The sequence below is a fragment of the Macrosteles quadrilineatus genome, unplaced genomic scaffold, assembly GCF_028750875.1.
Source record: "Macrosteles quadrilineatus isolate MER2022 unplaced genomic scaffold, UCM_ALF_1.0 Scaffold_1__1_contigs__length_201487025, whole genome shotgun sequence".
Lineage (NCBI taxonomy): Eukaryota > Metazoa > Arthropoda > Insecta > Hemiptera > Cicadellidae > Macrosteles > Macrosteles quadrilineatus.
In genome coordinates this window covers 12622243-12694331 of record NW_026542594.1, presented here as the reverse complement: position 1 = coordinate 12694331, position 72089 = coordinate 12622243, and the positions used below count along the sequence as shown (strand labels likewise).

The following is a 72089-nucleotide window of genomic DNA, read 5'->3' as shown; positions in this document are numbered from 1 at the left end:
AGATTTTAGTAGGATGATATTTATCGGACTTTGCCTGAAGGATTCATTGGAAACAGTTATATGAGTGTAAGCTAAACACTATCTAGGCATATTGTAATTAAACTACACGGATAACATTTCTTTCTCCCGGCCCTTGTTTTTCACACAGTCTGCAGAAATCAACCTTTGACGAACGATGTTTTGTAACACATGGGCTGGGTGGGAGTCAAGATGTATGGAGTAAAGTACTTTTACTCCATGCATCTTGGGTGGGAGTGACTAGTTTGATGATATTGCAAGTTTGGATTTCTTTAAATATACCACAATAGGGAATAAACATAAATATTTTAAAAAAGCTGCTACTAACATCTTTATTATTAGGTACCAAATATTTTTGAATTTAACTTATTTTTATACATTAGTGGCATCACCCAAGAATGGTGAAACCTACTACTATTTAGTTTTACAAATTATTGTATTTCATCTCTTTAATGCAGTTGTATAGTTAAGTGCTACGTATAAAGCATCTATATCTATAAAAGAGGAACTATGTATGTATGTATATACGTTATGGACTCCGAAACCGCTCGACAGATTGTAATGAAACTTTCAGGCATTATTAAGCATCTTTCAAGGATGGTTCGAGTGAAGTTTGGTGCAGATCCGTCAAAAGGGCTCTGCCCCATAGGGTTTTAAGTGGGCCAATGTCAGACTTTTTGATCTACAATGTTTACAAATAAATATAGATTTAAAAGCAGATGTTTACTTTCACTGTTTTGTAGGTTTGAATAATCACAACATTCTGTATAAGCATTAGTCATGATTTGAAATAGTGCCACGGTGTTTCTACAGAGTGCAGCACAGAAAACTATTATACTTTTTAATAAGTCCAAATGTATTAAACCCCAATCGCATCTCACCTGTGCACTCAACAACGTTTAAATTCACCAATGTTAAATATTAAAACGTAAAAACCTTTATCAAAGTTTTATAAACAATAAAAGGGGTGACTTTTTAAAATTTATGACAACAGCTAATTTGCAACCAAAAGGTGAGTGAGCGTAGCGAACGAACATCAACCTGTAGGCGAGTAAGCGTAGCGAACGAGCTAACCTGAAAACAAGTGAGCGCAGCGAACGATTTTCAACCTGAAGGTGAGTGAGCGTAGCGAACGAACTTCAACCAGGACGTGATTGAGCCATGCGAATACTTATGAAGTTAAGCGGGGCAAAGCCCGCGGGTACAGCTAGTTTAAACATAAAAGCTAAGTGTACACTAGCATTGCAGTGAATGATTTGTTGCCTTGGAGACTAAATAATACTAACTTCACAAAAATGGCCTTAGTACTTTGTAAGCTTGAGGCCAGGGGCCTGTTAGAACGATTATGAATCGGCAATGGAAATATAGATACGCAAAACATTAAGTATTTTTGGTCCAATATTTCTTTTGTGATGGGTATACGGCAATCTTTGACTAATGATAACATATTACATATAATATAATCTCCATATTACAGTTGTTGCCAGTTTTGTCATCAAAATGGACGCAGTTAAATTGATTCACCTCTTTTATTTAAGGTAAACTGACTTAACAACAATAATAGGTAGAAGTTTAAATGTTTTACTAGCGTACTCTGTGACTGGCCCCTTCAACCGCATTGTTTTAATAGAACAATTTTGACAGCTGGTCCATATAGATGGAATGTCTTCTTTTTAGTAGCCCTATCGATAGTCATTGGTATCCATAATTCCGTAAGCGAATCGGTCCCCACGAAAAATCTCGAGTTAGGAAAAAGGTAGCATTTCTGTTGAGGATTTATTTAAAAGCTTAAGGTCTAAGGACGGTGGGAAAATACCAGAAGTGTCAAAAATTACCCCAGCTCCGCCACACAGGCCGTCAAAGATTCAGTCATTTTCCAATGGAAGTACTGCTACAGTGATTCTAAAAGCTGTTTTGAATATACCAGCTGATGTAGGCCTGAACGTTGCGTATCTGTGTGTTAATTGATTTTGGTGTTCTGTTTTTAGGTTAGAATGGTAATGCAGTGTTGACATGTATCTTGTTAGTGGAAGACCATGACTAAATGTGTAAAAATAGTGTATTTAATTTCACTTTGAAATAACTAAAAAGCATCAATTAATTGTTGCTATGGTCCCCTAGTACCATACAAGTTTATATGTTAGCGCATTTATATTCTATGTATATTTTAAAAGTTTAACAAAAAAAATTTCACAAAGATAATTCAAAACAATTACGTCTAACACTACAAAGTGGGTTTGAACACAATACTGTGCCGGCCATTGATTTAGTCATTGTTTTCAATCAGTGACAAGCAGATTGTAAAAAGCGATTGCCTCATAAAATCCTTCGTTTTTGGATGGTGTAATCTTTGAACCAAGGTAAAATGTCTCGTCAAATCGTAACTCCCCTGTCATCAACACCGTGATGTCCTTCCTGCAGAGTTTGACAATGGCCAGTGCCTAAATGGCGTCGACGGCAGCCTCGATCCATTCACTGCCAGGACCCGCGGGCTCGGAGTAGGGGAAGGTCCACCTTCCACGTGGGAGGATTGCAACACAAGAATGCTCTAATTGTACCACAATATTGTTTCTCTAGGAAACTGTCGTGTGCCGTTGTGGCGGGGCCGTTACCTCTTTCTCCAGGTTAGGGGGGATGAACGCCGCACCGTCCTTGGCGTTCTGTATTTATACTCCAAACCTAGGAAGACTCTGCACAGTCTCCCACGACACCCAGGATGTACACAGTGGTGAGTACTGAGCTAAGTGACCTACCCTGTGTGATCTACTGTCCTACCTTGTGTGACCTACCTTTTATGTCCTATACCTCAACCCCTGTGTGCCCATTGCCCTTCTTACCCTAGGCACCTTATCTCCTCAGTAGGTTAGGTTGTGCCGTGGCGTGCTCTTCTTGGATACGTTAGCCCTTAGGTCAGATCATTATTCCCTGTTCGGGCCTGTCAGTGTGTTTTCATGGAATCGGATTTTCATAGAACATTTTCTTCCAAACCAATAACTTGTTTGCGTCCGTTTCATGTGACAGTACAACAATCCGCGAGTAACTTAATCCTTATGCACAGCTTTACCGACGACTATAAGCCTTTTCGTATGTGTGATTGATGGTGAATGCATTCAACCACTCAACAACTTTGGATCCACTTTACCAACCTTCATGGCTTAATTTCGAGTTATTTTAATCCTCGTTTGATCAAACTATTTAATGAAAGACTATGCGGGAATTAAAAATGCCTAGCACTGATTTGTTTGAAACTTTTGCACTTTTTGATAGTTTTTTAATTGTGTTGTTACTATATGGATACAATATAATGATAAAGTAACGATTTCAGAACAGTAGTATTGAACAGAGGTTTTAAGTGAACAACTTCCCACAATTATATACTGTAATAATATATTTATAGTATTTGGTAAAACCAAAACTAATATCCGACATAAATGTACGTTGCCTAAAAACTGTCGAAGCCTTGATAGTGCAGGATGGTGTAACGAATGCGGCGTTTTTTATAAAGCTTTAGTTAACAACAACAAACGGGAAATAGTGAAACTAAAAAGTACCTAATTCTTTTTACAAAAATAGAGTTCAACCCTGCAAATCTATGTTTGCAGAATCACATTTTATTTCATACTTTTTAAGTCTAGGATAACTTTTGACAACCTTAGTACTCTAGTTTTCCGAATAAGAATATTCTCTTAAGCCGGGTTTTCCTAGGCGCGTAGTCGGCTAGCGGAGAGAGGAACGCGGAGAGCGGACTCAGCTGGTCTTAGGTAATTTAATGTTACTGTTTTCCTAGCAGCGGAGCGGAATGCCATGTTAATTTCAATTCCGCTCTCCGTTGTCCGCTCTCCGCTGGCCGACTCCGCGTCTAGGAAAACCCAGCTTTAGTAAATAATTCTCGTAGAGAACTTATTTACGATTAATTGCGTGCACCGGTTTATAATCGGAAAATCTATTAATTTTTAACTGTATCATTTTATTTTCACATTGTGTTTTCCCTTCGTGAGTTATCTAAATACGACCTTTTACATTAATGCTAGCTGCCCGATCAATCAAGCTAAGTTGACATAAACAAACATAGTTGGGCATCATTAAAGTTAGCAAGTAGATGACATACGAAAAACATTTTAACTCCGCAATTGTCTTTCGTAGTTTTTTACAACGCCCTGAAATCCTACGATATAATAAAAAACACATTGGATTGGACAAACCTTTTTATCCAAACTTACCACACTTGTTATTGTTTGCAATCATTGTAAGTAAAACTAACAATTTATACTACAAACAAGAAACGTAATTGCAATATGTTGAACAACAAATTTATCCCGGAAATTTAGAGTTTACTTCAATACATTACATTAACTACATTAACATTCAGTACATTAGCCGATATTAGTACTAGTGTACTAAATGCTTAAAAGGGAAGCATTGAGATTTTTTAAAGCCCAACTTCAGAAAGCTTTTTGAGTTTTAACACACTTTCCAAATCAACGAAGTTTATTATTAAATCTTTAATAAACTGTAACTAATGCAATAATGAATCTGACGTAATAGCTCAAAGATAAGTAAATAGGACATTGCTCAAATGCTAGCAAATAACATTATTGTTGATCTTATTACTTTATATAATACATATCCATAGTTGGGATTGGATTTTATGGAATTGCTACTGAGTCAAAGCTAACATTTATCAACTCAATCTGTGTAAATATTTTTTTTTATTGTGAGGGTGCAAAACAACTAGTTAGTACAGTAAGGAAAAGTGTACGAACAAATTCTTTGAGTTGAATTCATGTTTTATAGTACTTATAGTAGCTATTTGCGTAACGGCCACTCGAGTCCAAGGTGCCAATAGGTGTAAACCAGCTGATGGACTGGAAGTCGTAAACAGGGATACTAACAGTAAATCAAACCTTTCAGAGGGGCGAGGGGATGGAGCTGTAAGATGTGACCTTGGAATTGTTTTTAGATCGTCAATTTCATTTTTAAAGCTAGAATTCTCATGGGTTTTACATGCATTTGTATAATCAAACAGTATATATGTTACTAGAATTATCTTTCCAATCTTGACAACCTTGAATCAATATCGTCATATCTAGCTTAGTACAATAGGAGTTGAAACGCAAAATCGTAAAAAATACTTGCTAAGTTGAGACTTTTCTCAAAAGAATTTATCAACTGAACATCCGTTACCAAATCTTACATGCATAAAATATAATAAAAGTCCTACAATACTTTGACTGTAATCCCTTGTACACAGATTAAGTGTAAATTGGCAACGTTTGTCAATTACTTGTGTAGGGAGAAGTAATAAGCAGTGAGTGCGACTGTGTGTTTAGCTGAACCACGTTTCGGGCCATTTACTTAGCTGTAATTACTTAATCTCAGTAATGATTGTGGGCGGAGGAGATGCAGTATCCCAGACCCCCCAGGCGGTCTCACTGGAGATGGGGAAACCACACTTACAATGTAGGATTGCTAACTTCAAGCTACTAGACAGTTATGTATTTATTCATACGCATTTACTTTTCATACTTTTTTATTTGCGATACACCTTCCGGTTTCCTTTTATTTTGTATTACATCAAAATATATTAGGTTGATGTAACACACTTGGGTTACAATGGGAATACAAATATGTCTACTATTTTTTATTTTGTTTCACGTCACACCTTTACATCATAGGACGAGAGGCTCTTTCCCAGAACGGATTTATACGTTACTTAAAGCTAGGGACAGAGGGCCACGAAATTATCATTTAGGTTAAATACATGTTGTGATTGGTGTGATGTCAATCCGGGACCTCGAGGACCAAATTCCTACACTGTACAGATAGACCAATCTTGCTCAAAAATTGTGTCAATCTATAACATTATAATCCTATGATTCCATTGCTAAAAAAACATTATAAAAAAAATATTTTACATATTTAAAGCATATTTTATGTGGCTAATTAATAACTGCGTTGTATGGCTAGAGCAGCTTTTCCCATAACAGATAGGGTCGAAGATATAAATTGTACAATTTATTCAGTTATTGTGAGTTCAGTAGTAAATCAGTGTAAGTTAATCCACATATTTCAATAAACTATGCAGTTCCCATTAATGAATATAAAACCTAATTGTTATTAAGATTTATTTGTATTTATGTTATTGTAATTTACAATGATAAATACACATCTCTTTGTGCATTATTAGACTATGAATATCTATGAAATTTAAATGTTTGACAAAAATACCTACATAAAGTCGGTATTTTTCAGCTTTAAATAATTACCCATATAAGAAATAAGCTAGTGCTGTAGGTCTCATAGTAAGGCCTAGACCCGGGACCGATTTACTTTTTCGTATTGATGTCTTTAGGAGACCAAAACACTATCCGTTCAAATGTATATAAATATTATGATGGGATTCGGTACAAACGTGTTAACATGAATTTATTTGGACGGATTCTCTAACCAGGATGATCTGACTATTGTAACAGGGCTGTATGGGGGGGGGGGGAGTTATGAGGCACAAATTGAGGGTTTAAAGTTATTGACTTAAAAACATAACATTTTTTTAATTTTCTTTCCATATTATTTGGTAGACCGTAAAAAATAATAATTTAGTATGTTAAAGCGATGTTGTATGCCTAACGGCTACGGGGGGAAAAAAAACTGAAAGTTAAAATTCTTATGCTATTTTCATGGATGGTTTAACAATAAATTTTAGTAGTTAGATAGTTTAGTAACATATTTTATTCAAATATTTATATCATACTGATCCATCTACATGTCAATAAAAAGACTTACCTTATTATCTTATCTGTAACAACAAACTTAAGTACTAATTAAAATTAACTTTATATATTGAAATAGGAACAAATTGATCAATTTATATGGGAATATTTAATGGAATTCCAGTTAAACAAATGGAAATTCGGTTAGCCTGCAGGTTTGCTGCGGCAGGGGTATTAGTTTTTTTCGTGGGGTTCATCCCAAAACTAGATTTACGTTTAAATAGAGTTAGGGACGTAGTAGACAAAAATGTAGTTTACATAGTTATTTTTGTGGGACACAACGATGTCCAATGGACTGACTCCATTTCATATTGGTTTGTACTCGTGCCACCGTGCCTGAAATTATCTTGGCGATATTTGGAAACCTAGGTTGAAAGAAATAGATTGTAGTTGAACTGGATGTCTGAAAGTAACTAAATTATTATCGTAACTAGTTCAGAAGCAAATATCCACATCTCATGATTTAAAAGAAATATTATGCATATTGGCTGCATCTATTCGGTACACTTTTTAAATTCCAAAATATGTTGCAGGTAGTTTGTGTGGCCACAGTCGCCTTGTTCGCCCAAGGAGGGCTGACGAAGCCTAGTGGAGCTCACTACGGTAGTGCCGGTCACGGCGGAGCTGGCTGGTCCGGAGCTGTCTATGGAGCTGGATACGGTGCTGGCTATGGTGCTGGATACGGAGCTGGATACGACGGTCCCAAGTACCATGGACCACTTGCAGTGCCAGTGGTGCTTCCCGATGGTCACATAGCCGACACACACGAAGTTGCAGCTGCAAAACACGCACATCTGTCAGCTGTAGCTAAGGCGGCCGCTACCACAGGATACGCCGGGGGATACGACGACGGAAGCTACCATGGCGACGCAGGAGCTGGATACGCAGGCGCTGGATACGCAGGCGCTGGACATGGTGCTGGATACGGTGGTGCAGGATACGCAGGCGCTGGCTACGCTGGAGCAGGCTACGCTGGAGCGGCTGGACATGGCGCCTACGACGGACCTAAGTACCACGGACCTCTCGCCACCCCTGTTGTTCTCCCTGATGGACACATCGCCGACACCCATGAGGTAGCAGCTGCCAAGGGAGCTCACTTTGTGGCCCTAGCCAAGGCAAAGGCAGCCAGCCACGCCGCTGGGTACGGTGGTGACTACGACGGATCGTACGCTGGAGGTTATGGAGCTGGAGCCCTCGGTGCTGGTGCAGGATACGCTGGTGCAGGATATGGTGGTGCAGGATACGCTGGTGCAGGATACGCTGGTGCAGGATATGGTGCTGGCTATGGTGGCGCTCCCTACCACGGACCCATCGCCAAGCCCGTGGTCCTACCCTCAGGCTACCTCGCCGACACCCATGACGTCGCCGCCACCAAGGGAGCACACCTCGCCGCCGTGGCGCACGCCGCGCACTCCCACGCTGGATGGGCGCCTCATGGACACGGATACCATTGAGACAAACTGTGATACCAGGACCTCTTCCCTCCCTTTTTGTAAATATGTCACCTCTTAGTTTTAATAAATAAGTGTAACAAATGTGATTCTCATTCTATATTTATGTGCAATTAAAGGTCAGTATGAACTAACCTATAATACTGCGTTTTTTTCTCATTCCACCTCATTAAAACTATTCGGGATGAATTAATTATTGAAGGACATTTTACGAACCAAGCAAGCTTATTTCTTTGAAGTAGTGCATTTTTGTAAAAATTTCCATAAAACACCTACCATATTTCGAAACTGTTATGTTTAAAGAAATTGTACGACAATTAAAGTAGTTTAAATATAAAAGAGGGAAGCCTTCTAGGAAGTAGAACAACAAAATGTATTTATGCCATTCAACATGTTATTTGATTATACCTTAAAATATATAGTTGATTTTGTATCCCAAGTAGCCTAAATAAGTGTTTATAGTCTGAGTTCACAAAAACATACTATTATCACGTTAACATGATATTAATTAATTCAGTTCAATATCGTATCTAAATATGAAATGGTAGGAGTGCATCCATTTTTAAAGCATTTTCAAAGAAACAACATTGTCTTTTTTGCATACTGTCCCTGTTGCAAGGCACGGGTATAGTTGCTAGTTGTTAATAATCCAAAAAAACTATTTTAATACCGTAATTTGTATGAATTATAATATGATAGACTAAATATACTTCATCATAGATTTATCATCCTTCTGGATCAACTGTAGAAAATGTTAAGATTTTTTGTCTTGTGGACTTAGGATTAACCTATAACTTTAAACCAAAATAAATAACAAATATTATTATTATATATACTGTACACAAACTACAAGAAACGTCATTGATTCTCACATAAGAACGTCCAAAAATCAAACCCATTATCAAAAAAAAAATCCTGTAAGAACATTCAATACCCCCTACGAAGAAAATCTGCAGAGTAAGCCTGGAGGATTTTCACTAATATCTTTCCTTAAGTTTTACAGATTTATTTCCGATTTAAAAAAACATTAAATTTAGTGAGTACTTTGTTTATCTGCAACAGGCAAGGTAATAATTTAGTTTTTTTTTTGTGAAATGTTAATAGAATAGTATGAAATAAATAGATCTACCAATTTCAAATAAATGTATACAATATAGCCGGCACTGACTATAGCATGCAAAGTAGCTGATTTCTGCGTTTACTTACTTTATCGCATTTATTTAACTTTGCATGCAATCATATAAGTTTGCCGCACTCCAGAATTTCAACCAAACAACACAAAATAGTAGCCAATTTTCCAAAACCTGTTATAGGTCACATTTTTCGAAATTGAGTTGTTGGTTGCTATGGCTACTTCAGAATGCCTGCTATCATTTCTAGTTGTTATTTACTTCCAAAACCTGCTAAATATATATTTAAAAAGCATTTGAAAAGTGTGTCAATTTCCAAAAGCTGTTATTTCTACTTCAGCTACAGAATCAAAACCTGTTATAAAATTATACATGATTACACATCCAAAACCAGTTATATAACTTTAGTACAGCATGGCTGCCATTGTTAAACATTTCCAAAACCAGCTAACTATTTCTCTTTCCCTAAAATACTTTTTCCCTATAACTTAGTATATTACTATAATTAGGAATATTATTATCTAAATATATAAAAGGCAAAGCCCACACTGACTCACTGACTCACTCACTCACTCATCACTAATTCTCCCACTTCCCATTTACCTAGGAGGCTGAAATTCGGTACACCGATTCTTTGGGCATTAAATAGGAAAACTAAGAAGTTTTTTATTCTGGACGGGCTTTCGGGCTCCGCCCCGGTGGCTCTGGAGTTTCCCATGTTAAACTTATGATTTTTCATATTTAAAAGGAATTAATGAATCTTAAGAGCTGTTTCAATTAAACAAGTTGGTTCTGTTCCATGATGTTCAATAGCGTTAAAGTTACAAGGATTACCAACAGGGTGCAGGACTATTATTTTTTTTGTACATCTACAGCTAATTTGCAACTAAAAGGTGAGTGAGCGTAGCAAACTAACTTCAACCTGGAGGCGAGTTAGCGTAGCGAACGAGCTAACCTGAGGGCAAATGAGCGCAGCGAACGAGCTCCAATCTAAAGGTGAGTGAGCGTAGCGAATGAACTTCAACCAGGACTCGATTGAGCCACGCGAATACTTATGAAGTTAAACGGGGCAAAACCCGCGGGTACAGCTAGTTTCATTCTAAACAAGGGAAATAAGTGTTGGCTAGGTGAAAAAAGGATTTGCTGTAAAGTCAGCGTGGCTTGAAGGTGTAAAAATACTTTTGGAACTGCACTTCAGTGAAAATTGGGACGCTAATAAACTATTGAAGTTTTATACAGAAGTATTCAGAAGACAAAACCCAGCTGAAGAGCAAGAGGCACTTGGTGATGGGCAGAAAGAGCTGATAGACTTTGATTTGTAGACGTAGAAGATTTCGCCTTTTAGATATAGTAAAGTTCTTGAAATTTTGACGCTGATAGGTTTCTAATAATATTTTACTGTAATTACAGGGTTTTTTTGCAAAATGGGTTATTTTATTGAATCATCTCTTTAACAAGTTATGGAAATGGAAATGGTTTTAACAGGGTTTGGAAATTGACTAGAAACAACATGGCTTCCTATACAGGGTGTTTTTTTAAAAACTTGCATCTTTATTTATGTAAAAACCGCAATAGATAGAAATATGCAGTTTGCGGGAATCATCTATTGACGTAGGGGGCCCAATTTCTTTGAATTCTACGTTACATTCACATCCCCCCCCTTTTCCCCCCTGCCCCCAACTTAATTTTTTTAAATAGCAAGATACCCCTTGTGACATATCAAATGAAAGAGCATGAAAAAAGAAAATGTTTGATGAAAAAAAAATTGAAAATCGGTTCATAAATTTGCGAGATATTTCCCCCTCCCCCTCCCCGGAACTTAATTTTTTTTAATAGCAAGGTACCCCTTGTGACATATCAAATGAAAGAGCATGAAAAAAGAAAATGTTTGGTGAAATTTATTTTTCATTTGATTTGTCACAAGGGCGGGTACCTTGCTATTAAAAAACAAGTTATGGGTAGGGGAAAAGGGGGGGAATTATCTCACAAATTCATGAGCCGATTTTAAAATTTGTTTCACCAAAAATTTTCTTTTTTCATGCTCTTTCATTTGATATGTCACAAGGGGTACCTTGCTATTAAAAAAAAATTAAGTTCCGGGGGGGAGGGGGGGAATATCTCACAAACTTATGGACCGATTTTCAATTTTTTTCATCAAACATTTTCTTTTTTCATGCTCTTTTATTTGATATGTCACAAGGGGTACCTTGCTATTTAAAAAAAATTAAGTTGGTGGCAGGGGGGGGGGGAAAGGGGGGAATGTGAATGTAACGTTGAATTCAAAAAAATTGTGCCCCCTACGTCAATAGATGATTCCCGCCAACTGCATATTTCTATCTATTGCGGTTTTTACATAAATAAAGATGCAAGTTTTTAAAAAAACACCCTGTATAATTCCAAAACCTGTTAATTCTTTTCCATTTCAAAAGCCAGCTACATCCAGAAGTTAAATATTTGTTATAAAAAAACTAATTACCTGTGATTATAAAGCACTATATAAATCTAAAAACAGGGTTTTCTTATGATTTTACAAAAATAAATTATAAGACTATCTTCATTTGTATATAATTTATCAGTTTTTGATGAATACTGGAAAGTTGTGAAAAATATAAATATCAGGTTTTGGAAATTGGTTACTCTAGTATTAGGCACGTAATACGGGTATGCTTGAAAACAAGTTGGCAACACTGATAAATCCACCTGCTAGTGCGGTGTTTATTTGTCATTCCTTTGTCCATTGATACAAGGTATTAACATTGTTGTTGTAACAAGGTGTTGTTAACAACGTTGTTGTTGTTGTTCATTATGGCTTTGAAATTTCATTCACCTTTTTATTTTCTAATTTGTTAAACAATTTCATTTAGGTTTTGATTTGCTTGTGAGACAGTTTCATTTAGATTTGAATTTGTTATTTGTGAAACTGCATAGTAATAGCTAACCTGTATTTACATACAATTACCCATTATTATTATGCCTTATAGTATTTGTAGGACAAACGTAATGTATAATACGAGTGCAAAGTGCCACTCTGCATGCTGTTACACAAATACTAATCAACACTCCGTACCGAAAGTAGCTATTTTCGATATCAATAGCTGATATCAAAGAAAGTAGTTTTTTCCAAAGCTCTAATTAAAAGCAAGGGGAAAACGATCAGCTGCAATAAAATTGTTTTGCTTGCACGAAATTTATTTTCTATCGCTCTAGGTTCGTTTTTTATTTACCCACTACGCACGGTAGTGTTTTGTTTATGTTAATTTTAATCATTTAAACTAGCTGATTTAATTGTTTTCCAATATAAATGTATACAGAAACACGCATTAGCTTGTGTTTCTCTCTTTTTCTGCATAGTATGTGTTTGAAATTTGCTCTATCCCCTGAAAATTTCATGAAAAGAATCTCAGAGATAACTAAAATCCTTCCACCAGAGAAATCACGGTAAAAGTATAGGAATACAGAACAACAAAATTTCCCATAACAAACTGGTAAAATAAAAAGTACAACATTTTGAAACAATTAGTAGGTATATTTATCTGAGATATGTTATTTAGTGAATTCATTTTAATAACGAAACTATCTATGTTTTGTAGTAGATTTTTAATGATAAGTAGTCTAAAACTAAAAGAAGTAGTTGGTGTTTCAAATAAAAAAAAAACACTTATAAACGAAGTTGCGAAGAAATTCGTCACCAAAAATGAAAGTAGAACAAAAATAAACGGTATCAGCATTCTGACACATACTTTCTTCCATAAGTTTGTCAACAACCTTTATCATGTGTAAGCAGGGAAAGTAAATATACGGAAATGTAATTTGTACGATTTTGTTCAGAATTTAAAGGACTACATACTAATTTTTTTCAAAATCGTTCGGGCCATTTTTGTGAAAATCAGATTTTTCCGTTATTTTATGGGGTTTTTATGGGGAAATAACATAATTTACAATAACTTTTGAACCATAATTATTACAGAAATGGGATTTGTACCATTTTGTTCAGAATATAAAAGACTATAACATACACATTTTTTATCAAAATCGTTTTGGGCCGTTTTTGGGAAAATCCTATTTTTCTGTTATTTTATGGCATTTTATGAGAAAATTCCCATTAAAAATTAAAAATTTTTTAAAATGAAAAAACTATCAAAACTTTAAGGACCATAACATACTATGTTAAAATAAAACAGGATTTTTTTCTAAAATCCTATTTTTCGTTATTTTATTGGGTTTTTATGGGAAAATAACATAATTTACCATAACTTTTGAACCGTAATTTTTACAGAAATGGGATTTGTACCATTTTGTTCAGAATTTAAAGAGCTACAACATACTAAATTTTTATCAAAATCGTTTGGGCCATTTTCGAGAAAATCCTATTTTTCAGGTTTTTTATAGGTTTTTATGGAAAAATCCCCATTAAAAATCAAAATTTCAAAAAAATGAAAAAAACCCCTGGAGATACCATGGATTAGAACCTACATACCAAATTTCATCGAAATCGGACCACAGGTGTAGTCTCTAGCTCTGTACACATCCAGACACACAGACACACACACAGACACACACACACACACACACACACACAGACATCACTTCAAAAACCACTTTTTTGGGTCCAGGGGGACCCAAAACGAATATATCCACTCAAAACTCAAACTCGAATTTTTGACGAAAACAATACTTTCTCCATATACTATGGTATAGGGGGAGAAAGTAAAATAGCCTTGAACTTGTAATTTTACTTTCTCCCCCTATACCATAGTATATGGAGAAAGTATTGTTTTCGTCAAAATTTTCGAGTTTGAGTTTTGAGTGGATATATCCGTTTTGGGTCCCCCTGGACCCAAAAAAGTGGTTTTCAAAGTGATGTCTGTGTGTGTGTGTGTGTGTACAGAGCTAGGGACTACACCTGTGGTCCGATTTCGATTAAATTTGGTATGTAGGTTCTAATCCATGGTATCTCCAGGCGTTTTTTTCATTTTTTTGAAATTTTGATTTTTAATGGGGATTTTCCCATAAAAACCCATAAAAAACCTGAAAAATCGGATTTTCTCAAAAATGGCCCGAACGATTTTGATAAAAATGTAGTATACTGTGGCCCTTTAAATTCTGAACAAAATGGTACAAATCCCATTTCTGTAAAAATTACGGTTCAAAAGTTATGGTAAATTATGTTATTTTCCCATAAAAACTCCATAAAATAACGAAACTAGGATTTTAGAAAAAAATCCGGTTTTATTTTAACATAGTATGTTATAGTCCTTAAAATTTTGATAGTTTTTTCATTTTTAAAATTTTTTTTATTTTTAATGGGAATTTTCCCATGAAACCCCATAAAGAAGCGGAAAAATAGGATTTTCCCAAAAACGGCCTGAACGATTTTGATAAACATTTTGTATGTTATAGTCCTTTTTATTCTGAACAAAATGGTACAAATCCCATTTCTGTAAAAATTATGGTTCAAAAGTTATTGTAAATTATGTTATTTTCCCATAAAACCCCATAAAATCACGGAAAAATCCGATTTTCACAAAAATGGCCCGAAAGATTTTGATAAAAATTTAGTATGTAGTCCTTTAAATTGTGAACAAAATTGTATAAATCCCATTTCCGTATATTTACTCTCACCGCTTTACACATGATAAAGGTTGTTGACAAACTAATGGGAGAAAGTATGTGTCAGAATGCTGATACCGTTTATTTAAGTTGTAATGTAGTTTTTCTTTGGAGTTTTCTTTTATTTTGATGATAAAAAATATCATTGAGTACTCTATGTCAACTATCTACTGCCTGCCATCTGAAGATAAATTAACATGTTTTATTAATATTTATGATCTGTTTATATTACTTGTTTACATTTTATCAGTTCTTTCTATTTTATTGAGTAAAAGTTTATCAATATTACAAACTATTACGAAAATTGAGAGATATAATAATTTAATATTACTGAGGTATGTTAGTCTTATTTGTTTATTTTTGCCCCGTGATGGAAAATTATCGTTTATAACTTATATCAAAAGTGATTTTCCGGCACTTGCTCCATTATTTCCTTCCTCGGCTACGACTTGTACGTGAAAATAAATCTCACATACACGGCTTTGCCTCGCACGTGAACTGAGTTACGGCATTCCTGTGTTCGGCTTTGCCTCACACATTTGCGGGGTTGGTATCTTGAGCACGAGCCGGAAAATGCCACTTACGATACTAGGAATAAAATATAGTAATGAACTATCATACTATTTCTTAGTTTCCGGTAGGGGGTTCAGTTTCCTAAGTTAACCACCACGGTGTAGGCCTATAAGTGTGGCCCTGATGCGTGTTTAAGAAAATTGTAACTATATGATTTAATGTGAAAAGATAAACTTGTTTAAGTGTATAGGCCCTACCTACTTTCCTTTGAAATCCTACTCAAGTTTAAAGACAACAGATCCTAAAAAATCAAACAGCATGCAAAAGTGAAGCAATAAATTCAATAAGGCCCTTTCGCATTGATGTTTCATGTGCTTTTAGCGAATTTCCCTATAGGGAAGTAGCTATCGTAGGTGGCACGGTAAGACTTAGATAAGACCTAGACCAGGGACCGATTTACTTTTTCATTTTGATGTTACCAGAGGCCAAAAACACTATTCATTCAAATTTTTATATATGTATATATATATATATATATATATATATATATATATATATATATAGACTTATATATATACGTCCGTGAACGCGATAACTTGAGTAATTTTCGTCCGATTTTGATGAAATTTGGTTTAAAGGTGTAAAGCGAGATAAACTTTAATGAGTTCGCGAACCAGCATGATCGGACCATGGGAACAGGGCTTTACGGGGGGTTTTATGGGGTAAAAATTGGTTTTTCTCACTTTTGACCCTCAAAACACAAAATTTCCCAATTTTTTCTTAGATCTTTTTAAAGAGCTTAAAAAAACAAATAATTTAGTATATAAAAGTATTTTTGTTTGATTATTAGTAACGGAGAAAATTAAAAAAATTGTAAAATTAAAATTCCCATGTTATTCTTATGGAGAATATTGTCAAATGTTGTAGTTTGCTTGTTTATGAATATATTTTGATCAAACTTGGCAAATTTATTTATTTTGTACTAAGCTATCAATATTTTACTCAAAAACACTCTTTATTAGTTTCCTTGTAGCAGCAAACCTAGGTACTCGTTAAACCTAATGTTATTAAAATATATTTAACTGAAAATCAATTCAGATAAATGGAAATTCGCTTAGTCGGCAGGTTTGCTGCGGCGGGGGTATTATACTTTACCCTAATTCTTCAATTTTATTCTATCCTATTTACCTGTAGTCCGTTATATACATTTCACAGAAAATTATAAGCGAAATTCTATTAATCAATAAACATAACTCTCTTACTAAATAACTCACAAATGTCTACAATGTAAATTAACTCCAATAAAAAATCATCTCTCTACAGCTGGTTTATATAACAATGCATCGGCTAGCTGTTATAAGTTACTAAATTAATTAATTTTAACTTCTTAAGCTTGTAAGGCTTTTAAAAATATCGGCCTGTGGGGCAGAGCCCTTATTAGAATTCGTTCATACCGATATTTTTTTCAAATCAGTACACTCTGAGGTTTATTTTTTATGTTCCATTTGTCTATATATTTATTTGGTTAATAACCTTTAATAATGATAAAAAATTAGACTATACTGATATGATATAACATCGTTTTATAAACTAGTTATCTAAGACTGAAAAGGTAATTGTGTAAAGACAGTACAAAAACAATACAAGTTACTGCTTCATTCTTTATCCTTCAATGTTCAAGCGTTTCTTTTATACATATTAGGGTGTAAAATGAATCTTATTTTGAATGCTGTATTAATTGTATTTTGTATTCATCCATTTAAATATTCGATTTGTCTCGATGTGTACAAACTACTAACAATTGAAGATACATCTTTGTCCAGGGTTTGCTCATGTTAAGAGGGGGTTGACGACGCCCATACAAGTGCGCCCATACATGCGTAAAATACAAGTGCGTCCATAAACACAAAGTAGTCTGTTAATAGCATTGCTACAATGGACATCAATAATTTACGTTATTAGATATTCAAATGAAGGCAATGTCTGGCATATAGAAAATGAGGAATAAGAGATATAAAAAAAATACGCCGAGTCAATTATATTGCCCTTGCTCCAGAGACGCCTTTAGAGATTGGCCAAAGGAAGTGTTTGGTCTCCCATACTGAGCATCTCGCATGTGTTGGTGTGTGTGTGTGTGTTTTGTTTGTACATATAGGCTAGTGTGTGTACTTGTGCGTACGTAACTTACCTCAGAACCGGTCGCCTTTGCAGGGAGACAGGCCTTGAGGCTTTGTATTTAAAGGATTGTCACATATTGGGTGGGACAGTCGCAGAACATCATGCAGTCCCTGGTAAGTTTACACTAACCCTTTGCCATTGAATCACATTTTAATTTTTACAATTATTTTTCCCTTCAGAAAACAAGTTACATTATAAAATTATTAAAACACATTGTATAAACAATAAACATCTTGCTCTTTGTTCGTAAACAGTTTTAGTCCAAGTTAATTACCTGTTAATAAGGTAAAATGAGAAACAATATTATTGAAATTGATATTTTAGTCAGTATTTTAGTTTCTACGTGTTTTATATTTACAGGAATACATTTTAATTCCTACCTTTGTAAACAGTTTGTTTTTATTTTACTTCATCAAGCTATATTACTTTATTGAAACCTAAATATCACTTACTCTAATGCATATAGATAGCATAGCCTTGTTTGTGATAACTATTTTATTACTATTTTTATCGCTATCAACTGCAAAGGTAAAATAGCCTACTTAAGGCTTCTTTAAGAGCTGAACTTGGTAAAACTGCTGTTCCAATACTAAACAAAGTTCAACATGTGCATGGGCACTTTTATCAATGAAAGATTAAATACGCAGTACAGGTATATTTTCTTATTTGCTACGATAGGCCCATAACCAAACAAAAATCATTATTTTCGTGTTTAAATGTATAGTTAAAGTATATTTTGTTACCAATGGCAAAACTGTGCACAACATTTACATAAAACCATAGCATATGTTATGAATGTATGTACATTTTGTTTTACGCTAACTGACTTCGTGACTTCAGTACAACCTACTGTCTAATCTACTGTCAATGAATACTTGATAATATCCATTGAAAATCCTTATTTACAAAATATTTTTACAAAACAATAACATAAAATTAGATATCAGTAATATAAAAAAGATAATTGTCTTGATAATTAAACTCAATTAATAATTTTACATGCTCTAGCATAACTACCATGTTCAGATAGCAAACAAGAAATTTGATAGTCAGCTTGAATAGAGCCGATACACATTGATCAAAGTTTACGTTAGCTGAAGACCTAGGCCTATGTAGTTTTAGTATCAATTTAATTGTCTTAATAATACCCTTAGTTTACTGACAATTATTCAGTTAGCGTAAAACAAAATGTACATACATTCATAACATATGCTATGGTTTTATGTAAATGTTGTGCACAGTGTGTCCCCGAATTCACTACCGACATTTTAAGGAATCATTTCTGAACGAAAGACAAACTTGTCTTTAAAAATTTACGGTTGCAATTTAGTTTTTATGTACTAAATCTTCAAAACCCCCAAGTTAACCGTAGCCCCCATTTTGTCTATTTACGAAAATGTAGTTTACTAGTGGTTTTGCCCGTGCGTCGCAACGGGATTAGAATACTTTAGCGAATAACGTGGGTCTCTAATATACAATAAAAACTGTGACACACAATTACCATACAAATTATACAGGTAACTCTCAATCGTAATTACTGCTTACATATATAATGAGAATAAATATATTAACTCAGGTAAAAAGTAAACAAACAAACTAACTCTTAATGTGATTTTTAAATAGTTATATCTAGATGTGGCACTAAATAATTATGTCCATTAAATGAACCTTATGTTATACATATCAATAATAATGTTTTGAATAAATAACCTAGGTAATTTCTTTCTACAAGTGTGTGTAGTAGTACAATATTTCTATGAGCATGTCTAAAAACTTCTTTATTATTTGGATGAGTTTATTGTTATGATTATAGCTGCATGAGACACGTCTCCTCAAATCATAATGATCTTTAGAAAATTATTGTTGTAAAATGAAATTTATGTTCAAATATAAGTCAACGGTGATTAGGGAACCTGTTGCTCGAAACCGGACATATTGATTAATGTTGGAGTAAAGGCTTTAATAAATGGTCATTATAAAGAAAAGCACAATATGCTCGATAAATAATATTTACGATTTATAATAAGAAATTTATAATATTTTATAAATATATTACTATTATTAATTATTGTTTATAATAATACATTTAATATTTATTAAAATCATACCTAATCTATACTGGTGGATGGGTATGGATGAGGTATTATTTTTAATCTTTGATTTAACATGTTTTCAGTAGTAAATAAAATAAAACAAAAGATGTGCTCCTATGTTTCAGAAAACTATATAAACTCCGAAAACTTGAGATCACATGAAGCACTAACCATTTTACCATCAACGTACCATGAAAGTGTGTATAGTGTATGAGTTTGCTACTGTTGCAGGTTGCATTACTGTTGGCGATAGTGAGTGTGAGCGTAGTGTCCGCTAGCGGGTGGTGGCCTGGCGCTGGCTATCCCTACGGCTACTCTCACTACCCCGGAGCTCTAGCTGCCCCTGTGGTTCTTCCCTCGGGCTACCTAGCAGACACTCCTGAGGTTGCCCACGCCAAGGCTATTCACGCTGCTCGCCTCGCCTCCGCTGGGGCCGCCGCCGGTGCCGTCCCCGTCGTCACCCCTGCAGGCTACATCGCTGACACCCCAGAGGTCGCCGCCGCTAAGGCCAAGCACTTCGCTGAGCTCGCCAAGGCTGGAGGTCATGTCCCGTACGTCCCCTACGCACCCTACGCGTACGCCCACGGGTACGAGGGCCAGTATGTACCTGATCACAACGGATGGTAGAGATTAATTTGTAATTTTGTATATAAAGGTTTATACCTATGTGAATAAATCCTTTCCTTAATTTTATTGGAATTTATTTCCCTTTTTCTTATATTATGGATTTACAGTGGAACGTGTTCAATTGCTTAAAAAAAGTTATTCTATCACCATTAATTAACCAGTAAAAGTGTCTATATCCAACATGTAATACATATAAAATTTCATCAATGACTTTTTACTATTGAACTCACTATGTATTTATTATAGAAAGAAATTCGTTTGTCAGAAAACACATGGTTACTTTTGCATGAATACATTAATTATTAGGTATTATGAATGTAGTGCCTAAAATATATGTGACCAAGAGGCCCGCGTCTAAGAAATCTACCTGTTACACACATCATATTTATGTTATAACATAAACATATGACATATGTCATATGTCATATGGATAACATATGTTAAAGTATTAGTAAAAAAGATTTATGGGAACTTAAATTCTAGCATCACTAACAACACAGTTGTGTAATCTAAATGAGGGTTTCATTGGTGTTGTGGAAACGAGCAAACAGTTTTGACCTTTTTATGTTCACCAACCGTCTGAGATTTAACCCTAGTATTATACGCGATAACTTGAGTAATTTTTGTCCGATTTTGATGAAATTTGGTTTAAAGGTGTAAGGCAGGATAAACTTGAATGAGTTCGCGAACCAGTATGATCGGACCATGGGAACGGGGTTTTACGGGGGGTTTTATGGGGTAAAAATTGGTTTTTCTAATTTTTAACCATCAAAACACAAAATTTCCCAATTTATCTCTAGACCCTTTTAAAGAGCTTAAAAAAACAAATAATTTAGTATATCAAAGTGTTTTTGCATAGTGATTGGTAACGGATAAAATTCAAAAAAACTATAAATTTAAAATTTCCATGTTATTCTTATGGAGACTATTGTAAAATGTTGTAGTTTGCTTGTTTATGGATATATTTTGATCAAACTTGGCTAATTTATTTATTTTATACTAAACTATTAATATTTTACAAAAAATACACTTTATTAGTTTCCTTGTAGCAGCAAACCTAGGTACACATTAAACCTAATGTTATTTAATTAGGTTTAATTAAAAATCAATTCACACAAATGGAAATTCGCTTAGTCGGCAGGTTTGCTGCGGCGGGGGTATTATTAATCTATTTCGTACACAGTGGCAGAGTTTTTTTGTGGTTTCATACTCCATGAAACATAACTAAACTGGTGAAATGATCTGTTTCGCCAGCATCTGGTGATGCATATCCCAATACTATATATACCACCTCAGACCTCACAGCTAGTCAATAATTGTCGGTTGATTTTGTGCCACGCTATTTGGAGTGTCAGGAGTGGAAATGAAGGTAATTTAATGTTTAATGAGTATTGCCATCTTCATAATACATATAAGTAAAGTTTAAATGTACGTGTAGGTATATTTATATTGGTGTATTATTATATAATAATATATTTGTATTACATGTAGTAAGAATGTTTACAATATTTAATCGGATTAATGTATACTTTAAAATAAATATATCCCTTTTCATGAAATATATCCTAGTATCGCTTATAGTTATCTTATACGGGTAAACATTTTGTTTGGCACAAGGTTAGTTTGCCTTAGAAAAATTCTGTGAAAGGTTTTGAAATACTCTTTGAGACCTTATTTATGTCTTTGGTCCTATTTCAAACATTATTTCAGGTCTTCAGGAAAAAAAGTTTAGTGCAATTTCAGAGAGAACGTTTAACCGTTAAACAGACCTCATAAATGGTTGGTTATTTTCTTATTTGTAATCGCCAACACAAATCTAACTAATGGGCAGTTAACACAAGTACGGATTAAGTCATCCTTTACGACATCCAAGAGTAGCGAATGTTATCTGATAATCTAAGATATCATAATAAAATTATCTTCATACATAATGTCAGTATAAGTTAAGCATACGGTTCTTGTTATTTTTAAATGATGGGCAAAACAAAAGTTTCCTTCGTGGACAACTATGTAGATTGTTTTCATTTTGAAATTATCCTTTTACTGATTTAATTGTTCTTACTACTATAGTGTCTAACTTTAAAGAAAGCAACACATTTATAAATACACAATTAACTTACTTTTAACTAAAATTAATTAAATAGCATATGTTAGTAAATGAAAGAGCATTACCAAAAACGATACAGTTTGGTACCTTCGCTTTTAAGTCTGATAAATTGTTGATATAGCCTATCTAATGACATTAAATGCAAAATCATTTAAGACATACAATTGTGGTTGGACAACTAGTTGTATTGTTCGAATGAGAATCCAGTTGTGCGTGATATCGAAACGAATCGCTGTTTTGAGATGAATTAAAGTTTAGTATAATGGCAATTGCCAGCAATATACCGATAGTAAATTATTATATGTAGTATTACAAGTTGCCAATGGTCGGACACTACACAACAAGGTACTGTGTTGTCCAAGGTCTCTGATACTTTTCTTGTTCTCGACTAGATGGCAGCATTGACTAGTGCGTGCTGTCATTTTCTTAAGATAATCATTTGTGCCATGTTTTATCACGAAACAAACCTATGATCATTTTATGTTGTGATTAATTATTATTTAAATTATATTTAATAACATAATTCAGTGGGTTGCTTATCATTCACATAAAAAAGAGTTTAATACTTTGGAAAGCTATTTTAATTCTGGTTTCGCTTACTAGATGAATGTGTATATTTATCTTGCATCATGGTAACCATTTTTTGTTTACTGTAATAATTAATTACGATGTTAAGAGTTGTTTATGCTGAAAGTTTTTTTTTCAAACGGTAGGTAGACCAGGTTTTATGGGGTAAAAATAGGGTTTATCCATTTTCAACCCACACGACATGAAATTTAAGAATTTTTTATAGACAATTTGTAGAGCATAGAAAAGAAAAACATTTACTATATTGTAGTGTTGTTATATGGTATAAAAAATTCAATATTTGATTTTAAAATCCCCATGCCATTCATATGAAATTTCATTACTAGTTGTAGTTTGCTTGTTTACAGATGTATTTTGATCAAAGTTGCATTAATTTGATTTAGACATTTCACTAAAAAAACACAAATAATAACTTTTTCTGTAACACAAAACCTAAGTAGCAATTAAACCTACTGTCTAAATAGAGAAAATTTCATAAAAAATCAAATGGAATGATAATTGTTAAAGATTTTATTTGTCTGCAGATTTGCTGTATTGGGGGATTTTCGTTAGTATACAAACATAAATATTCTTTGATAAAAAAGTTTTCTCGTGCCCGGCATTTTAACGTTAACATACGTAAATAAGTCTTAACATAGATCAGTTTTGCCATGTATGTTATTATTTAAGTAAACTATAACATTAAAAAAGCATTATTTCTAATTAACATTATTAAAACTTATTTTTCAGGTAAATCGGGTTTATATTGTTCAGTATTGTTCTATTTGTCTATGGCATTACAGTACAAAAAAGTGATTGTATGATATTATACAATAGTTGTATTAAACCATTATTAGTTATAATTAAAAAAAAAAAATTGTGGTGTGTACAGTATACACACTGATTCTTGATCTTTTTGTAGGAGCTCTTTGTAAAACATTGGCTTAAGAGAAATAACAATTGTGTGGCTATTACGGGAGGAAGCTATACAGCCAGAGCCAGTTCTCATTGACCTAGGGACAAATCATTTCTATGTTCTTTAGTAGATCTGCTGCATATGGTGGGTCCCAGCACTCGGTCCAACCACGGGGCCCCAGCATCAACACAACGCTGAACGTCTTTCGAGATTGACCGAGTTTTAACACAGGACTAAAAAGGAGCTCTAACAATGCATTAGACATCAAGCCTAATAATTAGGTGTTTCTGTCAATATTGTTTGGTTGGGTTTAAATTGGACTCCAACAGTAGAATAGATAAAAAATTAAAAATAATTACTTATTTACTGTGACTAATACTGTACAGCTATTAGTCAATACCGGTAAATCAGTTGCGTTATTAAAAATCACACAGTAAATCGCTTAAAACTGGATGCGATCCAACACTTAGCGGCCGATCTCCTACTTTAAAATACTTTGCATTCATTACCCTTGACATATCGATAGAGTCCAGCTGTTAGTGACAAACGCCCGCTGGAACGGATCATAACGCGCTGTTTGGCGGCAGTTATAACTCGAGAGACTCAACTAATTGCTGAGTATTGGCATTGTGAGTCTAATGCCAAGGCAGGTCGGAAAGTTAACCCGCCATATACTGCACTTCTCCTTAACAAGGGGCGACACGAACACTGAACAGACCCAATAATCGTAAATAGCACGGCATTGGTTTGAATAGAAACATCTATTACACGCCATGTTAAAATTCTATTATAGTAGATGTAAGTTAAGTTTATAGTTGTTCATAATAATAGTGAATACAGTATACAGTGTGGTTTTTTAACTTGCTTCTTTATTTATGTAAAAATTACAATAGATAGAGACATGCAGTTTGCGGGAATCGTCTATTGACGTAGGGGCCACAATTGTTGTGGATTTAATACGAATTTCCCATTCATTATTTTTCTTTTTTCAAAAGGGGTACCTTGAAAATTAGAAATGTTTAGTTAAGGGTAGGGGGAGAAAGGGGGTGAATGGGAACTTCACATTAAATTCACAACAATTGGGGCCCCTACGTCAATATACGATTCCCGCAAACTGCATATTTCTTTCTATTGCATTTTTATATAAGTAAAGAAGCAAGTTTAAAAAAACACCCTGTATAAGTAATGTATTACTGGGCAAGACACATGTTCCATGTTGTATAATTGACTAATGGGTTGTATCAATAGCCTCTTTTTGTACACTATTTAATCTAAAAAAAGAATGATTTATTACTACAATCTTGCTTGTCATGAAGGCTATACCACTGACTATACCAGGCCTATGTATTTTTTAATTTTTAAATATGATGGTAAAGATTATTATTTAAATGTTTTGAGGAATGCATATTACTCGTTTGTTCTAGCCAATAAATAAATCTTGGTTTAGATAATTCATTACTAAAATATAACGTGGTTAAATCCTACAGTTAAAGTGGTTGTATATTAACTAAGTTACTTTACACAGTTTCCTAGTCCATAGTACAGCAGGTACTGTTGAGAGTATAGTGGTGAGTAGGCGTGTGTTATTCTACTCAGCTTCCTGCATTCCAATATCGACCCTTGCCCTTACTAGCTGACCACCTCCTCTCGTGGTGATTTGCCAAGCAGACCCTTCACTGTCTCGGTTTGCAGTAAATAAACGTGTTTTTGTTGCGAGTTTTTTGTTTGAAATACAACGATTAGTTGTATGGAATTTAGGCAGTGATACGTAAAGCATAGATTAATTAATAGACCTCTACCTAGGTTCATGAACTCTGACACTTATAAAGTTGTATCGTATGTGCAGAATCTTATGCGGACACGCCCATGTATGGAATGACTTAAGTTTTAAAATTGTGATATTGAAAAATATGAAACCACCTTTTCTTATAGAATGCAAACATAGCTAGATGGAATCATTCAAAATCGAATCTATCAGAATTGAATCAATAATGTGGGTAACAGTTTTTCGAATAAAAACAATGGAAATAAAGACTTCAGACAAGCATTCATCTACAAGGGTAACTATCACAGGTGTTAACACTAATGCACTTATCACCATTATTGAGGAAAGGGTGTGATACATTTGTTGAAGTTGAGTTAGTAGGTTTAGTACATAAAAAAAATATATGATATATGTTTATCTATTTTAATATAAAAGAATTGTAATGCCGGCAAAAAACAATTACATTGGAATGCTATGAAATAATATGTTTCATAGTTCTCTACAGATCTTGGGTCTGGAGCAATTTTAAATCAAACATAAAAGTACATAAACGACAACGAGAAAACAGAGTGACGAGAAAACGACCATAGTTTCAATTATTCAATCATCAACAACAGTTGGCTGTTTAAAAATTTCATAAACAATAAGATTATTATCCCACCTACACTCTAATTCATAACCTTAAAACTGAATTCCACAGTCTAGCACTATTATAATCAAATCTCCACACATAAATCAAGTGATCGACAACTTAGCGGAAAACAATAGCAATTATCGAGCTATCTACAAGTAGGGGCACGAAGTGTAAAGCCATTGTTGAAAGGTCAAAGGTCAGTCTAATGTTGCCTCAAACTGTGATCCGACGGTCAGTCGTGTCGTAGTGTTGAAGTGTAATATTACCTACAATACACGCAACGCAAGTCTGGACGTCGGAACTCCAATGTCAGTTGGACTGTTACTTTCTAATAACAACTTAGCAAGGTTGAAGTTTGATTTGATCAGGCCCGGGGACGCCAAAATATAGCAGGTTTATAAACCGCTTCCATCAAAGAAAACAAATCACTAATACCTGCAAAGATCTGAAAAATGTTTGGGTTATTTTATGTTTTGCAATTTTGTACGTAACCCTGATCATAACAGTCTTGTTGAATTATGACCATTCTTCATCTTATATAGGTGGAAAAAAGTCTCGGGACTGTTATATGTTTATGAAAGTAAACAAGATGAAACTATTTTTTAATTTTTTATACAAAATTAATAAGTAATAAAATTATCTTAACCAATTATTCAGTAACACGCTACCTCCTCAGGGGAGTCAGTATGAACTCAAACAAACAACCTAGTCAAAAAGGCACCATATCGAATCAGCCATCTTCACTCAGATGTTCTTTTGAGCTTAAATATGCAGCATCGTAGTCTACTAATAAATATATTTACTTTGATGTGCATAGGTTTATGATTTTCTTCAGAATTCTAGCGGACGCCCTGGGAGGGGGGTAGCTTATAATAGCATTGCGAATTCAATGAATCGTTGAAAAGATGTCATTTTAGAAAAAAAATTTTAGTGCCATACTATTTTAGTTACTACTGTGTACCGAGTTTTGATGCTCTTTAGTATTTTTTGAAATAGTTAAGTGACCCGGGACTTTTTTCCACCCTGTATATTCTACAGAAACATCTTACTATGGACTCTGCTGTATTTCAAAGATTGACTGTAAGATCCCAAAGATAAGGTAATATCATATTAACAGTTTGATAGCAAATTTTAACTTCAATATAAACATTTTGCAGACAGGGAATCCTTATATAATGGGTAGCCAAAAAAATCTGATTAGGTTGTTAAAGAAAGAAAACTAGTTCAGTATCTATAGTAATATGTTAAAATTTAAAGTAGGCTAACCAATATGTTTAGTTATAAATATTTTGTATAACATTTTCCCTCCAATAACCCTATATATGTATTTTTTACTCTTGGTAAGAGATAATGATGGTAAATTTAAAGTTTACATATAGTTTATTATTGGATATACGTTCATGACAAAATCAGCATTATATAATCCAACTTACTACTTTCAAATGCACCCAGATATTAAACTGCACTACGTTGGTTCGTTAAAATTTTTATTTCTCATGGATCCAAGTATACGGATCATGTAAATTTGTTTATCAACATCAAACAATTGCTTTATACATAATATGGAATATGTTCTTCCTTTAAATGCAACAAACTAATATTGAACCAAGAAATTGATTAACTTTTTACGGTCGCCTTGTGTAGGTGGTTTTGATTGGGCATTGCTAGAAAATGCTTACATAACGTATAAAAAAATATTAATTAACCGATGCAGTTCCAATATTTGCAAACGAAGTGATGCTCATTTTGTCTACTTCATTCGAGCAAAACTCGACAGAATTATTTTAAGCTGGACAACGCCTAGCCTGATCTAAGAATGTCGATTAGGGTTTTCCAGAAATTTAAATTTTCTTCGAGTAACTGAAGACCTCGAGATGTGATCTGTATAAGTACTTTTATGGACTTAATGAAGGATACCTTATAGTGATGGAGATAATAATTTATTTTCTGTACCTGTTCAGATGTTATCCGTCGGTCCGAAGGCAAAGGTCACTTGTTCAGCTGACACTACATAGGTTATATCACATTATCAAAGCCTTAACTCATTCTGTATTGCTATTGTCTATTGTTATGTTATGCTGCAGAGTCTGATAACTAATATATTTATGGTTGTTGGTTGTTGTGTTTAACTGATTTACGCACTTTTAGTAAGGTGGTAGTATTTTATAGAAGCCCTAAACAATCTGAAAAAGCATAAGCATTGATATATAAATATCAATACAAGTATTTTTATGTGGAGGAAAATTATACCTGTCATAGAAAATTAATTTACCTATTTACCTTACAGCTTCAAGTATTGCGACTGCCTTTTACAAATACAGTAGCTTTTTACAAAGCTTGTGTGAAGGAATAGTTTTCCCCTCAAGACTATTTCGTTGAAAACTACATTTACAATTTTGACTTATTTGCAAATAGATAGGTAATTTGTATTCTCAGTGGTTAATTTCGTTTAACTTATTGTCTTCTGACATACGATAATTTTCTAATGTTCATGGCCCACCATCTGAATCTACTGGTGATTCATACTTGTTGGTAACTTTAAGTTATAGAAAGGATAAGTTTAATGATAAAGTTTATTGATAAGGGAAAGATATTGCATTTGTCTAAAGTAATTGTTTCCCTATACACAAAATAATATGGTCATGCAAAAGTATGGCTAATCCCTCTAAAAATGTTCAATGTGTAAACCAGTATTATCAAACTCTGCACACTTTTATATAGCATAAAGGTGCACTTTTTCGTAGGTATGAAAATTTGCCCGTGATCCCTAAACAAGGTATTTTGGGAGCAACTAAAAATATTTAATATTAAAGCCCCGTTGAGTGATACTTTTTTAAGGTAATATGAAAGAAGAAAAGTAGCAAAAACAAAAGATACCTATCACAACCCAGTACAAAATAGTGGTTATTTTTAAATTTTCATTGGTCTGAGAAACCTACGTAAATGTAATTTGATGTATTTTAAAATGACTGCTACGATGTACTGGGTGTAAGACTTCTAGTTTATTGCTGGTATTCTTATTTAATAAGTTTCTTTAAAGGTGTAATTTGGAGGGGCTTTATAAAAAAATTATAAGCTGCCCCTAAAATACCTCATTTTGGGTCCCGGACAAACTTATACAGGGTGTCCCGGAACTCTCTACCAATATTTTAGGGCATTGCTCCTGGGTAAGAAACATAACTAAATATCATATTTAAACTGTCCGGAAGTCCTTAGTTACTCACACAGCCGCCACTTTGTTTTTTTCAGTTATACATTTTTTTCTAAAGAATGATTAAACATACGAAATGGAAACTTTGCACAAACATTTATGACAACTAAACAAAGCTACCAAAAAATTATCACGATTATTCAAATTCATAAAACAAAATGGCGGCCATTTAAAATTTTTGTAAAATCAATGGTTTTTGAGTTATTTAAGAAAGAAAATTTTAAATGGCCGCCATTTTGTTTTATGAATTTGAAAAATCGTCATAATTTTTTTGTAGCTTTTTCTAGTTGTCATAAATGTTTGTGCAAAGTTTCCATTTCGTATGTTTAACCATTCTTTAGAAAAAAATGTATAACTGAAAAAAACAAAATGGCGGCTGTGTGAGTAACTAAGGACTTCTGGACAATTTAAATATGATATTTAGGTACGTTTCTTACCCAGGATCAATGCCCAAAAATATTAGTAGAGAGTTCTGGGACACCCTGTATAAACCAAAACGTGCACGTTTATGTCATATAAAGGTTTGCAGAGTAAGTTTTTTTACTGTAATTTACAGAAACTTTGGGAGGGATTAGCATAATGCACTTGTTTATTTTATTTATTTTCGTCTTGTCTTTTTTCCCGCGAGATTCTTAAATATAATAACACCATGGACGCGAATACCTCTTAACTATAGTTTTCCTTTGTTTGAACACATTATACTTTTATGTTACCCATTAGTTTGATGTCTCTTATGTTCTTGAGATTTTTTGTAGATGACTCCAGATACCATATCTGCATCGCACTCGCAGTTACTTTGTTATCTGATCGGCTGACGTTCGGGTGTTCAGTCCCTCACGTAGTAGCTAGCCTTGGCCTCGGCTTGAAATTTGCTTGCTATTCGATACGGGTTCTCTAAATTTAACAAGCCCTCTGTTACTGATGGCAATTATAACTTCGTAGAATATAAGTGTATAGCCCCTATAATAGTTAATCATAGTATGAAAGATTTACGTACAATGGTAGTTCAAAACTGTTGCGTTTTATAAATTTGTTAATAAGAATAAGTTACTAACTAAGACATATTTAACAGTCAATACTGTATATCTTCAGATCTCTATTTTTTAGGTGGCAAGTACTAAGAATGTACAGATTATTAAATTCAAACATGCTTCTATTTGCCTTTTATTCTAAAGTATAGGTTGAAAGATTGTCATAATAGTTGAGCAACATAAGTATTTTGTGTGCCGATAGTTTTCTGTCCCACTGCCTCACAGATTATATGATTGTTCCCGCCTCCCTATGCCCCCTTAGATTTATCATTCGTATGCCATTATTATTCATATTTTCCGTGTTATTTATGAGGAGGGCTTGTTATTGTTTGCTATTTGCTTCTTATCAAATCATCCTTTATTAATTTTATAAAAAATATACTTGCATAGTGTTAATAGTACTAAGAATATTAACATAGATAATATAAACCGTACAAGAGTCAGCGGAAAAATTCGTTGGCCTAATAGCAACAGTTGTTTGATAAAAACTTAAATACATGTTTTTAAATAACCTGAGGGAAGGTGCATAATTAATGGAATCAGGCAGGTTATTATAAAATTTAATACCAGAGCAGTGGGGCGAAAATTCAAAAGTAGAAGATTTGTGTTTGGGATACGTAAGGCAGTCTTTGTGTCTGGTGTCATAATGTGGTTGTCTGAACTAACAGAAAATTTAGAATTATTTTTTTTTATAAACATTAGTAAATGATAGATGTAAGTAGATATAATAGGACAATATGACCCCACTTTCGGCGTTTTAGAGGCACTTTTAGGGCACTTTTTATAGGGGAAAAATGAGAAAAAAATGGAAGAGCTTTTTTTGGCCACTTTTTTTAAAGACCCAGCTCTCGACCTATACACCCCTATATAAATTTTCTACTTTTGTTAATACTAAAAATCACGTCTGGAATATGGCTCATTTTTTGGCCACTTTTTTAAAAGACTTGGATCTCGTCCAATACAAGCCTATATAAATGTTCAAACTCTATTAAAATTTCAAATCCACATCCATTCCCATGTATATTTTCAAAATCATGTGAGGTTTGTGCGTGAACTCGGGCATGCTTATGGCTATGCGTAAACTATGCCTGACTCAAATGAATGACTGTGAGTGTAACCTAATGACCCCAATCAAAACCAATTGTCAACATTCTCTGCCTGTCTGGCGCCAGTCTGTCTGGGGCAGGTTTAGACAATTGCCAAATATGTTTGATTGATTGACCTCAATTATTCAATTGTTCAATTTCAGTTTGTTCAATTTCCATTGTTAAGTTCTAAATTAATTTAGACAATTTTGTGGTATATAAGGGGGGCATTCTACGGAATCATCACTAACTCTTCCACCTGGATCTTCTTGTTATGGTAAGTCTTTGACATCTAAGCTAGACTAATGTAATATGTTGTCGCGTGTCGGGTCATGGGATCAATTGGTGATGTAATTGATGCTTGTAGGCTACTCATACTCTGTATTTCTTTTAACTTAGGAGTGTAGCTAATTTCCCGAGTCCATTTTTAAAAACTTAGCCGAATTGAGTCACTAAGGAACTTATAAAAATGTATATAAATCTATTTTTAAACACTTAGAGTATTTTGAACAGTCACTAAGGAACTTAAAATGTATATAAGTCTATTGTAAAAAACTTAGCCAAATTCACTCATGAGGGGGACTTTGAGTCAAAAGTTTGCACAAGTTATTATTTAAAAACTTAGCCAAACTTCACGCACTGGGGAACTTTGAGTCAAAATGTGTACAAGTTATTATTAAAAAACTTAGCCGAATTATACTCACTATATAATTTTGTCAAGTCCCTTTTAACATAGGTAACATAGTCTTCTCTATAACTAACACTCACTCTGTATATATGTAGACTCAGTATTCTGAATTGCTAAAAAGTATTTTTATTTAAGATTTTGGATTTAGTTTTGATTTAGAAAATTACAATTGCCAAATCTTATTGTATTAAATTGTTTTGAATATTAAAATTTAAAATTTTGATTTAAATTATTATTTCCCATTAATTGAAATTGTCTAAAATGTAATTTCCACCATATAGAACATGCTAACTTAGTTTTTTTAGTTACATGTCAACTGTGTGCTGCTTCTCTATACAAAAAAGTAACTTATTTTGTTATTACTATTTTTAAGTGAGTCAAAAATATATACAAGTTATTTTTTAAAACTTAGCCAAATTCACTCACGGGGGGAACTTTGAGTCAAAAGTGTGCACAAGTTATTATTTAAAAACTTAGCCAAACTCACTCACGGGGGGACTTTGAGTCAAAAGTGTGCACAAGTTATTATTTAAAAACATAGCCAAATTTTATGCACCGGGGGACTTTGAGTCTAAAGTGTGTACAAGTTATTATTTAAAAACTTAGCTGAATTATACTATATAATTTTGTCAAGTCCCCTTTAAAATAGGTAACACTCACTCTGTATATATGTAGACTCAGCAATCTGAATTGCTAAAAAGTATTTTTTATTTAAGATTTTGGATTTAGTTTTGATTTAGAAAATTACAATTGCCAAATCTTATTGTATGAAATTGTTTTGAATATTAAAATATAAAATTCTAATTCAAATTATTATTTCTCATGAATTGAAATTGTCAAAATGTAATTTCTACTATATAGAAGATGCCAACCTATTTTTTAATTACATATATAAAAATGAAGACTACATGTCAACATTGTTTTGCATCGCTCTCCAAAAAAAGCAACCTGATTCGCCACTACAAGGTAATACATAAAATGAAGGTGAAACTGTGCAAAGTTTGTGATATAATCTGTGATAATAACATGGCTCTAAAATCTCATATATTACAAACTCATAAGACTTGTAATTTCTGTAAAAGAAATGTTGTTGGTCATTTTAAAAGACACATCAATTCTTGTAACAAATGTCCATATACAATGATTAAATTTGTTGGTGAATCGATTAAAACTGAACTTAAAAGTACTCTTCAGTCTTGTCCTCTACCGATAAAATGGACTTTAGTAAGGAGAATCAAATTTATAAAATATACAATAGATCAAAATGGAAAGTTAGTTAATGAGAAAGAATGTATTGCAGATTTTAGAAGCCTTACTACCTTAACCATTGAGAAGAGAGATTTAAAGCCTCAAATTGAAAATGCTCTTTTAAAGATTGATGCTTCCATACACAAATATCAAGCCGAAGGCAGTGGATGGATTTATGACCATACTAAATATTGGCAGTTGCACGTTTACAAGTATAAGCCCCTAACTCCAAAGTCATATATCCCCACACCAAAAAGTATTAAATTGACAAAAGCAGTTTTAAATATAAAGAATGCTGATAATAAATGCTTCCTTTGGTCAATTTTAGCAGCTTTACATCCAAGGAATGCTAAACATGCTGAAAGGGTATCGAAATATGCACCCTATGAAAATCAGTTAAATATGACAAACATAAAGTATCCTGTTAAAATATCTGATATAGATAAATTTGAAAGACAAAATAATATAAGTGTTAATGTATTTGGAGTTGAAGACCAAAAATTTATATATCCATTAAGAAGAACCAAACTGAATAGTAATGCTCACATAGATCTATTATTATTACTACAAGGTCGTAAATCACATTACTGTTTAATTCGTGATTTTGATAGGTTAATGCTACGGTCTACGAAACAAGACCACAAGAAGTATTTTTGCAAGTTTTGTTTACAACATTTTTACACCAAAGATAAATTGGAGCGTCATATAACATATTGTAAGAACTTTGATGCACAAAGAGTGGAAATGTCTAAACAAGATACATTACAATTTAAAAATTATAAATATCAACTTAAAGCCCCATTTGTGATTTATGCTGATTTTGAGTGCTTTATAAACTCCAATATACATATTCCATCGGGATTTGCATTTGTCGTAGTAAAAGATTCTAAGATTATTTCTGAAGAGTTATATAGTGGTGCAAATGTTATGGATGTGTTTTTTGAAAGATTATTTGAGACTTATGATTTTATTAAAAGTCAAATGGCGATATATATTCCCCTTGTAATGACTCCTGAGCAAGAGGCATCTTTCCAAAACTCAACACATTGTCACATTTGCGAAAAGCCCCTATATTTTGATAGGGTACGAGAACATTGTCATTCAAATGGCCAATACCGTGGAGCTGCCCACAATGATTGTAATTTAAACTATAAAGTAACAAAGAAAATACCAGTATTCTTCCATAACTTGAAAAATTACGATGGACATTTAATAATGCAACACTTGGGAAAATATAATCGTAAATTAAATTGCATAGCCAAAGATATGGAAAAGTACATTTCATTCTCTGTTGATGATTTAGTATTTTTAGATTCCTATAACTTTCTGTCCCTTCCATTATACAAATTAGCTTCCAATTTAAATACATTTAGATTCATAGACAATCCACTACTACAACGTAAAGGCGTATTTCCCTATGAATATATGACAGGACCAGATAAGTTTGCAGAGTCTCTACCTCCAATTGAAAAATTTTACAGTACTTTAACTAAAGAACATATCTCTCCCATCGAATATGAACATGCAAAACATATCTGGACCCATTTTAATATACATAATTTACAAGAATATCATGATTTATATCTTAAAACAGATGTATTGCTACTGGCTGATGTGTTTGAGACATTTAGAGACCTGTGTTTAAAGGATTACAAACTTGACCCCGTACACATGTATTCACTTCCAGGACTAACATGGGAAGCCTGTCTTAGAATGACTGGCATAAAATTACAATTATTTCAAGATATTGACATGCATTTGTTCATAGAAAGTGCAATCAGAGGAGGAGTCAGTATGATTTCCACACGTTACGCTAAAGCCAATAATAGATATATGGGTGAACATTATGACCCCAAACAAGAGAGTGTGTATTTAGTATATTTAGATTGTAACTCGCTATACTCCACAGCTATGTGTGAGACACTACCCGTGGATGGATTTCGTTGGACGAATGAGATAGACTACAAAATATACAAAAACAATCAAAATGATGAGTTTGGATACATTTTAGAAGTTGATTTAAAATATGATAAAAGCTTACATGATTTACATAATGACTATCCATTAGCACCTGAGAAAATGAATGGCAAATTAATACCTAATTTAAATGACAAAACTAAATATATTTTACATTATAAAGCATTACAAAAATATGAAGAATTGGGTTTGATTGTTACAAAATACCATAGAATTTTAAAATTTAGACAGTCTAAATGGCTTGCGCCCTATATTAATTTTAATATTGAAAAACGCAAATGTGCTAAAAATGATTTTGAAAAAGACTTTTACAAATTGTTAAATAATAGTCTCTTTGGTCGAACAATTATGAACCAACGCAAGTTTCGTGATATATATCTCAAGGATGAGTCACTATTAACTAAATATGTCACTAATCCAAGGTTCGACTGTAGCAAAAAGTTTGATAACAATTTACATGCTATACATTTAAATAAATTAGTTGTAAAGTTTAATAAGCCGATATATTTAGGAATGACCATTTTAGATATCAGTAAAGTAATAATGTATGATTTCCACTATAATTATATGTCAAAATTTAAGAACAAAAGATTTCTTATGACAGATACAGATTCTTTAATGTATTCTATAGTTACAGAGGACTTTTACAAGGAAATAGAATGTGACTTGCACTTTTTTGATACCTCTGGATATAGTAAAGACCATTTCTTATACTCTGATAAAAATAAAAAAGTCACTGGCAAGTTTAAAGACGAATTAGATGGTCATATTATGTATGAATATTGTGGTTTAAGACCAAAGTTATATTCTTATATTCCTCTAAAATGGTTATATGAAGAAGACAAGCAAGCTTTAGAGGTCAAAAAAGCTAAAGGAGCTGATGGTGCTACAGTTAAACATCTCCTCAGACATCAACATTATTTAAACTGTCTTGCAACTGGGCAAGATTATTATGAGAATGTGACAAGAATTAAATCTACAAATCATCATCTTCAAACCTTAACTATGAATAAGAAAGTACTATCGTTTGACGATGACAAGAGGTTTATTCTGGAAGATGGCATCAATACTCTTGCGCTTGGTCATTATAAAATTGATCAAACATAAATCTATATTTGCCATTATTCTTTGACCTTTCTTTGTCTATTACAAAAAAGCCATATTTAGTTTTATCCCAACATTGATGACAGAGATTTCTAAATTGGTTAAATGAAAAGTCATTACCAACATGATTGTTATATACATGTTTTAAATTTAAATCATCTTGTTTAAATAATATTAGGAAATTTACATTATCACGTAAATGTTTATGTACTTTGCTGTAAGATTGACACAAGTAAAAACAGTTAATATTTTTATGTCGACCCATTGAAAAAAATTGTGTAATATTTTGACTATTTATGTCATCAAATACAACAACTGACTGTGATTTTACATCATTTGGTGTGATTTCACAGTCAGTAAACGTGTGTAATTTCACTTCGTCACACAAACTAAATATTTCAATTATTTTTTTATATTTTTCTTGTTCTAAAGATTTAGATATTAAATATAAGTTTGTAAATTTTAATCCTTCCTTTTTCACAATTAAATTGTAAATTACAACCGTCTTCCCACTTCCACTTGGACCACAAATAACACATCGAATATTGGTAGGAAATAGACCCAACTTCTTTGGTATATTTTCCTTAGTATGTACTATTTTAAATTTATGTTTTTGTTGAATAAAAGACATTTTTTATATAATAAAAATGGTGAAAAATAATAAGAAAACATGTAAAAAGGGCAAAGGTTTATTCTTAAAGCCTTACAGGGGTCGAGGGTTATTGAATACTCTTATAAATAATCTTCCATTTCCACTTCACATACCATCATATCGGTACTGTGGACCTGGAACGAATATACGTCAAAATTTAGCCAAAAATGTACCTCCAAAAAATAAGCTAGACTCTTATTGTAAAGAGCATGACATATTCTACATGAATAATCCCGATACCGCTGCTCGGAACAAAGCAGACATGAGATTAGCAGACTTAGCTTGGACTAGAGTAACGGCAAATGACGCAAATCTTGCTGAAAGAGCTGCAGCTTATGCGGTGACAAATTTGATGAAGGCAAAAGCAAAAATGGGAATGGGATTAAAATTTAATAAAAAAGATGGACAACTACCAGCTGTTAGAGGCCGCAAAAGACGTGCCTCACTTCCGGGGGGTGTACCTAAAAAACGAGCTAAAAAATCTAACACCAAAAGTAAAAGAGTGCGGAATAGTTAATTTAGACAGTTCATCTGGCACACATTGGACAGCATATCGTAAAAATAAAGATATTGTAATTTATTTTGACCCATTTGGAATCCAACCTCCAAAAGAAGTAATTAAATATTTTGAGGGACATAAAATATTCTATACAACCGATCAAATACAAGATTTAAATAGTTCTATTTGTGGAATTTTATGTTTATCATTCATAAAAAATTTTTGTTTATAAAAATGGATTCATTTACTATAACATTTTCGGGTACAGAGCCAGAGCTAAAGTCAGTGTTCTTTCCTCCCATAGAATTAAATGATGATTATGTAATTGGATTAGTAGATTTTCAAAGTTATAATTCTATATTTAATGTAAAAAAACCACTTAATACTTTAACATATTACAAAGTAGAGAAAAAAACATTACCAAAGGGAGAGATCTTAGTTGATGATTTAAACCAGTTATTAGATGGTAAACTTAAAGTTATAATACATAAGAATGGAGAAGCATTAATTAATACTAAAGTCAAACTTTTATTCAAAGGGCTTATTCCAAAATTAAATCAACTTAAAGGCAACAAATTAACCATTGAAGAAGGTGATGATGTTTTCTATTATGACCACAAAGCTCCAGTTACAATAGAAATTTCTGAAGGAACATATGAGGTGGTTGAGCTTGCAAAGGAAATTCAAAAGCAAATCCCAGACTTTTTCCTTACAGCTAATAATAAAACTATGAGAGCGACATTACTTTCTAGCCACGTGTTTGATTTTACAAAACCATGTTTAGGGTCTGTTTTATTGGGATTTAAAGGTGTTTCTACTCCTGGTGTTCAGTTTGAATCTACAAATAAAATAAACATTAATAATGTAAATGTAATTAGAGTAAAATGTAATATTGCAAACGGGTCCTATTTAAACGGAAACAAATCACACACCATACATAGCTTTTATCCAGAAGCTCCTCCTGGCTACAAAATTATTGAAGTTCCAAGAAATATTATATATTTTCCTGTAAATAAGAGAAGTTTAGATGTTGTCAGTATTACATTTGCCGATCAGCATGACAAGGCAATTGACTTTAATGGAGAAGAAACTACAATTACTTGTCATATAAAAAAGATATGAGAATTTATAAGAATTTATCTATAAGTGTACAAAATGCTAGGTTCCTACGATCAATAGGACTAAAGTTAAAATTTTCTATTAATAAAAATGGAAGATTTTCTAGACGTTACAGGGAAATCCCAATTCGACGATAGTGTGGTTAAAATTACAAATCACTCCTATGTTCCCCACAACACTTTAGCAATAAATAATTCCGATGAAATTCGAATATGTATTAATAATCAAGATTTGCTAACTCTCCCGTGTAGGAGTTATCTGTATATTAAGGGAGAAATTGAAAATCATGATAAAGGTCATTTTATAAATAATGCATTTGCATTCTTATTTGATGAAATTAGATATGAAGTCGCAGGTAAAGAAATAGACATTGTAAGAAACCCAGGAATTTCTAGTCTTATGAAAATATTGAGCTCTTACAATAAAACTACTAAATTGTCAAATGTGGCATTTGATTCTGACACGAATTTAAAAGAGTTCCATAAAAGTGGCAAGTTTAGTACTTGTTTGCCATTAGAACTGTTAATGGGTGTATTTGAGGATTTTAATAAGGTATTAGTAAATGTCAAACAAGAATTGGTGTTAAAAAGATCCAAAAATGATTTGAATTGTATATTAACAACCACTAGTGCTCCAGCCAGTGGTACTGCTGATATGATTCCTAAAATTACACTTAACTCAATTCAATGGGTGATGCCACATGTAATACCATCAGATGGGGAGAAGTTACAATTACAAAAGATGTTACTGCAAAATAAAAATTTGCAAATTGCATTTAGAAGCTTAGAGTTGCATGAACTTCCATCATATCCCAATACTACAAGACATACATGGTCAGTAAAGACATCTTCAAGTTTGGAGAAGCCTAGGTATATTATATTTGGTTTCCAAACAGCTAGGGATAATAGTGCACGAAAAAGAACTGATGAATTTGATCACTGTAAGTTAAAAAATCTCAAAGTATTTCTAAACTCTGAATATTATCCTTATAGTGATTTAAATCTCGACTTTGAAAATGGAGATGTCTCTAAAGCTTATGAGATGTTTATGAGGTTTAGAGAGACTTACTATAATACTATCCCAGATCCTATGATTAGTAGGGCTGAGTTTATGAAGAAATATCCACTAATTGTAATAGACTGTTCTAGACAGAACGAAACAGTGAAGGAAGGAATTGTTGATATTAAATTAGAGATTGAAACTGCAGAAAATGTGCCAGCAAATACATCTGCATATTGTTTGATAATACATGATAAAGTGTTTGAGTACAATCCTTTGTCAAATGAGATAAATAAAATGTAAATAAAAGATGAAAAACATTCAACAAGAATTGGTTGACTCTGCAAATCAAATACGAGAGAAATATAGAGCTTTAAAACATGGCAAGTTTCTAGAGGCTGAAGAGAGGTTTCAAACATTCCAACCTTTAATAGAGCCATTACAAGAATTAAAAAAAATCGCCAAAACAGAGAGGCCTCGAATGGAGATTCTCCCAATGACTCCATCTAGAATACCAATAATACCAAGATTACAACCATTACAGCAATCCACCCCACAGAAATTAGATTTTGGTCTTTTAGCATCAGACTATTTAGGAAATTACCTCAGTAAAAGTAGTATGACAGACACTACATATGGTATTAGACGAGAAGCAAATAAATTTTTTATTGGAAATAAGGAAGTTGACATTGCCAATGATGATGTTACAATTGCAAATAAAACCTACAAGGGGACAAAAGGTTTGTGGCAATTGTTAACTTTAAAAGAACCTGAGGATTATACTCCGGCTGATTTGCAAAATTATAAAGAAATTTTGGAAGCTACAAATGGACATTTAAAGAGTTACAAAGATGGTGCACCAATTTCAAGTAATAGACATACTAAATATCTTAATATAATTAAACCTCTATTTAAGTCTGTTGGTGAAGGTTTGAGACAAGTGACTGGTAATAAAATAGACTATATTTATTGGGATGATCCTAATGAGCTTGTAGATAGGTTAAGACTTCTTTGGCTAAGTCACCAAGCCGGTAACTCAGGAGTGGATAATGAAATAGATTCCATTATTGAGGAATTGAGAGAAAGTGGAATTATTTACTAAATAAAAATATGTTTATAGATAAATTTTATCGTTTATATAATCCATATAATAAGCCTGCAGAACCCAGGGCTAGTAGTGAACCTACTTTAAATTTACAAGACGATAGTTGGAATGGTTTAAACCGTAAACTTGGTAATGTTAAAGATGGGGAGTTTGTAGATGATGTATCAACTTTGGGACAGACATTAACTAGAAAAGGTGATGTCTTCTTACAAGGTAAAACTAAATATGAGTTTTTAGAATCTAAGAATAAAAATTGGAATGCTAAAAAACAGAAAATTACTAATGTAGAAAAGGGTGAAAGTTTAGATGATGTGCCCACTTTACAACAGACTTTAATACGAAAAAAAGATGGTACATTTGTACAAGACAATAATAATTATGAATTTTTAGAATCAGAGAATGGTATTTGGAATGCTAAGAAACGGAAAATTACTAATGTAGAAAAGGGTGAAAGTTTAGATGATGTGCCCACTTTACAACAGACTTTAATACGAAAAGAAGATGGTAAATTTGTACAAGACGATAATAATTATGAATTTTTAGAATCAGAGAATGGTGTTTGGAATGCAAAGAAACAGAAAATTAGTAATTTGATGGAAGGTACAGATAGTAAAGATGCTGTGAATGTTTCACAAGTTCCAAAAATGGAAGCAGGCTATTGGAGTTTTAATAGTAAAAGGTTAGTACGTGTTAAACCTGCCATTGATGACACTGACTGTGTTATAAAAGAACAGACTATAACTTTTGATAAAAAAGAAAAATGTTGGGATGCCAAAAAACAATTTATAAGAAATCTACCAGAGGGGGAACATTTGGATGATATTTGTCTAATGTCACAATCTATGCATTACGATGGATCAAAATTTGTATATGGAGAAAAAAATTTTTATTTGATGGAATATAATCCTGATTTATTAGTTGCTGACCCCACATCTTTGAGTGGATTTAAGTATATAGATAATAGACCATATATACCAGAAAACTATGTATTTAAAAGAATGGAAGATAATCTATTGATTGGGGCTAATGGTGATGTATTTAGAGTTACAGGAAAGGATGATGTTATAAAAAATGAATGAAATTGCATACGAACTTCATAAACCTGCAAGAAAGAATTTCATTAGAAGGTCTTTCAAAGTATTAGGTATAAATGAAACCGTACAAATAGATTTAATTGATATGCAAAACTATGCTAGAGAAAATTCTGGCAATAAATATATTTTAACTTTAATAGATACATTTTCTAAAAAAGCTTATGCTGCTCCACTAAAGAATAAGACAGGGTTAGTGGTTACAGAAGCCATTAAAACCATTCTACCAAAGGGGGTTAAAAACATTCAATCTGACAATGGAAAAGAATTTTTTAATCAATATTTTAGCAAACTAATGAAAAAATTAAATATTAATCACTATCACACATTTTCTACAACTAAGGCTGCAATTGTGGAGAGGTTTCAGAGAACTTTAAAGAATTGGTTATATAGGGAATTTAGTGCTCAGGGGAGTTATAAATGGTTGGATTTACTTCCAAAGTTAATTCGAAAATATAATAATAAAGTGCATAGATCTATAGGAATGAAGCCTAACCAAGTAAATGTTAAGAATAGTAAATATGTACATGAGAGGTTGACTTCTAAAGTAGAGCAAGTTAAAAAGCCAAGATATAAGGTAGGTGATAGCGTAAGGATTTCCAAGTATAAACATGTTTTTAGTAAAGGTTATACTCCAAATTGGACAGGGGAACTATTTACAATAGCAGAAGAATACAAAGCCTGTGACTTATATCTTGAAAGATGAAAATGGCAATATAATCAGGGGAGGCTTCTATACAGAGGAGTTGTTAAAGACCAAGTATAAGGACATGTATTTGGTAGAGAAGATAATTAGGAAAAAAGGTGATTCGTTGTATGTCAAATGGCTTGGGTTCCCAAGTAGCCAGAACTCATGGATTTCCACTAAGGATGTCCAAGGGAGCACGTCATAAGCCGGGAGCATGCCCGAGTTCACGCACAAACCTCACATGATTTTGAAAATATACATGGGAATGGATGTGGATTTGAAATTTTAATAGAGTTTGAACATTTATATAGGCTTGTATTGGACGAGATCCAAGTCTTTTAAAAAAGTGGCCAAAAAATGAGCCATATTCCAGACGTGATTTTTAGTATTAACAAAAGTAGAAAATTTATATAGGGGTGTATAGGTCGAGAGCTGGGTCTTTAAAAAAAGTGGCCAAAAAAAGCTCTTCCATTTTTTTCTCATTTTTCCCCTATAAAAAGTGCCCTAAAAGTGCCTCTAAAACGCCGAAAGTGGGGTCATATTGTCCTATTATATCTACTGATGTACGGGCTAGGAAAAGTAAGAATGTTGTTAATCTAAAATATATATTCACATGAGTCTCTAGCTTTGCGAGAAAAAAATATCCTAATGATTCGTTTTTTTCAATTTAAATAACTTTTCCCTTTTGCCAAAATTGCCCCGAAAAATTATTCCATAATGAAGCATAGGATAAACAAATGTATGCAGTAGTACACTATCATAAAATTGAAAAAATCTACTGATCTAGATAGAATAAGAATTGAAAAATATGTTGTTATAGAATAAGAATTCTTGATTAAATTTTTTATAACTTCTGCAATGTGAGTTTTCCAGGTTATTATTTAAACTATTATTTAACTTTTTATTTAATTTATTTTAAAACTATTTCAAACAAAACGATTTTTATAAGTATAACCTTTTGTAAAATGATACCGTTAAAATGAATGAGAGTCTAAAACCAAATAAGACTGTCTAATAAAAAAATAAAAAAAATACCTTATGGGATTTTATAATCGAACAGTAAAGCAATAGTCATCAAATTTAAATTATCATTTATCACACCAAAAGCATGTCATCCATACTAGTACTCACACGTCACAAAGACGAAACGCATGAATATGGTTCTGTTTGGATGTCGGATATGTCAATTTATTGTAGTAGGGTGTAGGCAGCTGACAGTTGGCCAGAGATTGAAGGTTTTACTGCAAGGTATTTGAACTGATACTTATACGCATTCTACTTAACTGGACACACCGGGCAGTTTTAAGGTCAATTAACACATAATGTATCAGTTACGGCACATCAAAGTTGAGGCACATCAGTCACGTCAAAGTCAACCAAAATATTCTTTGAAGGATTTAATATTTCGTTATCCACACTCATTCGGCACAGGCCCGTCAGTTACTCTGCTAAATAAATTTTCTTCTGATTTCTTGATTTCTTCTCGCCGATATTTTTGGATTTTTCGGACGCCTGATGATCGTGTTTGAGGTTAGAAAATAGTTTTTTTTTATGATCGTATTTATATGTTAACTACTGATTGTAACAATCAAGAAGGTGACGATAAAAATATCATAGAATATTTTCAATTTAGTTTCTTCATAGTATTGTCAAACGGCTAGAAAAAAAATTAACTATTCACACACTTTTAACAAAAAAAGTATTGAAATCTGTTTTAATTTGACTGTAACATCGTTGTAAATAAAGTAAAGGAAGACTGACTGTAAACAAATGTTTGACTAAAAAAATGCCGATGCAACTGAGACTGACCTGTGACTGGTCTGTTACGGAACTGTACCGGAACTGATATGTGTGAATCGACCTTTGGGCGGATTATTGGTTAGATGATTTTCTGCAAGGGCCAAGAACTGTATGTTAACAGACGGAGAAGTAGATTGCTATCATTTGGCTGGTGTTCTGCAAGGTATCCGTATTGTACAGACTAATAGCTGTATTCTCTCCACTGATCGGTAAACAATTGGTAAACGAGTGCACAATAATAAACTGATAGAACAACTTTAGCATACTGCAAATTGAAACTGATGATCATGGTACAGAATACACTCAGTGGCGGCTACCGGAACGTTTCACCACCCCCCCCCCCCCTAAAAAAGAAGGGGGGTTCTCCCCGTAAAATGTGATAATTTTAGAGCCGGTCGGTGGCTTTTCAAAGCCATTTTTAACGTCTAGAACTGTGTCCAAATAACAGCGTTACGTTTTTAGGACGAAATCTATTTTTTCAGGGTTCGATAGGAGTGGTTTCAGCCCCAACAGACCTTCCGCTCTTCCATTGGAACCGCTACTGTACTACTGTACAATCGATTACAGCTATTGGGTTTTATTTAAATAGAACAGCTAAAAATAATATTTGATAATTGATCAAATGTAGTGGTATGCACTCCTCTGCACTGCGCAGATGTGTCAATTGATAGAGGAAGTCGGCAGCTATCAGAAGCTTGGCCGATCGCCAGGGAGTGACGTGGATTTGCATACAACCACCGACCTCGCAAGCTGCTAATGTGTAGTAGATAATTAATATTGAGGCTTTAATAACCTTTATCAATGCAATTCTCATTAATCAGCTTGCAGGTGCAGTTTATCAAAACCGCATCTGGCTAAACTATGTTCTTTTAATAATATAGGGTATTTATGGTTTAAATGTTTAGCATATACTTTGTAGGCTCAATGGTTTTTTAATAGGGTTCAGTGTTCATAGAACGAAATATATATATATGTATTTGAGGAAAAATTTAATTTAGAACACCATTTATATTAAACCAAATAGTTGAAACTGTATACCATTACACTGTAGACTTGATCATCGTTGAATGTCAACGGCAGTGCCATCTACAGTATATTGGTTGTCAATTAAGAGTTGAATTGAACTGAATTATGAATTATGAACGGATTTCATTTTCACATCCAGTCTTCAAAGTAAACATGTAAATTATTTGTTAATTAGTCAACAATCAAACAATTACGAAACAAATCCGAATCATACCAAAAAAATTGTAAATTAAATCCAAGTAAAATAAGCCATTACTTTCTGCAAATTAAAATACTTTCAGTACAATATACGGTTATCTATGAATATTTCCAAGTAAAATTGCTTAGAACAATGCAGTGTAACATACATTAACCTATAAGGCGTATTTAAATTAATAAACGTGTAGAATAAGGAAGACAGAAGGAAGACAAAGAAAGAAGACAATAAGACATTGAGTTAAAGTCGGGTGGGTGGAGTAATGAGCGATATTGCAATGCAAGGTCGAGGAAGGAACGTGGCTTGACGGTGACGTCACTAGATGTCGGTTGGTCTAGCCAGGTCTAGTTGAATGATGGAATGTTGATAGGTGTAGTAGGTACAGCTCGGTCTAGTACATTGTGATGGCCCGAAAAAGGAACGTAACTTGATGGTGACGTCACTAGACGTCGTTCGGTCTAACCAGGTCTAGGTGAATGTTCGGAGTGGATGAGATACTGTAGTAGTACATTGTGATAGGCCGAGAAAGGAACGTGGCTTGATGGTGACGTCACTAGACGTCGGTCGGTCGAGCCAGGTCTAGTTGAATGATGGAATGTTGATAGGTGTAGTAGGTACAGCTCGGTCTAGTACATTGTGATGGTCCGAGAAAGGAACGTGGCTTGATGGTGACGTCACTAGACGTCGGTCGGTCTAACCAGGTCTAGTTGAATATTCGGAGTGGATGAGATACTGTAGTAGTACATCGTGATAGGCCGAGGAAGAAACTTGGCTTGATGGTGACGTCACTAGATGTCGTCGGTCGGTCTAGCCAGGTCTAGTTGAATGATGGAATGTTGATAGGTGTAGTGGGTACAGCTCGGTCTAGTACATTGTGATGGCCCGAAAAAGGAACGTGGCTTGATGGTGACGTCACTAGACGTCGGTCGGTCTAACCAGGTCTAGTTGAATGTTCGGAGTGGAAGAGATACTGTAGTAGTACATTGTGATAGGCCGAGGAAGGAACGTGGCTTGATGGTGACGTCACTAGACGTCGGTCGGTCTAACCAGGTCTAGTTGAATGTTCGGAGTGGATGAGATACTGTAGTAGTACATTGTGATAGGCCGAGAAAGGAACGTGGCTTGATGGTGACGTCACTAGACGTCGGTCGGTCTAGCCTGGTCTAGTTGATTGTTCGGAGTGGATGAGATACTGTAGTAGTACATTGTGATAGGCCGAGAAAGGAACGTGGCTTGATGGTGACGTCACTAGACGTCGGTCGGTCTAGCCAGGTCTAGTTAAATGATGGAATGTTGATAGGTGTAGTAGGTACAGCTCGGTCTAGTACATTGTGATGGCCCGAGAAAGGAACGTGGCTTGATGGTGACGTCACTAGACGTCGGTCGGTCTAGCCAGGTCTAGTTGATTGTTCGGAGTGGATGAGATACTGTAGTAGTACATTGTGATAGGCCGAGAAAGGAACGTGGCTTGATGGTGACGTCACTAGACGTCGGTCGGTCTAACCAGGTCTAGTTGAATGTTCGGAGTGGATGAGATACTGTAGTAGTACATTGTGATAGGCCGAGAAAGGAACGTGGCTTGATGGTGACGTCACTAGACGTCGGTCGGTCTAGCCAGGTGTAGTTGAATGTTCGGAGTGGATGAGATACTGTAGTAGTACATTGTGATAGGCCGAGAAAGGAACGTGGCTTGATGGTGACGTCACTAGACGTCGGTCGGTCTAGCCAGGTCTAGTTGAATGATGGGAGTATATGAGATACTGTAGTAGTAAGTACATTGTGATAGGCCGAGAAAGGAACGTGGCTTGATGGTGACGTCACTAGACGTCGGTCGGTCTAACCAGGTCTAGTTGAATGTTCAGAGTGGATGAGATACTGTAGTAGTACATTGTGATAGGCCGAGAAAGGAACGTGGCTTGATGGTGACGTCACTAGACGTCGGTCGGTCTAGCCAGGTCTAGTTGAATGATATAAAATAGACAATAGGCAAAGCTTTATTGTACATAACGCCTGATACAATAATTACAACAGTAATTCCCAAGCTGGTACATGGTCAATTTATATCTAGGTTCCTTAATCCAATTATACCCTAACAGGAGTGAAAATGGTTAAAAATAGAATTTTGACAGTGTGAATAGATCAATCATTGATGTTTTATTAAAAAATAAGCTATAGCTAGTCCATCTAGATAGAATATATACCTCAGAATCCAAAATTCAATAGTAAAACGTGCTGTGGAACGTCGCAGTTACCATAACGAATATTATGTTAGTTGATGTTTGATTTGATGAATTAGCTAACAATAGGGATATGTTTCATTAGTGTAAGGTAGTGAAAGCTCTGCATTATTTTTCTTCAGCCTACCTTAAGGTTTACTTTACCTAATTAATTAAAATATAGTTAGGATTTTAAAGGTGAAATTCACTCGTCGTTTGAAAATTATCCCATAGCGTTGGAGTATTTTCCCATGTATATCGGTCATATAATTTCGTACTAAGTAGACGATTACGTTTTCACCACTTACTCGAATTAAAAGCAAGAGACTTTGAAAAGATAAACCAAGCTATACAATTTAGTTTTGGGAATAAAACCAGCGATGGATGTAACTATTTCGTAACTAAGATTTTAAGAACCAGATTTTCCTCTTCCACCTCCCCCCCCCCCATAGCAAACTCAAAGCACGGGTAACTGCAATAAGCACGTTACAAAAGTATTAACTTCAAAATATCAACCCCTTACGGAGATCGTGTACCTGCTAGTTATTTATAAAAGACAATTGAATAAGGCTTGGGAGTAGGGCCTTATTCCTCTTCTCCCAAGCCTTATTTAATTGAATCCTTTATATTGGGTTATGATTGCCTGATTGTATATGCGTGGATTTGGTGACTGTATGTATATTTGATGACTGCCTAACTGATCATAACAGCTGCATAGTCTATGAATAGTATAATACATATAAAAGAACAGCTGAGTGGATAGAGAGCTCCACTGGTAATCAAGAGATTGCCGGTTCAGATTTTTTTTTTTTTTTTTATATAACAATTTTATTAACCGATCAGCATTACATTGCTATACAGGTTAGGTATAATACAAGAAAGAAAAAAATAACATTATTAATTATATGGTACTATTGTATTAATAGTCAAAGATGGTACAAACCTGCGCCCAGCTGTTCTTGATCATTGAGATCTTAGTAAATGTTACTGACTAAAATACCAGCAGTTATTAGCAACAAAAATACACAAAACATCGTCTTCGTCCATTTCACATTCAATATGTGAATTTATATATTCTGCTTAAAGTGGATATTCGCACCCAAGAAAGCGTCGTTTTGTTGTCTAGAGAAATCAAGTATCTAGTACACAAATACATCATTACTACTGATAGATTATCGCAGATCATTCTGTTAAGGTCATTCTTTCATTGTAGCAACAATACTTACAAAGCCCACTGGGATTGGTATGTAATAGATAAAACAAGCAATGATTTTAATTGAAACAGTTAATTGAATAGCAGATAACTTCGTGTTCACACACCCGCTGTCTGCAATTTTATAAATCATAAACGTAATTAATTTCCAATTAAACTACCACATTTAGTTTCACTGGCTTTTTGAAGGAATGTGTTCAAGAAGAATTATTGATAATAACATTCGCACAAGGTTTAATATAATGAACGGTGTTTTTACGTGTAGAAGACCTGAACGGAAGGTAATGCCAATGATTATAGAAACAACTAGTTCAAGAGCACCGCTAACATATAAGGCACAGCCAACGCTGCACCTACTTCATGTAGCCACTGTGTAAATGTTAAATGTCACACTCACTCAATCACCAGCTTATGTCGTCCATGTTTAGCTTGAAGTTTCAAATGTGCTCAAATGTCCAGTCTGGAACAATAGAAAAGTTATATTATTTTTCATATAATTAGTGCGATAAAAATATCCAAACTACTCTTTCGCTCTTTATACTAAATCCTTTAACAAAAACGAAAGCATGGTTAAATCAAGTAAATAATAAGGAGACGCATAAAATATCAAACCGCTCCCTTAGAAACCCCTCAACGTGTTGAAAATTTGTCAAATCAGCTAACAAGGTTTTCTGGTCGTTAGTAAGCCTGACAAATTTTACATCGTTACATTGTTATTTTACATTTTTTGAATGAAGTAATTTATTTAAATGGATGATGGTTGCATGTATCTGGATTTATTTGCTAGCAACATATTCCAACAATTATACTATGTGTTTCCAATCTGCTGTACAATGCCAATATATACAGTATTTATTTTAATCTTACATATTCATAAAACCAACTGAGCCTCTATGGTTACTTTTGTTATTGCGAATACCGAAAAGGGTTTCCTTTTGATGGGGTAATCATGACATTTATAATTGTTCAAGAACCATATTTCGCATCTCTTTCATAAATGTATAACTGCACGTTCCTTTTTCTTCAAATTATCAAAAACTAAAAAAAAGAACTGTTTGAATCGATATAGGTACCGATGCAGGAGGCACCACCACGCCCATTTTTGTACAGTTTTCTTATCGTCGTAAAAACACATATAATATCCAAAGCTTACGAAACTAATGTACTACTATTATATCCTGTATAAACCTCATTAAAATTCAAAACCACCAATTACGGTTTATTCCTCTTAAGGAAATTGTTAATTTTAAAAGATCTAGAACATTCATTTGATTTAAAACTTAGACGTGGTAGTAAATCGACATTAACTTATTTCTTACGAGCCAAAAAAGGTAACGACGAATATTGGTTATTCGTATTAATTAACCATCAAGGTCGCTGAACGAGCGATATTTTATCTGGAATACCCAGAATGAATGGCATAGCAGCAGCAGCACACATACTTCCTTGCTCAGTTATGTGATTCAAGGATTTAGAAGGGCCTAATTACTTAGCCACGCTCCAATCATCTACAGAAGTATAATTTTCGTCTGTGTTAGGATTATTGAGTGAAGCACTATTGGAGCCAAAGTGGTGTAATCAGAAGTAGTTATCATTGACCAGAGTTTGTTTATTTTCTACAAAAAATGCTGCTGTGAATATTGCTGAAAGCTTAGTGCATTTACTTATACAGACTTGTATAAAAATAATAAAAATAGCCTTGGTGAAAATTGATTTGTGGGGATTGATTAATTAGTTTGAATTGATTTGTACTTTAATAAAGTTTTGAGGGATCATCTTATCACAGAGAGGACTATTTTGTCTGTGATCTTATCTAACAGGAGCAGGCCAAAACAGTTAAAGCACTTCATCCGAATAGTCGAATTATTACTCACCCCAGGAAGTTGGTTTATCGATTTACTCTACAGATTCAGGAATCCAATCAATGCTTGTTGTCTTCCAATCAGTTCCTCCTCAGGAAGGTATCTACCTCTTACCAAATTGCTATGAGTTGACACAATCAATCTCAGAGAACCGGTTACAATCTAAGAGCAGCTGATCGGCTGTTTCCTCTATCCTACCGCAGTACCTACAGACTGGTTCGCCATCATACAACCCCATCCGTTTTAAATGTTTCCTGAACCGCCCATGTCCAGTTCTTAGCTTGATTCTTATTCTATCTAGCCTCAAAAAGTCTGAGGCAACCCATTTAGAAGGCGAGTTTTTGCAGGATTATAACATATAAAGAGATGATCTCAGTACTACATAGGTGGTTTATTTAACCCAATTTCTCAATATAGGACACGGATGTACAATTTATGTTATAAATATACAAAAAACTTTATATTTCTCACATTAAAAACCTTAATATACTCTTACAAACAAAACCACTAACTATAAATAAATTATATTTCAAATGTAATCTTGGTCTCAAGCGAGGAGACCTGTCCCTAATTGTAGAGATAGAATAAAACGGATTGAACTTTTATTCAACTTCCAATTACATAACAACTCACTCAAAACAAGTCAACAACATAGTAACCCCGGTTACCATACTCATATAAGTAAACATACAAATAGTTACTTAAATCACACGCCATTCCATGGTAAACATAGTCATATGAGTAAACATGCAAATAATTTCTAAATCACATGTCATTACATAACACTAATCATGGCATCAACCTCTAAAAAAGTATATAACTACAATAATTCATTTTTTTCCCTAATTGAATGTCAAATTGAAACTTAACAATAAATTAAGTTTTGCTGTAGGTGTGTCAATACATGCTTTTGAAATTAGCAAAGAGCAACACTGTTAAGTGGCGTGATTTGTCTAGCGGTTAGTGCATAGGACTTCTAGGAGGTTTGTGCGGATTCAGCACATCACCATATGCAATTCGCCATTAGATAATGTATATAGATGTGGGGTAGAGCTCTCAAACCCCCACTTCTAGTTTTGTGATTACAGCAAATGAAAAAGAGCAGAAGATGGGCGTGTCGTTTTACAAGCCACGTAGTAAATACAAATGACTCCATGAAGTCTAAAGACTAATATAAGTTTTTTTAGGCGGAGTCACTCAATCTCCTAACAGGATATAGATCTTATAGAGCTGATTGTTGATTGCTATCTTACGAACGTATGTCCGGCACGACCTCCGACCCCCAGGATGCCCTGGACGTGGACGTGGTGTCACGGGTGGGGCAGATACCCGGACCTTGGCTCCAGGAGCCTGGCAGACGCCCAGGGAGCGATCCTGGATTTCCGTGGTATCACTGATTAGTATCTTCTAGAAACCCATTGTAAACATACAAGGGTGTGGTTAGATCCTGTATACTAACATGGATATGATAATTTTGTTAATTTTGTTTTCATGGCAATTATTCACTAACCTAAAAGATATAGACTACCATATAGTTTTTGTTAAACTATAAAATAATTAACTGGTGGATAGGCTAATATAAACGATGGCCATTGTTGATAAACAAATTATTCTAACGAATAATACTCCTGAGAGTCTTTTGAAGACCACAGAAACTAGCTAACACCACGGGATGACATATTAGCACGACTTTGAGTTGGGTAATACAAGACTTAACTTATGTGTGGTATATAAGTACTTACACCTGTTAGTAGTAGGTGTTATATACAAGTCGAAAGACAGTGAGAGAATCGTTGCTTTTTTAAAGTGAATAGATTTTAAAATCTCTAATATCATTTACTCTATTCCATATATTTTATTCGATCAGTGTACACTTTGTACTTTTTTATTTTCCCTCGAAATAACAAATGAAAGAGATATTAAATGAAAAAAAAAATACCTAGGTCTTAAATAAGTGCGTAATTTTCATCGTAAAAGGTATAAGTACGTTCAGGAATAGTTAGATTATAAAGTAGTAATTTCAATGGTACGCACAAGAGTGTTTACTATGTACAGAAGAGTCAAATATCTAATAGGTATTTAGATTCTCTTGGAATATTTAACTAAATTTAATGCCAAAGACACGAGTAGTAATAACTTTATTATTATATTGCTTATCACATATATGGTAAAATCTTATGTCAATACACTTATCAACAAATTAATTGTTAATTGTTTAATTTACTTGTCTAAAATTATAATAGAGTACATTTTAATAGGAATGTTTAAAAGTTGGATGGATAAATCTTAAATTTATAAATAAAAACTTAATTTGATAGTTGGATCAACATGAGCGGTTGAAAGTATATAACAAGTAATAATAAATATATAATGAAGTCATTTTAGAATTAATGAAAGTATATGATATAGTTTACCAAAAATATAGTTTACATAATAGATAATATTATTGAATCTAATTTCGTCATTTAACTATGATGATTCGGTGGTAAAATACATTAAGACCTAAATACCAAAATATAGTAAGTACTGTGAATCTATGTGAAAGGTTAAAATAATTTTATACTTAAAACTATTCAGGAAACACATCATTCTAGGTGAAATTAGTAGGGTGCCAAATTCCAATCAACACAAACAAACATCTGTCAAGCTAGCCGCACTAAAAGATTGATTACTTACCATTACACGGACATTAGGCTCAATGTCAGGAACATTTCGAACATTAAAACTAAGTTAATCACAGTTGAGGCGGTAGTTACAAAGACATGGGTTTCAAACAGCCTAAATGGTGTATATCATCATTTAGGAAAATGATTAATTTCCAAAGACGTAATCACATTTTACTTATATCAAGCTATTGACACCATATTGTTTTTTTATAAAACTATAAATTAATTAACTGGTGGATCAGTCAAAATAAACGGGGATAAATAGTCAAATGATTTTTTTTACTAATAGTTTAGTGGCCTCAAAGGGTAGACCAAGCCATTATTAATTTAGAGGTTTGTAACTGTCTAGAATGGTGAACACGAAGCAACAGCAGTTAAAGATGATGTTCAAATTGTTAATACAGTAAGAGTCTACCTTTATTCTACCTTTATCATGATCAATTAGGCTTATGATCTAATAGAGCATTATTAAAATACCTTCTCATATTTCTTTAGACTTTGCATATGAAAATTAATTCTCTTATACAAATTTAGAAAGTTGATTCAACGATATAGATATTTTTTATGCGAAATACTTTTACAACTATTTCAATTAATAAACATTAAAATCGGATAAAACAGTTTGAAAATTTTAAATTTATTTGAGCTTTATAAGCTTAGTAAAACATTTTATTGATCTGATATAAATATCTAAGAGGTTAAGACAATTCAGCAATAGGTTTTCTTACACGTAGTTAATTTATAGCAGCAGAAGACATGCATTAAACAATTTGTCAACCAATCCTCTGTATAAGGAAGTTGGAGATTTATAGATGTATATTGTAATTAAGTGGATATAAGTGAGGAACTCTACCGAGACATTGTAGGCAGACAACACTTGGCAATACGTCTGAAGCATTGGCTGTCTGACGGAGTTAGTCTGTAATCCAGTTTTCTTGCGATTACGACCTTGGAATTCTTTATTGCTAGAAAACTAACGGGAATGCAATTACTCTACTAGATGATTGGAGAATCTAATACTTTACATTTCAAACGATCTACAACAGTTAGTATGCATTTCTGCTAGTGGTTTAATTTGTATTCCGAATATATACAAATATATAATCAATGGACAAACAGTTGATTACAGAACTAGATTCAAGTTTTAGAAAATATTTGTTCTAAAGACTAGCCAAGGCTCAAAAAGCGTATTATTAGTTATCTAGGGGAAATTGGAAAATCTACGCTCGTAAATCATTTTTCAAATAGAATTGTGTATTGTTGCCTTATATTAGAACGTTTTTGGAGTATCACATTGAAGCTGATTGATACCATACATAAATTTTTGTATTATATGTTCAATTGTAAATAGGGAGAACTAGTTGGAAACAGAGTTTAGTCGACATATCAGCGTTTGATGCGACGTGAGTGGGCGTTTATATCTTGGTGGGGAGATAAATTAGTCATCAAAATAAATCTATTTACACACTCATCTGATTTCCGACTGATTTATATCATGTGTGATACTGCTGTTACTAAAAATATCTGGCTCTCATTGGCTAAATGGGTAAATCTATACTTATATTAAAGTTATTCTTATTTATAGTTTTAATGACAAAATTTAATACATTAAAAATGTCTACAGTATATTGAAAAACGAAAGATTAATGACATCCTACACACGTACCCATTCCAAGGAAATGATAAGTAATCAATAATGTATTAAAACAAAGAAAAGCTTAATTTGTTAAGTGATTTTGGGTGATTGGATAAAATAAACGTTTATTATAAGAAGTTTAACCAATATTTATAAAATATATTTTGGACATGCGAGGATTGTAAGCACTCAGTTTGCAAAACAATACAGTATAAAGATTACTTTGTTTTACAAAGCATAAATAATGTATTGGTTGGTGGTTTTACATGAAGGTAACTAACCTATAGGGTTTTAAACACCTCGTTACTTTTCTAAATATACCTTTAGAAGGATTCTTCCATCCCCTACTAGACACAACACCGCTATATAAAGTGCTCAATATAAATTTATTTTGCCTTTATTTTAGTTATGAATCATAATTTTTGGAAAAGAAAAGACTCATATATAAGGGACGAAGATCATAAGTTTGAACAAGCAAATAAAATAATATTCTATAACCGTTGTATCAACCCAGGCTCTGCTTTCGATTTATTAAAGTGTCTAATTTATGAAAATAATGTTATTGGTAAATTTTCATGTAAACAGTAGGACAATTATTACAATATAGGTTATATTTTTTTTTGTATACAATTTGTTGCATTTTTGTTGTTTATAAATTTGAACTACATAACACGTGTTTGGGTTAGGTGTACAGGACATCTTCTTCCTGTTGCGAAGCAAGTGTAGAGCAGCTAGTAAAAATATAAGACGCAGATGATTATATTAGCATTTTTCAGATATAATTGATAACGGCCATCCCAATAGAAACATAAAAAAAGCTTTCGAAAGAATGATGTCGCATTGAGTCAAATGGTCTAAAAACCAACACCTATCTCCATCTCGGCACAGTTACCTCCATTCATACAACAGCATGAATGAGAACCGGTTAGCCTGATTTACACACAAGTAGCATCTCTGAGGACGAGTACACAGTAGATGAGTGGGAGGCTCCTGGAGACGAGGGTACAACAAATACTGGCCATTACTATTGAACTACTATCAAACCTGGATCACCTTATAACATAGACATGCATTTAATGTACGCCCATGGAAAAACTAGCAGTGTGCAGTGCCTGGGGGTGTTGGCGACCTTGTGTCCCTGTATATAAGGCTGGGGAGCCGCGTACCCCACAGGTCTCACTCACTGCTGACTTCAGTCTCTCAACATGAAGGTCTTGGTAAGTCAGATCACCTTACACCTTACACCTTACACGATATACTAGTCAGGGCATCGTGCTTTGCAAAATTATGGTTTTTAAAATCATATAAAATCCTTAAAATTTTGTTAAAGTTTATGTCCCAATAATTCGTTTAAAGGATTCATAATTTTTAATTTTATATATTGCCGTGAGCTATTATATAAGAGTAGAATTTTAAACGTTTTAGTATATTTTTAAACGTTCAGTATCCGTGGTCAATAATGCAATGTGAAGCTTTTCCACACTAACCATGGGCACTCTGTTCCTTGTCGACTTCGAAAGTATTAGCTTCCGTTTATATTGTGCATGCGTTAAACTTCTTTTCCGTTGATTACAAATGTTGAAAATATTTTATTTATTGCAGAATTATTGTGTTAATAAGAATAATCTTTTCAATTCAATAAAATGTAAACACTGTTTTCAGTCTTCTTGAAATACATTTTTTTATATTTCACTTTACATCGATAAATTACCCAATCCAATCCATTTATTACGAGGTTTCTCATGATCTGGGAAGCAGGCCTACGCTGTCTCTAAAGTTTATCCGATTATTTACGTTGTTTTTCGTACTTACACAACTATTAATTTATGATTAAATGAGGAAAATACCTACTGCAATGGAAACATAAAAATTGAGCAAATGTCGGTTAATATTTAGATTTTCATTATTTTAATTCATGAAAAAAATACGTTTGTATTTACAAATTTTACTGGATTAAAACTGTAGTATTCTAGGATGATTTTGTATTCAAAGTCTATACTTGTCAAGGACGAAAACTACGTAAAACTTTAACATTATGCACTTTTAAAATATTATTTTTTAAATCGTAATTTTTATAGGTTTTAATTGATTTAAAGGGTCTTGAATATCAATAATTCAGTCATGCAACATTGCAACATTAAGTGACGGTTCAACACAAACTAATTTTTAGGCTAACACAATTTGGCTTTTCTAGGCAAATTCGTTTTACATTATGTATATATCCTTTGGTACAACGGAATTGCAAAGCGAAGAGTGGCTCACTATTGTGCTATTATACATATTTCACTATAGCCGTTAACTGTACAATCGTTATGTATGAACCATAGCATCGCGTGTAGACACTAGGCACTAGACAGTGCAATACATACCAGACCAGACCCAGACAAGGTCGAGCAGACCAGTCTAGGGTCTAGACCATGTGGTCTTGACCTGGGTACTGGCTCTCGCTCAGCTGATGATAGCTGATCCAACAACACATTCTTTATCAGAGCAAACTGTAGTCATTGTAATAATTCTTTTCTCACTAAGATAACTATATAAACAGACAAGAAAACCATTTTAATAAATGAGAATTTATGATGATTCATTACTTAAAAAATCTTTTTACAAAATATCGTGTATTAGTGTACGAAACATTAATATTTTTTTATGTTAATGAGAATATCAGTATTGGAAATCAAAACAATACTGGGTGGTAGTGGAATTTAATTTGGTTACAGTAGTTTATTATAAATAAAAATAGGCTCATATAAACGTGGTCTCCCGTTACTAACAGCTTGTTCACATAAGGACGTAAGACGCCGCACGTTAGCAGGCTCAACATCGATGCATCTTTTTGTTTTGAATTTGCTTCCCTTTATGGAATATTCAGTTTCTTACTGTCGACAAATTGTGTACCCCTATTGTTATTACTGAATATTCACGTGTCACTTATGTAGAAAGACTGTAAACTTTACAATGTTTGTTTTTTTTCAGGCTGTTTTCGTCGCCGTCGCCTGCATCGCCCAGTCCGCCCTGTGCGGATGGGCCCCTGCCTACTACGGCCATGGAGCCTACCCTCACGGTGGCTACGCCCACGCCGGCGGCTACCACGGTCCTCTGGCTGCTCCAGTTGTCACCCCTAGTGGGTTCCTCGCCGACACCCCTGAGGTTGCCGCCGCTAAGGCCGCGCACTTCTCCGAGGTCGCCAAGGCCTCCACCCACGCTGCTGCCGCCCCCGCTCACGGTTACGCCGGTGCCGGTTACGCCGGATACGCTGGTGGCTACCACGGACCCTACGCCGCTCCCGTCGTCACCCCCAGTGGCTTCCTCGCCGATACCCCCGAGGTCGCCGCCGCCAAGGCCGCTCATCTGTCCCTGGTAGCCAAGGCTGGAGGACACGCTGGACACTACGCCGCTCCCTACGTCGCACCCTACGCTGGTCACTACGCCGGACACTACGCTGGCCATTACGATGACGGTAGCTACAAGGGTGAGGGTGCCTACAGCGCTCACTACGACGACGCTAGCCACTATGACGACGGCTCCTACAAACCCCACCTGTACGAGCACGGACACTACTAAATGCCCTCAGCTGCAGATAGGCCAGAGCTCCGAGACCCGCTGGGTATTTCTCAGCTGTGATATAAACCTCCATGTAAATAATTAATTCTGTAAAAAATGTCTTCACGACACCAAAAACTTTTTGTACTGAAGTCAAATATACGTTATTTTTATACGTAAAACCCGAAACATGTTGTTTTATGTTACAAATTCCTGAAACCTTTTACTGTAATGTTGTTAGATTATTATTTAGTAGTTTCTGGTGAAAGAGTTTTCACTTCCTATGGGAAGGAGGTAATAATAAAAAAATGCCTGTAACTGAAATACTTACTAAAATGATTAATAATAATAAGCAAGCTTCAATAATAATGGAATAGGGAAATACTACTGTTGAAATATTTAAAAAAGGACCAAATGGTAATCATGGATTTTTAACACTATTCAAAGATAAAGTGTTTTCTCTTTAAAAAAATTAAGTAGCCCAAATTAAATCTCAAGGCTTTGTCATATTCCTAGTGGCTGAACACAAAACAGTGAGAACACCAAAATATTCGTGACAACAACTCTGACTCATTGAAAATGCAGTATTTTTTGTAGATTAAGGAAGTACAGAGATGTTAATGAGATCAAGAGTTTTATCAAAACGTTTTGTTTAGAAAGTTTAAATTTCCAGTTGTAGAAAACGAATTATACTATAGCTTTCCTGAGATATGCTATTAGATAGTTGTTAATTTTATAGTACTAAATATATAGTAATTTTATTTGGGTGCAACCATATTATTAGACAAATTAAAAAATCACTTTTCCAACAGACCTTATCTTTTAATTGTAGCGTGTTCAATAGATCTGCCAGAATATCAAAACTTAAAATGGTTTACTTTATCTATTTCCTAGTGAGAACTATGCCAGGAGCGCTTTTGAGGTTTTCGTTAATCGTTACTTTCTTGACTATACGTGAAAATTTAAGTAAACGGCCTATTTAATAACAAAAATCGTAAAACCCCTTTCATCTCACTCTAGGATGGTCATTTCAAAACGATTACAGCTTAGTAAACCAAAATCACCTATCATGACGTAGGATTATGAAGAAACATACCAAAGATACATTTACAGCTAAATATATTATGCAACGTAAGTTTACGTATTGGGAACCAATTGTACCATGTGAACCGATGTTAGTCCACCTTCACACATTAGAGTGAACATCTAACTATACATTACAACTGCCTCCTGTCTGCTCTCACATTGACTATTGTTGCGGTATACAGCTGTCAAATAAAGAGCTACCTGGTTCAGATGTAACAAGTTGTAGATGTAAACTGTTGCAGTTTGCTAGTTTGAGAAGATAATTCGATAACATTTGGGAAATTTATTTATTTCATACTAACATTTAACAACAACAAAACGGCATGTTATTACTTTTACTAAAGCAGCAAACCTAAGTACTCGATATATTAATGTTAGTATGTATTTTATTAAAAATGCAATCAGGCAAATAGAAAGCGTACACAAACGACCAAATGTCCTAATGATTTATTTTTGAACTTTACAAGGCCGCTGTAAGTAAAATTTGGTATTTTTTATTTTAAAAGTTAATATTTGGAATGCACTAATTGTTTACAATTTGAATACTTCAGCCGTGGAAAATTTATATTTGTTTTCTTGTATTTAACTACATTTCCATAAACAAATCGTATTTATGTTCCATATAACAGTTAGGTATAACAAGTACTTAAGTTTTCTGCTATGGGGAAGGAAAAACGCTATAGAATGAAATAAATTTATTTGCCTAACATTTATCAAAAACTCGGTTTGAAGGTTAGCTTGTAGCTCGTTAGCTTGAATGAGTTTGAGAACCACCAAGTTCGGTGTAAGGGAACGATTACTTAAGGGTTTTAATTGTATTATTTTTCAAATGATTACCCTCAAAACATGGAAATGCACAATTGTCATCAAAGCCACCTATTAGAGCTTAAAAAAAACTAATAATTTTGTATATGGAAGCGTTGATGTATAATAAAAGATTAGCCTACGGACAAAATAAAAAAAATCAGTACATTTAAAATTTCAATGGTATTCTTATAGAGGAAAAGAAAACTATTGCACTTTGATTGTTCCTAGATATATATTATGTTCATCAAATTGGGCAAATTTTAGTGATTTCGTCTTGTACCATTACTATTTGGTCAAAATAACACTTTTAAACCTCCCCCTAGCATCAAACCTAAGTATTCATCAAATCTAATGTCATTTTAACGGGGAATAAATAATATATATTGTTTATAGAAATAGTTGAGTAAAAATCCAACCAGAGAAATTTAAATTCGCTTACTCTGCAGGTTTTCTGTGGTAGCGGTAGTTAAATAAGGGTTTTGCGTAGTTCACTTGTACGCCGCAAAGAGGCTCCTCACTACTTACGACCGAAAATTGCCGAAAATTCCAGCTCTGTAGCTGTTATATACGCTTCGCTGTGTGTTACAAAAATGTAACCATCGAATCTCTGCGTCCCAGTGTAGGTCAGTCAGCGATACATTATTTGATTACAAGATCAAATCCGATGCCGAAATTCATCGCCAGATGACTGGAGTTTATGACCCTGATGTAGAAAGTACAGAAATAGGCTATATATGGTGTTTAAAAATGGCTGTGAAAATATTCTTTCGGATGGAGTTGTAATTTGGTGGGGAGACTAATCTAGACTTCTCACAGAGATCACAAAGAAACATTGATTTTACAGCTATTTTTACACTCCACAACTGCACTCTATAAAATAATCCGATTTCGATAAAATTTAGTACAAACGTGTAAACCCACGTTTATTCTAATGAGTTCGCGAACCGGCGTGACCAGACTACGGAAACAGGGTTTTATAGGGGGGTTTATGGGGTAAAAATTTGGCTTTAAAATGTTTTGACTCTTAAAACTAAAAATTTCCCATTTTATCTAATCCCAATTCCTAAAAATAAACGGCACTAATGATTTTGATTAAAGTTACAGCCCTTTTACCTCTAAAGAAAACAGTACAACACCAATTACTGTAAAAATTACGATTGAAGGTTTTTTCAACATTTGTGATTTTTATGAACTCATATAATCACGGAAAGATCAGATTTTTACAAATACGTTTGATAAAAAATTAGTATGTTTTAGTGCTTTTAACTCCTAACACGAAAGTGCTACACCAATTGCTGTGCAACCTTCGTGATTTCCACTATCAAGTATCAAAGTTACTCCCACAATCGCTTGCTTACCGGTGTTAAGGGTTGTTGACAAGCTAATGGGAGATAGTATGTGTTAGGTTGCTGATCTATTCAATAATACACCCATCACATCAAACGTAATTACTAACTGAATTATAATCTTATATATTAAACAAATTTGGTTTTTCTTTTCCGAGTTCATTTGGCTCTTCTACTCGACCGATTATCATGGTTGAGGTCTAAGCTTGAGGTGGCACGCACAGATTTGCCATCAAGCATCGGCATAGAATTATCTATAGTCTCACTCGGTTTATACGTAAACGAAATTTGCTCCCCATGTATTTCTTATGGGAGTTAAATTTTGTGTTTCTTTGCCGAGTTCGTTTAGCTCTTCTACCCGACCTATTTTCCTGATTGAGGTCTCAAATCGAAGGTATGCACGCCCAGATTTGCCATCAAGCATATATCGGTATATATTTATCTATAACACCCTCGGCGTATACGTAAACGAAATTTGTTATCCATGTATTTCTTATGGGAGTTAAATTTGCCTTTTATTTGCCGAGATCGATTGGCTCTTCTACCCGACCGATTGTCATGATTGATGTCTCAAATTGAAGGTATGCACGCCCAGATTTGCCATCAAGAATCTATCGGCATATATTTATCTATAACCCCCTCGGCTTATACGTAAACGAAATCACTCCCCATGTATTTCTTATGGAAGTTAAATTTAGTTTCACTTTTCCGATTTCGTTTGGCTCTTCTACCCGACCGATTTTCATAATTTAGGTCTTAAATTGAAGTCAAGGCACGTACAGATTTCACATCAAACATCGACATATATTAACCAACTGTATTATTTGGCTAAAACATAATTTCTTCAGTGGAATACCTGATTTCATTTAAGCTATAGGTTACTCAAATTGGACGGGTTTCAAGCGAACGCAAGAAGAACAGCCAATTTAAAAATTATTACTGTAAGGTTTTTCTATGACTAAACATCAATATCACCAGTATTATTCATGTTTTTTTATATGTTTTAGACTCAAAATAATCAGTAAATTGTAAGCTTTGATTTTTATTGATCATGTGAATCAGTATCACGATACTGTATTACTCAATCAAAAATCTTAAATTTTATTATTTCTCGGATATTATATTTATTTTAACGCTGCGGAGCAGAATGGGTACTCTAGTAACATTTTATTATTATATCAGGTCCGTAATAAAATTAAACGTATACATAGATAAACGCCAAGTATAACAATTTACTCTACTGTTAATATTACCCAAACCATGTTCATAATCAGTATTTAGAAATTTTACGTTTTAGATATTTGGCAAAGGTATACAATTTATCATAGAAATCTTGAATTTCCTGGTTATATATCAATGAAGGAGCAAATAATGTAATTTCTATAAGAATGAGGTGGTGCTAATGGCGACAACCAACGATTTATCGTTGGCGACAACGTACCCTACAACGTTTAGCACTTTTCAAATTGCAGTCAACCTTATGCTTTAAATCAAGGTATGCGTATTCTAAAATGTGTTCTCCTTTAAATTTAAATTAAGTTGTAATTAAACCCCTTTTTTAAACAATATACATTTAATTTACAAATCCCAAAACATGTGTATCTAATTTTAATAATAATTCAAAATAAATTGGAAGGGAAAGTAAACACATTTTTTATCTATCTCTACCATATGGTTGAATAAATATGTATATGTAAATATTGTATAACTACTCCATGGTTGAATAGAGCTGGTTCATGAGCTCTACATTTAAGTGACTCTTTCACTTGTGTGATCAAAAATGTACTAACACCTTTGTGAGGGTTTTCGAGGTAAATTGTCGCAGGACTTTTATAAAAACTTTGGTAAGTATAGTTAACTAAGAACTATTGTACCCTCCTTAATGTACAAGGATTCCAAAATATGTCGTGGGCTTTACGTTGTCAAGGGGAATTCTTAAATGATTTTTGCATTGTTATCACAGTACTTACACTCTGGGGTATTATTAAGGATACATTCAAGAAAATCGGTAATGTCAAAATAATCCAGTTCTTAAGAGAAAGTAATATTCTAAATGTATGATCTATGAATTATGTACTCCATGGTGGCAAATCAATAAGCAGTTTATGCTGTATGTTTTTTTGTAAAATAAAGAATAATTTGTAAAAAACTTATCTTTACCCCTACTATCTTGACAGTAATTTCACGATAAAAAGACTACTCGGAATAAATATTGCTAATGGAGAAGTCTACTACTGTCTGGTATGCGAGGAATTGTTAGACCGCAATGATTAAAATACCAAGCGTCGCCTTGCTTGTTTGGAGCAACTGATAAGGAAACGCTGATCAAGTGTTAGTTATTCTGATATTAAATTGCATTCTGTTAAATCTCATTTCAATCAAAAGAACGTTCAATATTAACACGAGGTTTATATTGTGTAGCTGCATTCCATAAAGAGCTTAAACATACATAAACTTACCCATGATTGGGAAAATAATGTCCGAAACAATTGTTCTATGGTCACTTTAAACGTAGAAAATAAAAATCAATTATTTTTAAAGAAACTACCCTAAACCATACAAGATACAAAATATAGCAACGACAGGCTACTAACTGATTTTTTATCAGCGTCATCTCGTCAAAATAACAGGACAGGTTGTCCAAAAGTAACCAGCCTCAGAGTAATGGTTCTATGGATCAAAAGTAAAAAAAAAAACAAATATGAATGAATGTTTCACTTCGTTAACCATATTTCCCACATTTTGTATTTATTTTTACGATAATTGATATCTTTGGATTGTCTCAACTGATACTAATGAGACTCCATATGTGTATAGGTGGAACAAACCAATTTTTGAACAAAAGTAACTTGGTCAAATTCAGAATTAGAAATGGGAAGCATTATAGTTTTTATAAAGAAAATTACTGGTATTTCCAGACTTTATGAGAAACTTTGTCCTCAACAATATATATAGCATATCAAACGACAAGAACAAAGTTATAAAATATCGGGGGAAAAACTTAAATATTGCGAATTTTAGCTGTAAAATGATATAGAGGCCTAGCAAGTCAGGAAAGTTGCATCCAAATCCCCTAGCTAGCTTGCGATACAAGGAAATGGCTTCATTTTAATATATCATGGTAAAGCTTAAGTTCTAAGAAAGCTTTACACTATTACACGTTGATACTTTATTCCTGATTCACTTCTAGCACAGACTATAGAACCAATAATGGTCTTTTGTTTGTGCTTTTAGTCAGAAAGGCGAGGAGTTTTTACAAGATGAACTTTCATGATGCAATGGATAACTTCAAACCAGCGAATAAGCACTGTCAATCTCTGTTGCTTAAAATGCGACACAGGAATGTAGAAGGACTTAGTTTTAACGTGGTATTGAGACTGTATGACGACGCCTGCAACTCGTAGGAGTGTTAGACGCACAACTCTACAATGCAGCGGGCAGTAGATGATACTTGCAGGCGTATCGACATGTATGAAGTATTGCACGATTGATCAAAAAGGTATTATGATTAAATGTATTACGGATTTGCCACCAGATTGAAATAAAAATTTTGCAAATCTAAGAAGTTATTAAGCTAGAAATCTAAATATATAAAAGGCAAAGCCCTCACTGACTCAGTGACTCACTCACTCACTCATCACTAATTCTCCCACTTCCCATTTACCTAGGAGGCTGAAATTTGGTACACTGATTCTTTAGGCATTAAATAGGAAAACTAAGTAGTTTTTATTCTGATCGGACTCTCGGGCTCCGCCCCAGTGGCTCTGGAGTTTCCCATGTTAACCTTATGATTTTTCATATTTAAAAGTGTTGTGTTTTAAATAAAGAATAGATTTGAATAACTTAATGAACTCATTTTATTAAGATGTAAACAGAAAAACAAAACTGTAAAATCAAAACATAAACAATCATATTAAAATAATGATCAGCTGGTATAGCAATCCTCCTCCTTTATTTTTCTTCATATACTTACAATCTTCTTATTTGGTCCACATGTCTTTTACACACAATTCCTTCTTCCATTTTAACAAGATAAATAACATTTCCTATTTGTTTTTCAATTTTTCCAACTGTCCATTTGTCATTTGAATTAAGGGAGTAGTTCCTCACCAGCACTCCCTCTCCTATATTAAAGTGTCGCTTTGTTACTTGCATCTCTGTCTCTTTCAAATTAGGCTTCTCTACTAATAGATCAAGTTCTGTTCTTATATTCCTCCCAAACATGAGGCTATAGGGAGACTTCCCAGTCGTGTAATGCTGAGTTTTTCTCAACTGTTTTAGTATAGTGTTAATCTTGCTCTCGACACATCCATTTGCAATTATAAGGCTCTTCACAGTTTGGACCACCCTTTCAGCTTGTCCATTTGACTTAGGACAAAATGGAGCTATGGTTTTTTGTATTATTCCATACCTTGTGAGAAAATCTTTGAAAGGTTTTGAAGTTAGCTGAGTTCCATTGTCTTATACCAGGACATGAGGAAACCCGAAGGTTGTAAATAATCTATCCAATTGCTTAACACACCAAGCTGTGGTTTTAGATTTTGTAGGTATAATTTCTACCCACTTACTGTAAGCGTCAACGACGATTAAGTACCACCAACCCCGCAGTGGACCAGCAAAATCAATATGTATGCGTTCCCAAGGTCCGTTCGGGAGCTCCCATGGGTGAGTTGTCTCCTTAGGTGGATTTTTCAATTTTTGTTGACATGAATGACAATGTTTCACCATAGCTTCAATTTCTTGATCCATATTCCTCCAATAACAGTAGCTTCTAGCTAGCAATTTCATTTTTGTCATGCCCATATGACCAGCATGTAATTCTTCCAAGACTTGTTTGTGTAAAGTGGAAGGTACACAAATTCTATGCCCTCTGAATATGCAACCGTCTTGTAGACAAAACTCATTATCATTCAAACTGAGTTCTTTTAAGCTTTTTCCTGATATAAGATGATCGTATACCTTTTTAAGTTCCTCGTCCTTTTGTGTTTCTTCTTCAATTTGTCTTCTTGATACAGGCATCATCTCTACTTGATTTATTAGATACCGTTCATGGTCGTCACATATATTTGATACTTCTGTAATAGGAAATCTTGATAAATAATCCACATTAGCATGTTGTGTCGTACTTCGGTATTCAATCGTATAGTCAAAACCCGATAAGAAATGAGCATAATTAAAAATCCTTGATGCAGTCATAGATGGTAAGGTCTTTGTCGGGTTGAAGATGGCTACAAGGGGTTTGTGATCAGTTATTAAAACAAACTTTCTTCCATAACAGTATGCAAAGAATTTCTTTAAGCCCCAGTAAATTCCCACAGCTTCTTTATCTATCTGACTGTATTTGCGTTCTGTTTTCGTAAGCGATCTTGATGCAAATGCAATGGGCCTCTCAGATCCATCCTTGTATCTATGTGATAAGCAAGCTCCTAGCCCTGTAGGACTTGCATCTGTTGCTAGGATTAACGTTTCAGTTGGGTCATAGTGAGCTAGAGTTTGATCACTTGTTATTTCTGCTTTTACTTTCAGAAATGCATCTTCACATTCTTGAGTCCAAGTAAATTGTTTTCCTTGCCGTAACAAACCATTCAGTGGTTCCAGTAAGCTGGACATGTTTGGTACAAAACGTGTGTAATAGTTGGCAAGACCCAAAAATACTCTTAGCTGGTGTACATCACTTGGTCGTTTGGCTTTAATTATAGCTTCGATATTATCAGCAGATTTGTGTAAGCCATTTTCGTCTATGACATGTCCTAAATATTTGACACTCTTCTGGAAAAATTTACATTTGTCACGATTCAAGCGCAAGTTAAACTGTTTGATTCTTCCAAAAACTTTCTGTAGGCGATCTAATGTCTCTGAAATAGTGCTCCCCTGTATCAAAATATCGTCAAAAAAACAAACTTTACCTTCCAGACCGTGGAGAACCTTATCCATAAACCGTTGCCAAATACTTGGTGCAACTTTTATGCCAAACATCATTCGATTTACTCTATAAAGTCCCAGATGTGTACTTATGGTCTGTATTTCTCTAGATTCTTCGTCCATCGGAAGGTGTAGATAAGCATTACTTATATCTAATGTGCAGAAATATCGACCTTTATTCATGTTAGAAAAAATATCTTCAATTCGCGGGATTGGGTATTTGTCGTCACATATAAGTTTGTTTGCCGTCACTTTGTAGTCAGCACAAATTCTTACGTTTCCATTTGCCTTTCTTACTGGAACAATAGGAGTTCCCCATTTTGAATTTTCAACTTTTGATATTATTCCATTACTCTCCAGTCTATTCAGTTCTTCTTCAACTGATTTCTTCAATGCGTAAGGAACTTGTCGAGGTTTGATAAAAATAGGTCTAGCTCCTTCTTTTAACTCTATGAGACCTTGTTCTGATGTAATTTTTCCGATTCCGGGAGTGAAAATTTCTTGAAACTCTGTCAATAGTTTGTCCAATTTTTCTGAACAACCACTTTGATATCTGCCCAATCCATTTTTACTTCTCTCAGCCACTCTCTTCCAAATATTGGCTCAACCTTTTGTCTCAGGACATACAACTTTCCATAGAAATTAAAATCTCTGTATTTACAATCGACGAAACAAACTCCAAGAGGCTTGATGATTTCACCAGTATATGTTTTCATTTCAACAGCGGTTTTGAAAAGACGTTTATTTACATGTAGTGATTGAAAATCGCTGTAAGATATTGAGCTTAACGCTGCTCCTGTATCAAGTTCCATCTTCAGCTTCTTTCCCTCAATGTCCACATCTATTAAAAACTTATCACTTCCAGATGAAGTTGATCCCATTGTATAAACCTCGTGGATCGATGAATGGTTGTCCTCAATATCAATTAAGTTTGATTTCAATTCCTTGTTTTTCCCAGTTCTTACATCAGTTCCACTTCTAGATAAGCAAACCCTTGAAATATGTCCAATCTTATTACATTTCCTACAGAATTCGTTCTTAAATCTGCATAAATTAGCCTTGTGCTGTTCACTGCCTCACCTGTAACACTTTCCTCTTAGATCTTCAAATGAAACTATGGGTTTGTTTCCCTTAAATTGACTTTGTTTGTCTTTGTATCCAGATTGTAGGCGGTTAATGTTTGCAGTTTCTTTTAGCATTGTATTTCCATCTCTCCGGTTAATCTCATAACTTTCAGATTTAGATTGTTCTATGGAAATCGCAGTTTGTACCACTTCGTTGTAAGAAATTTTACCATCTTTTTCTTGAAGAAGTCTAATTCTAATTTCATTGTCTTTTAACCCCCGTATGAACTTCATTTTTAAGAACATATCACTTACCGTACTTTCACAGTTATAACAATAAAAATCACAGTCCGTTGCTAAACGTTTAAGTTCTCTGGCATGTACGGCTATGTTCTCTCCAGGTTCTTGAACCTTGCAAACAAATTTATGTTGGTTAGCTAGTATGCTAGGTGAAGGCTCAAGACAATTTTTCAAAGATTCTGTGAGTTCATTGAAGGTTTTGTCACCTGGTAACTCAGGAGCTAATGTATCACACAATGTTTGGTGCATCTCTGGAGAAAGTGTACTGACAAACAAACATGTCTTGGTCTTTTCATCTGTAATTTTCTTTAACTGAAAATAGTTTTCAAGTCTCATCAAAAAGTTTTTAAATGTCTCGTTCTCTGTGTAAGGTGTAAAGTTAATGTTAGGTACATGGCTATCGTGTGCAACTGATATAGAAGTTGTGTGTTCATCTGTAGATTTGTTCGGTATAAAGAATGGCTGTAACAATGCTCTTATCTCTAAATATACCTCTTCTACATCAGCCCTGTAATCTTCTTCTTGTTCAAAATCATCTTCATCTTCTATTTGTAAAATATCTTCGTGTAGTGAGATGAATTTATGCCAAGCTTCCTCTGCTACATTTAATCTGCCAGGAGCATCATTGACTGATGAACCCTTGCTTTTTAATAGGTGTAGAGTTCTTGTAATCTGGCCTTTTAGTGCTCCTCTTTTATGTTTCAGTCTTCTGATATCCTTTCTTTCATCACTCGTCGCCATTTGTTGTGTTTTAAATAAAGAATAGATTTGAATAACTTAATGAACTCATTTTATTAAGATGTAAACAGAAAAACAAAACTGTAAAATCAAAACATAAACAATCATATTAAAATAATGATCAGCTGGTATAGCAAAAAGGAATTAATGAATCTTAACAGCTGTTTCAATTAAACAAGTTGGTTCTATTCTATGATGTTCAATAGCATTAAAGTTACAAGGATTACCAACAGGGTGCAGCACTATCATTTTTTTATTTATGACAACAGCTAATTTGCAACCAAAAGGTGAGTGAGCGTAGCGAACGAACTTCAACCTGGAGGCGAGTTAGCGTAGCAAACGAGCTAACCTGAAGGCAAGTGAGCGCAGCGAACGAGCTCCAACCTAAAGGTGAGTGAGCGTAGCCAACGAACTTCAACCAGGACGTGATTGAGCCATGCGAATACTTATGAAGTTAAACGGGGCAAAGCCCGAGGGTACAGCTAGTTATAAATAAATCATATAGTTGGGGGTATGTGTATTGGCTCGATGGTTGTATTATTTTGAATATATTTGCGAATCTTTACTGTTCAGTTTTATCAATTAATATAATAAATAATATAATTTATTGGCCATAGCATGCTGTATACATTTATAAATATACTAAAAATTAAAAAAATCATGTATACCCGAAATTGTATAAAACCTCCATTGATATCGTATTAATATAGAAAGTTAGCAAATTGTATGTACCGAACGATTTGGTTATTTAGGTTGAATATAGTTTGAGGTAGTAATTTATATAGGAAATTATTTACTATTCATTATATAGGCCGAGCTTTTTTAAATGACTACGAAGTTTCCTTCTTACTAAAAGAATCGCGTTCATTTAGCTAATACTTTTTATAATTTTAGTAATAAATAAATATTTTTGACAAATATTAGAAGGTATACAAAAAAGGCAGAAAAGATTTATCTTATAACATCATGATCATTTTGGCATTAATAACGGTTTAAAATACAAGGTAATTGCTGATAATAAATAATCGATTAAACCTGATTTAATTTGTGTGTTGGACGCCGAGGAATTGAGTTAACGGAATGCATTGGCAGCTATGCTATCAATGTAGTGTAGACTACATGTTTTGTGGTTCTCTAGGGACGCAAATACTCCCTTAAAAAGTGCTTTGCCCGACGCCATTTTTTTCTTTTACCTTTAACTGAAATGGTAACTGAAATACGATGGTAGGTATTTTAAGCCAAGTATGAATGGTGAGGAGTGTAGGATGAGTGGTACGATCTACTGACTAACGTCGGTACTACAGTATATTCGGTTGTGGATACAGACAGTCCAAGGTGTCGCGGTCTGTGGTGTCGAGGCCGCCACACTCCTGCTAAGGGCAATGTGGCCAATTTGCTGGACAAAGGTAGACAACTCGATGTGACAGCTGCAACCTCAACCGTTAATTGAGTCACGTTTTTATCAATTCCAACAAAAGCATCGTTTAGTTATTTTAAGACGAAGTAGACAAACCGGTAAATTAATTGAGTTTATTTATACCTTTTTTGTCATAGGGAAAATTCACATGACTAATATTGGGACTTGGCCTATTTTTCATAGCCTGTTACCTTTTTGAAAATTTTCCCCATAGGAAAGAAGCTATTACCTGTGTCAAATGCACATAGGCACCGCTAAATATAAAATAGGCCTAATACGGACTAAGGCCCTTTTATATTTTTTTACTTTATACCTACCGCAACGATTTTATTATGTTTGATCAACCACAAAAAATTATGATGATCATACTTGCTA

The 72089-nt window shown here is 33.9% G+C and overlaps 2 protein-coding genes across 2 annotated transcripts; both read left to right on the top strand.

The window, feature by feature from the left end:
* Positions 1-2718: 2718 nt before the first annotated feature.
* LOC128982513 (fibroin heavy chain-like) lies at positions 2719-8380 on the top strand. Its single transcript, XM_054401477.1, has 2 exons — positions 2719-2746; positions 7322-8380. Exons 1-2 carry the CDS (start codon positions 2735-2737, stop codon positions 8240-8242), a joined length of 933 nt encoding a protein of 310 aa, XP_054257452.1. The 5' UTR covers positions 2719-2734; the 3' UTR covers positions 8243-8380.
* A 9296-nt stretch (positions 8381-17676) lies between these two features.
* On the top strand, positions 17677-59223 carry LOC128994640 (uncharacterized). Its single transcript, XM_054419325.1, has 3 exons — positions 17677-17783; positions 19995-20387; positions 58468-59223. Exons 1-3 carry the CDS (start codon positions 17772-17774, stop codon positions 59053-59055), a joined length of 993 nt encoding a protein of 330 aa, XP_054275300.1. The 5' UTR covers positions 17677-17771; the 3' UTR covers positions 59056-59223.
* Positions 59224-72089: the final 12866 nt, after the last annotated feature.

What these genes read in the sequence shown, in the direction of transcription:
- LOC128994640 (XM_054419325.1), top strand. An exon ending in TACCTGATCACAACGGATGG is followed by an intron (nt 20,388 to 58,467) that starts TAGAGATTAATT and finishes GTTTTTTTTCAG; the next exon opens with GCTGTTTTCGTCGCCGTCGC.